This window comes from Pogoniulus pusillus, chromosome 12 (genome assembly GCF_015220805.1).
Source record: "Pogoniulus pusillus isolate bPogPus1 chromosome 12, bPogPus1.pri, whole genome shotgun sequence".
Classification (NCBI taxonomy): Eukaryota; Metazoa; Chordata; class Aves; order Piciformes; family Lybiidae; genus Pogoniulus; species Pogoniulus pusillus.
In genome coordinates, this window is record NC_087275.1 from 27719115 (window position 1) to 27782203 (window position 63089).

General features: G+C 41.0%; 1 protein-coding gene across 3 annotated transcripts; it reads right to left on the reverse strand.

The window, feature by feature from the left end:
* Window positions 1-4785: 4785 nt before the first annotated feature.
* On the reverse strand, window positions 4786-47795 carry GK (glycerol kinase). 3 transcript variants are annotated; one of them, XM_064151977.1, is made up of 21 exons: window positions 47594-47795; window positions 41059-41132; window positions 40286-40392; window positions 39592-39669; window positions 37854-37933; window positions 36729-36866; window positions 35735-35844; window positions 35113-35179; window positions 34084-34101; window positions 33143-33178; window positions 31982-32049; window positions 28684-28726; window positions 27941-28021; window positions 25930-26008; window positions 22868-22964; window positions 21127-21211; window positions 16735-16855; window positions 14573-14716; window positions 13535-13615; window positions 11777-11863; window positions 4786-7254 (listed from the first exon to the last, which is right to left on the reverse strand). In XM_064151977.1, the coding sequence occupies exons 1-21, from the start codon at window positions 47669-47671 to the stop codon at window positions 7241-7243; spliced, it is 1686 nt and encodes a 561-aa protein (XP_064008047.1). In that variant the 5' UTR covers window positions 47672-47795; the 3' UTR covers window positions 4786-7240. The 3 variants fall into 3 exon arrangements, with proteins under 3 accessions (XP_064008047.1, XP_064008048.1, XP_064008049.1); XM_064151978.1 differs by lacking the exon at window positions 34084-34101; XM_064151979.1 differs by lacking the exon at window positions 11777-11863.
* Between the last annotated feature and the right edge of the window lie 15294 nt (window positions 47796-63089).

A 63089-nucleotide genomic window follows, 5' to 3' on the forward strand; every position in this document is an offset into this window, starting at 1 on the left:
ATGGTCCCTTCAGGCACTGGGATCTTGTTGCTGGACTTACAGAAGGGATTTTTGTGTTCATAAAAGCCAATGACAAACAGCTCTTGAATCTTCAGCTGTACTGAACATTAAGCTCTCTGGCAGGCTTTTGGTCATCTGCTCACTTTGAAGACAACATATTAAAAAAACAAACTGACTAGACTGATGTAGTAAGAAAACTTACCAAAAAATGGAGTGATCTACTCAAAAGTACTAAAGCTGTTTATGAAGTAGCACAGTGGGTGCTGTTGAGCTTGCTAATTAACTCATCCTTGCCAAAACAAACAACTGCAATGACTTTAGAGCTGGGAGGGAAAACACTTGATCTAGACAGTGACAACTGATCATGAAAGTCATCCTGTCTGCAAGCCCTTTTCCACTTGCACAAGATCCAAGACATGTTATCAGGTGATTAGGAAGCTAAAGCTGCTATGTCTTCACTTCCCAGAGTACTCTATCCCTGCAGAACTGAAAAGAATTGATGTGGGAGATTTTTTCCAACCACAAGTGAATGTGCTTCTAAGGATAGTCGATCACAGGATTGTCAGGGTTGGAAGGGACATCAAGGATCATCTAGTTCCAACATCCCTGCCATGGGAATGGACACCTCACACTATATCAGGTTGCTCACAGTCATGTCCAGCCTGGCCTTAAAAATCTCCAGGGATGGGGCTTCTACCACTTCCCTGGGCAACCTGTTCCAGTGTCTCACCACCTGCATGATGAAGAACTTCTTCCTAACATCCAGTCTAAATCTACCCACTCTAGTTTTGCTCCATTCCCCCTGGTGTCTTATCACTACCTGACATCCTAAAAAGTCCCTCACCATCTTTCCTGTAGGCCCTCTTAAGATGTTGGAAGGCCATGATAAGGTCACCTTGGAGTCTTCTCCTGTCCAGACTGAACAGCTCCAACTCTCTCAGTCTGCCTCCATAGGAGAGGTACTTCAGCCCTCCAGCCCTCATGCCCCCCTGCCAGCAGCCCAAGGATTTAAAGAAACAAGCAAGCAAACTATCACAAAACACAGATAAAATAAATTACTCCCAGACTGATGTCTTCTCATCATGAAAATGTAAGGAGCCTCCATTTCCAGGTTTGGATAATTTTCACCGTGTTCTCTTTAGAAGAACATCATCCCATCCCCTGCCTTTCTGGGCTGCTGGTGGTACACCTCCCTGTGAAAATCTGGGTATTATTCTGAAGCAATTTGGAATCTGAAAGAAAAACAACCCAGCCATTCTGCTTAAAAACTCTTACTGCAACTGCTTAAAAGAGTCTCTCTCAAAACAAAACCAAGTAAGATAACAAAGCCCACACAACAGGGCTGACTCCTCCAAGGCAAATACGTACATGGGGGAACACAGCAATAACTCCAGCTGAAAAATGCTGAAGCATGACAGTGAGTGAAGACTGATTGATTGGTATAAAGGGGCCTGCTTTGGGGGTTTGTCCTGGCCTTTGTTATTAGCTGTGATGGAGACAGGCTGTGGTTGACTTCAGCACAGACTCACAGACTGGTTGAGGTAGGAGAGCATCTCTGATCACAGAATCAAGCAGGTTGGAAGAGATCTCCAAGATCATCCAGTCCAACCTATCCCCCAGCCCTACCCAGTCAACTAGACCGTGGCACTAAGTGCCTCATCCAGACTTTTCTTGAAGACCTCCAGGAACAGTGACTCCACCACCTTCCTGGGCAGCCCATTCCAATGCCAATCACTCTCTCTGGCAAGAACTTCCTCCTAACGTCCAGACTAGACCTCCCCCAGCACAATTTGAGACTGCGTCCCCTTGTTCTGTTGCTGATTGCCTGGAAGAAGAGACCAACCCCCACCTGGCTCCCTTCAGGTGGTTGTAGACAGCAATGAGGTCCCCCCTGAGCCTCCTCTTCTCCAGGCTAAGGAACCCCAATTCCCTCTGCCTCTTCTCATAGGGTTTGTGTTCCAGGCCTTTCACCAGCTTTGTTGCCCTTCTCTGGACATCTGATCCAACTCTCTGCTACGAGACAACCTCCCAGCCAAGCAGGATCACCTAGGGTAGTTTGCACAGGAATGTATCCAGGTGGGCTTTGAAAGTCTCCAGAGGCTGAGTCTTATGTTCAAGTTGATACCCATCAGGCTCCCCATGGTCTTTTTGCAAAGACACTTCTTAGTGGGATGGCCCCAACATGTCTCAGTGCATGAGGTTGTTCCTGCTATGAACAGGACGTGGCACATTTTGTTGTTGAACTTAGTAAGGTTCTGGTCAGCTCATTTCTCCAGCCTGCTGAGGTCCTTCTGGGCAGCATGGGAAAACAATTCCAGCAACACCCCTGTGCCACTTCCAAAACTTTAAAGGGATGATACTCATTTGCATGCCCTTATCTCCAGGACTGAAGAGTACTGCTCCCATAAATGCCAGTCAATTCCAACAGCTATAGATCCAGAGTCCTTCAGATGGAAAGATGATGGCTTGGATGCTGAGCTTGTTTGTACAGTGTTCCAGTATTAGCTTTAATTGAACCAAAAATCTTTATACATATATATTTATGATACTAATTAAATTAATAAGGATCTAAATTCAGAATATTCCAGCTTGATGAATCATGAAACTTGAGTAGGCTCTTGTGCAGCACAGCTAAGGGCAAGGCTGTAATGCAAAATGAAGACATTGAAGTCTGATGAGCAGAGGGAGAAATCTGATGTTGAGTAATAAGATGTTACCTAAGGCTTCTAGGCTGTTTTGATATTTAAATCACTTATTTTTGGGGGGTGTGGGGGGAGGGATGACTGTGAGTTGTTTCTGACTCACACAACTGGTTTTGATAGAGGAGTAATGTAAAGACTATGGACGAAGTCTACATGTTTGGTGTATTTACAGAGCACTACATGTAGAGGACAACTGGAGTTACAGAGAGACAGAAACAAGAATTTGGCAGACATGGCCCATGCACGTACCCTCAGTGCACACACATATAGCTCTGTGCTTCTCACTTACCAGAAACAACTCATGCTCCTGCCTAGTGCCCCCAGCAATATTTTCTACTGCATGGATGTGGCTTCCTCCAGCTAATTACAACTTTTTAATCGCTTGAAAGACCATGTTCTAAGTGCACAAAAGTGTTTGGCACACTGGCCCCACCATGCAATGTTGGGATCAAATCTGCCAGCTGTGTCCTGCACTGCATCAAGAGAAGCATGGCCGGCAGGGCAAGGGAGCGTATTCTCCCCTTTTACTCTGCTCTCATCAGATCCCACCTGGAGTATTCTGTGCAGTTCTGGAGCCCCCAACATAAGTGCACTGAACTGTTGGCACGAGTCCAGCAGAGTGCCACAAAGGTGTTCAGAGGGCTGGAGCACCTCTGCTGTGAGGACAGGCTATGAGAGTTGGGGCTCTTCAGCCTGGAGAAGAGAAGGCTTTGAGGAGACCTAGTGGTAGCCTTCCAGTATCTGAAGGGGGCCTACAAGAGGGCTGGAGAGGGACTATTTACAAGGTCTTGTAATGACAGGACGAGGAGTAATGGGTTTAAACTGTCAGAGGGGAGATTCAAACTAGATGTTAGGAAAGGGTTCTTTACAGTGAGGGTGGTGAGACTCTGGCAAGGGTTGCCCAGGGGGGTTGTGGCTGCTCCCTCCCTGGAGGTGTTCAAGGCCAGGTTGGATGAGGCCTTGAGCAACCTGTTCTAGTGGGAGGTGTCCTTACCTATGGTGGGGGATTGGAACTAGATGACCTCTGAGCTCCTTTCCAACTTAAACCATTCTATAATTCTATGATTCTCTATGACCACTTTCCTTCGTGTTGCTTTACCTGTGTTTTCCCAAGCATAGTGAGCCTTGAGGTGATGCAATTTCTAATTCAGTCCTTGGAAGAGAAGCAGCAGGCATCTGAGCCTTGAGGTGATGATGCAATTTCTAATCCAGTCCTTGAAACAGAAGCAGAAGGCACCTGAGCAGGTTAGAGCAGGTGCCTGTGATACTGATGGGATGCTCTGCTGCTTAATACGCATCAGCGTATAGCAATGGTGCTAGAATCATAGAATCATAGAATCAACCAGGTTGGAAGAGACCTCCAAGATCATCCAGGCCAACCTATCAGCCAGCCCTATCCAGTCAACTAGACCATGGCACCAAGTGCCTCATCCAGTCTTTTCTTGAACACCTCCAGGGATGGTGCCTCCACCACCTCCCTGGGCAGCCCATTCCAATGGCAAATCACTCTCTCTGTGAAGAACTTCCTCCTAACATCCAGCCTAGACCTACCCCGGCACAACTTGAGACTGTGTACCCTTGTTCTGTTGCTGGTTGCCTGGCAAAAGAAACCAACCCCCACCTGGCTACAACCTCCCTTCAGGTAGTTGTAGACAGCAATGAGGTCACCCCTGAGCCTCCTCTTCTCCAGGCTAAACACCCCCAGCTCCCTCAGCCTCTCCTCACAGGCTTTGTGTTCCAGGCCCCTCACCAGCTTTGTTGCCCTTCTCTGGACACCTTCCAGTATCTCAACATCTCTCTTGAATTGAAGAGCCCAGAACTGGACACAGTACTCAAGGTGTGGCCTGAGCAGTGCTGAGTACAGGGGCAGAATAACCTCCCTTGTCCTACTGGCCACACTGTTCCTGATGCAGGCCAGGATGCCATTGGCTCTCTTGGCCACCTGGGCACACTGCTGGCTCATCTTCAGCTACTATCTACCAGTACCCCCTTTCTTCCTGGCTGCTGTCCAGCAGCCCTATGTAAAAACCATCATGAAAATGTGTTTGAAAGACAAGGTGCAAGAATAAACTGACAGCTGACATCAGTTCATGTGTGGTATTTTAATACCAAATTAATACATTTCTCAAGTAAGAATTTATAAATCTGGCAATTTATAGAAAAAAAATAAATCACAGCTTCACAAAAAAGCTAACTTTAAAGATTTTGTCCCCTCCCCCCAACACGCAGTTTACAATAAACTTTATCTATGTTGGTAGAAAGTTATAACAGTGGTGTGAAATTCATAAAAAATATTTGCAACAGCAATTGAAAATAAAATAATGATTTGGGTTTGGTTTTTTTTTGCTCAGTGAAAAAGTAATAGGAATTGTGTTTCTCAGAAAAAAGATAAGTCAGAAAAGCAGCAAAAAAATCTCTCTTCTACTTAACTGTGTGCTACCTTACATCATTGGCAAAGGCGACACTTCAACATTAATCATTCCCAGGTTCAGTACTTCAGTGCTTTTGGCAAGAAGTCATCCTCAGAAGTGCAGTGTCTGAGATGTGTGCTGCCCTTACCCTGTGTGCTCCAAAGGCTGCTGTTACTCGTGTTCCTCGGGGTAAAGTGGTATCAGCAACAGCTTCGCGTAAGACTGAAGAGTCTAAAGATTGGATTTCTATGGGTTCATGTCCATTTTTCACTCATTCTTCACCTCTCCAAAGCAAACTGGAAACTCCTTGAAATTTTAGTAGCCACACCTCACATGTGAGTATTTACAGGAGATACAGGATTTGAATGATATTTATATTTCCACCTGTATAGAAAAATCTCCTCTGTTTGATTTATACATGCAACCAGAGGATGAAAAACATTCCTTCTCTAACTTCTTAAAAGTCACATTTTCAAAGGTCATTGCACTTGAATAATAAAAAGGCAATTAATATGGATTTGCTATTAAATATTGTAGAAACCTGAACTTCTGTGCAATCTCTGCACATTGAACAACTTTTTGTTTTGAAACTAAGCCTACAAAGTTTAACAAAGAGAAACAAACTTGCAAAGACAAAAATCTTTGAAGAACAAACACAGACAAAAACACAGCTCCCTTTAACTCCTAGTGCATTTGAACACAGCTTTGAAATTCTCCACCTTGTTCCCACATTGAACCTCACTATCATTCTATACTCAGCTAATAACATGATACAAGCCCACATCTTCTGCGACCTAACCAATCAAGGCTGGCATTTATCATGCTGTTGGTACAAACAGGAAAGCTGAAAGATTATTGTCTCCTTCACCTGTGGAGGACAAAGATTATTGTCTCCTTCACCTGTGGAGGACAAAAAGTTTCAAAGCAAAAGCAACTCAGTGGTCACACAGTTTGCCTGTGAAATTCCAGTGGCCTGTTTCAGTTGCTAAGAGCTTGCTCTTCCAAGCCAAGCTTTTGGGTTGTCCCAGCCTATTTTGCAACAACGGACATGGAAATTGAAAGGGAAATGTTGGTCCCTGAGATATGCTAAATGAGATCAAGAACTAAAGTACTGATATTTAATTTGGAGTGGACCCTTTGTAAGGAAAACTAAGTTAGTTTCAACTTTCGAAAATGTAACAAATAGTCAATCAAATATCCCTAGGCAGGATGACAAAATATATGCAGGATTAGTCAAGAAAAGTGCATTGTACAGAGTAATTTTAAGAGTCACCAGCTGCTGAGGATCAAAAAGCTGTCCTGTCAACAGCACTCTGCATCAAATTTGTCTTTCCAAACTAACACAAGAGTACAGCATCAAACATGACCTTGCCCAGAACATCTGTTTACTCCTGTTTCTAAAGGTATAGCTACAGAACTTAGTGTCTTGAATACTTATAATGGGCAAACCGACTACTTAGGCCAGCAGGCAACCCAGCTTTTCAACCCTGTCATTGACCATTTCGACAGTACTCTGTGGACCACAGCAGTAACCTCTTCATTGCCAAACCAGTAGCAATGTCTGTTGCTGATAACATATTTTGAGCTAGTGTTTGAAAGATTTGTACCACTGAAGGTGTTTCAGACTAGTGGTCACTATATGAAAACATCTTTGGCAACCATAGACATATGAAAGGTTATCAGCAGGAGCTGGAAGAGTTGTAAGATGTTTACAAAGATTTACAGTGCATCATTAACCACCTATAGTGTGTTGTATAAAGTACCAAGAGCCTGAAAAGGATGGCTAAATATCTGACATCACCTCAGAAATTCCAGGGTTTTCTTATACCAACGTTCTCAAACAAACCTAGGGCTTGTGAAATTTGAGAGGATGATGAGAGATAGTCCATGCAAAGGCCTCCAGAGTGGCTGGAGTTCATGGGGAAAGGAGGAGAGTAACGAAGGGCTGAAGACTTAAGTTTCAGTGCACCACTGGGAGGTTACTCAGGGACCGGCAACAGATGGATTCATGAATGGATTTAGTCACACAAGTAGTATAATCACACTGGTGCTGGAATCTCTTCAGACAATAAACCAAAATGAAACAAAAAGAAATGCAGCTGCTTCCATAGAGTCCACTAAGTAGTCTCATTTACCAGAACCTTAAATAAGAAAGAACATACATTAGTAACATTGAATATACTCTAAAACATGAATAACACTCTCTATAACACAGTTGAGCTGTACCAGGAATTCAGTATAACTATCTTTGTTTTCAAGTAATGCAATGTATTTGATGTACCTTGCAATATAAGACAAGCCAGCACCCTAAGCCTGTGAGATGTGCATATGTAGGAGAGAGGAGACCACATGATGAAGATGGGTAAATTTTTAACAAGAACTGAAGACAAATACTCTAAGCTTATTGTTTTCTGAATGTGAGCTCAGCTTTCAAAACTTCATGAAATAGTATTGCAACTAACCTGCAGAACTGCAGAGTGATCCCTATAAGTAAAGGAGCATGCAGCTTGGCAATGACTGTGACAACATCAGCGTTGTGGGTTTAAGAATGGATGTCTTAACCACAACGAAAAGTCCTCCAGAAGTACTGCAAAAGTACAAGGGGTGGACATTGGAAAGTGAGTCTTTGTTATTTCATTTCCATCAGCCTGCAACCCTATATAAATGGACATTTAGATGTCCATTTTCTCTTCTTTCCCAGCATGGACCCTTATCTCTTGGCATGCAGGGGAGGTTTGTGGCCTTCTTCAGCCTTGACAAACCTAATTTTTGCTGCATAATTTGGGCCTGGTTTGGGGGGAAAGCAGGGAAACATGGGTGGGACATTGAGGCCTGGTGTTTGGCCTGGTTGGGAAGGATGGGTGTGGAGGAGACTGTAGCCAGGTGGGGGTCGGTCTCTTCTGCCAGGCAAGCAGCAACAGAACAAGGGGACACAGTCTCAAGTTGTGCCAGGAGAGGTATAGTCTGGATGTTAGGAGGAAGTTCTTGACTTCTCTTCTCTCAATATTCACCATTGGAATGGGCTGCCCAGGGAGGTGGTGGAGTCACTGTCCCTGGAGGTGTTCAGAAGAAGACTGGATGAGGCACTTAGTGCCATGGTCTAGTTGATTGGGTAGGGCTGGATGATTGGCTGGACTGGGTGAGCTTGGTTGATTCTGTGACCTAGTGAGGTTTTGGAAAAAAGTCCAGGTTGGAGAACTGGGCTGAGGCTGAATATGACTGTGTGTATTTTGTGTCTCTGTTTGTGAACAGTATTTCCATTTGACCTTCTAATCCTGTGTGGAGCATTTTTATTTTACTCCTTTGGGAAGGGGTAAAATACCTTTCTGTCCTTTTGCCCTGGGTAGCTCATGGTTCAAAATGTGGACAATGAGAAAAAGAGAATAAAAAACAAACAACCCCAAGGGTATTTAAACAAGAAGAATATAGGATTTCTATCAGCATTGACCTCTTTCTCTGTAAGAATAAACTCAAAGAATTTTATACCCCAAATCATAGAATCATAGAATCAAGCAGGTTGGAAGAGACCTCCAAGATCATCCAGTCCAACCTATCAGCCAGCCCTATCCAGTCAACTAGACCATGGCACTAAGTGCCTCATCCAGTCTTTTCTTGAACACCTCCAGGGACAGTGACTCCACCACCTCCCTGGGCAGCCCATTCCAATGCCAATCACTCTCTATGTGAAGAACTTCCTCCTAACATCCAGCCTATACTTCCCCCGGCACAACTTGAGACTGTGTCCCCTTGTTCTGTTGCTGGTTGCCTGGGAGAAGAGGCCACCCCCCACCTGGCTACAATGTCCCTTCAGGTAGTTGTCATGGAAGGTCCTCTATATAGCCACCCTCCACTTATCTATGACTAGAGAGGTGTCAGTTTAAACACAAAATGGTATTTCTTTAAATCTGAGTCTAATCAAATGTAGTAAAATGTTCAGTTAACTCATCTCCCAAAAATGTACAGCTACATATGCTGAAATCTCTGAAATGACACTTTCAAAAGCAGTGTGACAGAAGCTTAGTGTAAGGACTCCAGTTTGCTTTAACTGGGAGGTAACAGAAAATATTTCACCCCTGGGAAAGAATAATGAAAATCATAAAATAAGGTGCAAGTAATTGACCTGGATTTGATGAAATTATGAAATAACATCATGAAGTACAGAATTGTTCTTCGTATTCAGTCATCAGGTGCTGCATGAAAAGACAGTTTGGCAGGTCTGTAAATGGATTTTTGCCATGTTAGTGTTCTCTATTCTACCACAGCAGATTTTTGCTTTCACATTTCAGTAGTTACAAAGTCATGGCCCTGCCCTACAGAGATCATGTTCTACGGCAGCACTGTTGCCGTGCAAGAATTACTGCTGTTTCAGCACAAGAAGGATCAATTCAGGGCACAGTTGATTCAATCCTCAAACTGACTATGCTGATGACTCTGTTGCAGTTCCAGTGTTTCACTACAATTTAAAATGTAACAAACGAATTATTGGAGTCTTTGAACTAAATTAAAAGGGAAGTTTGGTCAGGTAGTTTTGGATATTAAAACTAAAATTATATTTACCAGAATGAAACAGCTCAGCCCTGCTCCAGTCAGCAACACAAACGTTTTACCTTAACACAGTTGAGAAAAACTACAAGCTGTAGGTATCATCACTGATGCTATTCCTTTTTAGAAACAAAATTCATTCCTTTCAAAGTAAGTGAGAGATGGAAATTTCTTGCAACTTCTGTCCCCAGACTTATTATGTAAGTAATATACCAATTTATTGTTATATAAGGTAACTACATTGGTATATAAATTAAGTATATATATATATATATATATATTATACTAACAGTAGTTACCATTACCTGAAAATAAGGGTAAAAATAGATTCTGAAGGGCAAAATGTATTAAGATGAATATATTTTATGGAGCAAAGCTGGAGGTGGGGAGGTTCAGAATGGACGTGAGGAGGAAGTGGTTGAGCATGAGTGGTGAGAGCCTTGAATGGGTTGCCCAGAGAGGTGGTTGAGGCCCCATCCCAGGAGGTGTTTAAGGTCAGGCTGAATGGGGCTCTGGCCAGCCTGATCTAAGGTGGGGGGTCCCTGCCCATAGCAGGGGGTCTGGAACTAGATGATCCTTTTGGTCCCTTCCAACCCTGACTAATTCTATGAGCCTATAATTTTCCACTTAGGAGTCAGAAAGGCACTGACAAGCTTAGAGATGGGAGAAAAAAAAGTAATTAAAAACCAAAAGGGTTCCAGCAGTGCAAGTGTAGATATTTATATGCAGGTTAATGATTAGTTGCTTTTAAAAAAGTAATCAACCCAGAATTTAAGTTGCTTATCTGCCCACTGATCGTTGATCTTCACATTATTTGATCTTCACCTGCCCTGGAATTAACATTCAGGTTTCTTAGTTCAGCTTGTTAAAAATTTACCCACTTATTCACAGCTGTTTTTTTTGTTTACTCTTCATAATCAAGATTGTTCTCATTCATAGATACATTCCAGAGTTAGTAAATCAATATCAATCCATTTGTTCAGTTTGATTTTTTTTTTTGCCTAGCATTTGTTTGTTCTGATTTTGAGTCTCCTACAAGCTCAGTCTCTCCCGTGCAAGGAAAATAATCACTGAATAGTTAATTCAGGCTGAATGAGCAGACAGAAAATGCAAACACAACATCACAGCAGCATGCAAGAGTCCTCAACTGTCTGTTTAATTAACACACTCCCCTCCCCAATCCCGCCAAAACTAAAACAAAGAAAGAACTAAACAATCACCCTCAAAAAGCTTACTAAGCAGCAACTATGGCTATATGGTAAAGTACTTTCTTTGGAGTGAAATTATGAAACAGGACAACAAAGAACAAGTGACATCACCGTAGAAACTTCTCTCTCTTGCCATAAGAATATGTTAATGAAATGGCTTACTTCTGGCATGAGTAACTAACAGTCATCCACACCAAGAACTTTCTCTTAAAATAAAACATACATTAATAGGCTGAAGATGCATCTTCATTGCATATGCACACAGTCCCTTTCTGCAGTTTTGCAGACAGGTCTTTAAGGGTCTCTTCTCTTATCCATCAAGAGCAAAGCACAAAAAGAATATTCTGTAAATTTAGTAGATGAAGGATTCTAACCATGCAATAGAGGACCAGAAAAATGAAAGGATGCATGAAGCCCTTTGTGGATAGAAGAGAAGTCTTCACCTTAGCTAAACAAGACTCTCAATATAACGTTCAGCATTATGAGAAGAAATGTAGGATAAAGGATGGAACCTTATTCTAAGTGCAATGCATACTGTACTGCAGGCAATGCAAAACTATGTTAGGCTGCTCCAGCCTATCTCTTTTATAAAATTGGGCACAGTCTGCACAGCTAAACAAAGGGAGAGGTCAAGGTTTCATGTGCACTCACAACTATGAATTTCACGGCACATGAGGATGAATTGGAGACTGCATTTATGTGATTCCCTTAGGTACCGTATGTCTAATTCACACCCTCAAACACTCGTGTGCATGAACAACAAAAAGCATCAGTCATCTCTGCTAAAAATAAACAAATGGAGTACAAAATAATCCAACACTTAAACTAGTGGAGACAGCTTTTAAAGTGATAATCCAACACTTAAACTAGTGGAGACAGCTTTTAAAATGATCTAGTTCAAATAATAACTAACCTGAGGCGTACTTTGCTCCGATAAACATTATCATGCTACTCATAATAAAAAACCCCAAAGGCAGACTAGAGAAGATACTAGGGTCACCTGATGTCATCCAAGGGAGGGTGTTTCCAGTCAAGCAAATCAAAAAAGAAATATATATATATATAAATGGCAACATATTTGTTAAAAATCATTTGAACAGCAAAAAGTAAGCAAAGGCAGAGACATTTGCAGAAAAAGTAGGAAAGATTATGCATAACCCCCCTGCTAATTCAAAAAAGACTGATTGAAAGAGTTCAAGTCTGAATTTTGCTGTGAGCACTATCTAGGTTGAAACCATTTCTAGCATTCTTCAATCTTAAATGCTCCTAATAGGCAGAAGACAAAGTTTCAAAGCAGGAACTAAGGAAAATAATGTTTCTCCCCTCAGTGTTAAACCAGATAGTCACTGAGGATAAGTTCTGATGAACACATCTCCTTTCATATGAGCTGAAGAAGGAGATCTAGTTTTGTGTTCAGCAAGGCAGCATTTGCTGTCCTTCAAATGGAAATAATGATATTTAAGTGAGATACTTATCAAGCAGTTGGGATTTTAGAATCCACAACAGTTTAGATGTAAATCTATTAAATCATAATGGACAATACTGAAGTGAACCTTGTTACTCATGATATGTTAACTATTTCCTTTCCAAATACTCTTGACAGAATTATTTGTGTAATCATGGTATCAAATAAAATACTTAAATGAACATATATAGCATAGTAAAAGGAAAATTTTAGCTTTAGCTTTCAATAAAGAGACTTCATGCAGCTTGAGGATTGTGAGGGGAGTTTACATTCTGAGGATTCTTTACTTAACACTTTCAATTCCAATAGCTTTTCTTGTAAAAGAGAAATGAAGTGAAGATAAAGCCCAAAAATGATGTCTTGAGGATGATTCAGGACTAAAAAACTTATGCTGAAGTAGTGCTGCAGTACAAATTCAAATTCTAGATCATAGAAGACTGCAGGGTATATTTAATTCAAACCTGACAGATGAAAAAGCCCTCTACTACAAAAGAAAGATCTTGCTCAGTGCTTCAAAAGTGTTTGTATAGTCTCTGTGTGTGAGCAATAGGTCTGTGCAATCCTTGACTTTATGATAACTTCTTGCTCTTAGCCTTTGTGGCCAAACAGTTTTGATGTGGCTATCAATTCCTCCTTCTTACACAGCCAATAATAAAGCAAGACATAGCAAGAAAAACAATGAGATGAAACTTTTCTCCTTGACAACATGAAGTTGTAGTATAGGGAAGTTTATGAAATCTCTGCACGGTCTTAGAACCTCTTCTTCTAGGGAAGACTTTTTTTTTTCAATTTTGTAAACCACTGTTCTTCTGCAAAAGCTGCAGTTAGTCTTGACTTTATGTCCTCTGCTTTTACAGCCCTACAAGATACTGCTTGTGCCCTCCTTTCAAAAGGAAGACCTACCAGTCCGTTTTCCTGCTTCATTTCCACAGGTTTTCAATGCTATTCTGCAAATCTTGCAGTTAGTCTTGACTTTGTGTCCTCTGCTTTTACAGCCCTGCAAGATACTGCTTGTGCCCTCCTTTCAAGAGTGATCTACCTGCCTATTTTTCTGCTTTGTTTCCACAATGGTTTTCAGCAATAATTTAAAAATCATTGGAATAGGCCAGAGATGGTATTTACAGAAAAGGTCCCTGAACTCAATATTAACTACCTAGACTAAGTGGCTAAGTAATAGCACTTGACCTGCATTAATTTCTGGTTTACCATTTGAAGGACTTTCAGACGTCTCCCAGCCCATAGATTTCATCACAGCTTTCTTCCATCTGGCATAGCGAAATTCACTTTCTGAAACAGAGAAATCAGCAAACAGATAAACCTCTCAATGAATATAACTACAAGTGTTCTAGAAGCAAAGACTACAATATTAGCTTGCCACTTTTTTTTGCACAGTATAGGTCTGAACATAACAAGTACTACAAAAAGCATCTGGAATAAAAAAACCCTCAACAGTTAAACCAAAAAAAACCAAATCAAAATAAAATAACCAAATCCCTCCCAGTAAGGAGAAACAAACATTGGAAGCAAATTTCTTTATGTTCACCAAGAAGAAGATGTAAAAGCAGGATAAAATAAAGCAGTCATTATTCATGCAGAAGCATGTGTTGAAAATACTGTCTTGAAGTTGGGGCTATAGCATTAATTATAATCAAAATGGCAAGAGAAAATTCTGCACCAAAAACTAAGACATAATCGAGAAGACAAAAATGCATTTGTCTTTCACATGGATTAATTGTGACACTTAAGAACTTAGGAAAGCAAGTTAGCTAAAAAGAATAACTAATGTAGGCTTTCTAAAGCCAAAAGTTAATGTCTCCCCAAACCAGTCAGTTTGTCCTTTTTACATCTGTGAAAACTCACATGTGCTCAGAGTTTGAGGAGACATCTTTCCAGTCAAAACCTTTTGTGGTTTCTTTAATTTTACTTGCTGTAAATAAAAACCTACTAACTATAATGCCCAGTGGCATGCTTCTTTCAAAACTAAGAAATAAAAAAGTCCTAATACATTCCCCATTCAGAGCTTTGTTGTTTAAATCATTTCTTACTACTTAATAACTGGGCAAAACACCGAGCGAAATGCACATTAAACCAAACACTACAAAGGTGATCTTCAACATTTGTGAGGCTATGCATATAAACAGCTGGTTTTGTATCAGTATGCTAGTCTGCAACAAAGGCAAAAAACCTGCAGTGTTGCACACAAAATAGGAAGTTTCGACTTCTTAGATAATATGAGAGTTTTACCCTCTGGGTTGATCTGTGGTTCAAATCGTTCACATGTCACTGCTGTCAAATCTCCAGGATTCAGACTCCAAATTCCAACACCTTCTGCAGCTCCTGCTGCCATAGCAGCTCCTAGAGCTGTTGTTTCAGGCATTGATGGCTTTACTGAAGTAAATGAGAGAATGCCATGGTGATTTTTAACAAAAGTCTTCTTGATGACATCAGAACAAGATTTATACATGTATCCAGAAACTTCTATTTTCTACAACTGCATTATGCTTCCTTTAAGTCTACCAACTGCAAAGCTCATTGTATTGCCATTCATATTATTATGAGGTTAACTTCAGCAAAGAGCTGTTCAAGTGTTTGAAATATCTCAGAACATTACTTCAAGACTGAATCATGCAATTGCCCATTTCCACAGCAGCAGGGTTAGTGACCTCAATCATCAGTTTCCTTACAGTACTTCTGATAATAAAACACTTTGTCTTCTCCCTCTCTCCTCAAAGCAGTGATCACTGAATAAGTTGCGGGTCTTAGAATCATAGAACTGTCAGGGTTGGAAAGGACCTCAAGAATCATCTAGTTCCAACCTCCCTGCCATGGGCAGAGACACCTCACACTACCATCAGGTTGCTCAGAGCCACATCCAGCCTGGCCTTAAAAACTTCCAGGGATGGGGCTTCCACCATCTCCCTGGGCAACCTGTTCCAGTGTCTCACCACCCTCATGGTGAAGAATGTCTTCCTAACATCCAGTCTGAATCTACTTACTTCCAGTTTTGCTCCATTCCCCCTAGTCCTATCAGCACCTGAACCCTAAAAAATCCCTCACCAGCATTCCTGTAGGCCACTTCAGATACTGGAAGGCCACGGCAAGGTCTTCTCAGAGCTTTCTCTTCTCCAGACTGAACAGCCCCAAGTTTCTTAGTCTCTCTCCATAGAAGAGGCGCTCCAGCCCTCTGATCATAGTCATGGGAGGCCAGATACCTGTACTTACTCTCTTGTTTGCCTTATAGACTCTATAGACGACCATCTCACTTCTAAATGTCAAAGGTAAATCTGTTCCCTTAACTCTAGAACTGTCTAAAGGACTGTTTACAAACTTAACCACTGAAGTGTCTCACATATATGCAGGAGACAACACAATGCTTCCTAAATCGTTTTTAAGAGGCTGCTTATTAGGCTAGACTATTACATTTATACATCAGATTGTAAGTCTTCAGTATAGATGGAAATGTACAATATCTTGACATTACTCAGTAGATACACCACATCCTTAGGAATGCTAACATAGCTTACAATACTCAGGAATTTGGGATCTATTACAGGTGTTAAAACCTTCAGAAAGGTTCATCCATTTCACTGCTGCTGAAATGCTCCAGGTTTCAAGTGAAGTCCTTAAAGAGCTTTAGCATATTGAAACACAGCCTTCAAAAGCTAAAAAGCTTCCTTCCATAATTCTAGGGGACTTCTGATTCTGTGCTATATGATCTTTCCTAAGATGGCTGCAATGCTGTTAGATCAAAACAGTGGTATTGTAAATTTCCATTTGCCTCAGAGAGGAACAACTCCATTTGGGTTTGCATTTCATATTATATGTGCCATGAAAAATGGTTGCAAGATTCTCTCCACTTTTGTTGTAACTTCTATTCCCTTATTCATTGCTGTTGTGGAAGGAAATGGAATGGATATGTTTTGTGGATCTTCTGTTACACTGTCAATGAAATAAAAGGTTTGTGCAAGCAAAGGAAACAGGAAAAAGGGTATTTGCCATTTGCTGAATGCAAGAGCAAAACGTGAACAGTGGAGGTGCAAAGTACTGTTTTACCTCTGAGCAAGACTCTGAAGGCCAGCATGCTGCAGGATAGTGTCAGTTTCACTGACTTTAAAACTGTTAAATGTTTAGAAATTGATATGACAAAGTTCAATACCCTCACAGTGCTGTAACATTCCAACCCAAGAAACACCAGTGATTCTCTACCAAAACAAAACTAAAACTAGATGCAAGTTCTAAAAACTTCTATACAAAACCACACCAACGTTCTCAAACAGTAGCAGAAGACCAGCAACACCAACAGAGCAAGCCATCCAATCTGCTTTCAATTAAACTATAAGCAGACAATACAAATCTATGTTGTTTTCAGCTTTAAAAAGAAACTAGCAGTGGCAATATCATCTTACCTACTGGAATACAGAGAATGTCTGATTGGAGCTGCATGAGGACTTTGTTATTGGTCATTCCCCCATCTACTTGTAGCTGACTTAGTGGTATCCCACAGTCCTTGTTTACAGCATCTAAAAGCTAAAGTAAGAATAATATATGGTAAGACTTAATTGCAGAGAAATCCATCATACCCTCTGTAAAATACTGATAATTCAGCATTCAAGAAGTGAAAGATCTAAATGTTTTCAACAGGCAATCTTAAACACACTTCTAGAGGAGATGCTGCATGTTGAACTGTTTTGAAAGAGCAGTTGTGAATTTTACATTACACAAGACAAGACTGCAAAAATAAACTGTTAGTGTAATTTTTTATCAACTCATGTTTCCTTGGTTTTGGCACAATGGACAGCTGAAAATAAAGAAAAATTGTTGAAGTGTTTTCAAGGGATAATTAATAAACTCCAGAGCATTTAATTCACTGATACCTATCAATATGCTTTTTAGAGGGTTTCCCTCAAAATCATAGAATGGTCTGAGAAGGGACCTCCAAAGGTCCAACCCCTTCTGCAGTAAGCAGGGGCATTCTCAACTAGATTAGGTTGCCCAGAGCCCTGTTGAGCTTCACCTTGAATATCTCCAGGGATAGGGCCTAGACTACATCCCTGGGCAAGCTGTGCCAGTGTTCTACACTGATTTAACTTGCTTTTTCACCAGTCAGAACTTCAGCAATGCCTCATAATCTCATCTTTGCATACACACACTGTTGGGAGGCTCTAGCTTTGTTTGCCAATGTGCAAGTCCATGCTGGATCATACAATGCACTCAGCAGAGATTAAATAAAAAAGAATGCTAGAAATCAGGGATGAAGGAACAAAACAAATTACCATCATGCTGTTGGTGCTGGAGTGTGTGCAGAGGAGGGCAACACAGCTGAGAAAGGGCCCAGAGAATAAACCTTATGAAGAGTGACTAAAGGAGCTGGGGCTGTTTAGTGTGAAAAAAAGGAGGCTGAGTGGAGACCTCATCACTGTCTACAGCTGCCTGAAAGAATGTTGTGGGGAGGTTGGTGCTGGTCTCTTCTCACAGGTGAGAGAACAAGAGGGAATGGCTTCAAGCTGCAACTGGGTAGGTTTAGACCAGATATTAAGAAAAAAAATATTCCCAGCAAAAATGATCAAGCATTGGAATGGGCTGCCCACAGAGGTAGCTGAGTCACTGACCTGGGATGTGTTTAAAGGTCATTTGGATGTGGTGCCTGGGGATATGGTTTAGGGGGCACCTTGCAGAGCAGGGTTATCTGTTGGCCTTGGTTATCCTGGTTATTCCAATCTGAATGTTTCTGTAATTCTGTATTTCTGTTGTACTGAGTTTGGATGAAGGTATCTAAGAGGTAGCTCTGCTCTCATGAGACCCCGCCTGGAGTACTGTGTACAGTTCTGGAGCCCCCAACACAAGAAGGACATCGAACTATTGGATCAAGTCCAGAGGACAGTCCCAAAGATGCTCAGAGGGCTGCAGCAGCTCTGCTATGAGGACAATCTATGAGAGTTGGAGCTCTTTGGCCTGGAGAAGACTTCAAGGAGAACTTGTAGTAGCCTTCCAGTATCTGAAGGAGGCCAACAGGAAGGCTGGGGAGGAACTATTCACAAGGTCATGTAATGTCAGGATGAGGAGTAATGGGTTTAAACTGGAAGACGGGAGATTTAAATTGGATATTAGGAAGAAGTTCTTTATAGTGAAGGTGATGAAACACTGGAGCAGGTTGCCCAGGGAGGCTGTGGATGCTCCCTCCCTGGAGGTGTTCAAGACTAGGTTGGATGAGGCCTTAAGCAGCTTGTCTTAGTGGAAGGCATCCCTGCCTATGGCAGGGGGTTGGAACTGAATGATCTTTGAAGTCCCTTCCAACCCAAACCATCTATATGCCTAATGAAAGTACTGTGCAGTTCTTGGAATTTGAAACTTGATTCCTTTTCCAATATGCTTCTGGAAGGATGAACATAACAAATGTTGGTACATCTGCCTGCACAAGAAACAAGCTTTCTGGGTAACAAGGAGACTTGGGATTGAATAGTATAATAAAACAAGCAAAAACTCCACTGCACAGGAAACATGAGGATACAAAAGACTTCAATTTCAGCTGAAATTAAAAAGGAAGAACTTTTTGTGACAAGACAGAAAGATGTGTCTTTTAAATATGTACATATGTTTCATCGATGGCAATAGGCATTAATCTGTTAATTTAAGCAGGTACAGAAACCTGACTGGCCACTCTTCTCATTGGGCTAAAAAGACAGTGAGTGAAGGATGGGGAATTACTAAATCTGTTCAGTTACCTTCACCCTCCCTCAGTCTGAGAGCTTTATTCTTCTCCCTCCTACCTCCAGCCACATCCCACACCTCTCATTCTGACATTAGCTATGCTTCTCTGCGAGGCAGCTGAGGCCACTAATCCAGTAGAAAAATAGCCCAGCAAAAAGAGGGATAATTTCCTGCTGGAAAGTTCTCTGGGCTGTCACATGAGAGGGAATGGATGGGAAGAGGGACAAGGAAAGTGAGACATAGACAACAAATCAGACCATCAGTTTAGTTTCCTGTAATTTTACCCAGATTTCTAGTACCAGAATTACAGAACATGACACTTCCAAGCTCCTTCACAACTTTCTGAGGACTCAGAGGCTGTTAGTACATCTTCCAAAGCAGATGTCTAGGTGAGATTTCCAGCAGTCTTTTACCACATGGGTGTTTTTCACTCTGTGTCACTACAGAACCAGCAAGCTGCTTTCATCCTTTCAAAACACAGCTTCATCAGGGTGTCATTTTAAAACTCAATATGTTTAAACAGGAGCAGTTTAAAAACATGCTATCAACTTTGGCTGTTACCCTTTGAGTTACAGGGACTTCATTTGCTCCTGTATTTATATGGAACACAGGGAAGACTCCTGATCCACTGATAGTTGATGATGATACAAAGATTTTAGTGCCCTGAACATACTGACATCACCAACCTCTTTGATCTGGTTGGAGGATTCATTTACTCTGTGAGAACACAGGGTTGCTGTTGCAAAATGCCAGCTAAGGCAATACAAGATGTGACAAAACCAAAGTGAATCTAGATTTCCCTTAGTGTGGCTTGGCCACTACCTCAGCCAATTTTCTCAGGACCCTGGGATGCATCTCGCCAGGTTCCTGTAGACTTGTGTATGTTCTGGTTCCTCAGGAGGTCAAAAAACTGGTCTTCACATGGGAGGGACTTTGCTGCCTGTCTTCATCCACACCTTGTGGCTTTTTATACTTGTGAGGTGCTGGGAGACAAGCTACCAGTGAAGACTGAGGAAAAAAAAGTTGTTGAGAACCTCAGCCTTCTGCTCACCTGTTGCTATTAGCTCACTATTCTTGTTCAGCAGAGGGGGTATGTTTTGTCATTGCTGTACCTGTAGAAGCCCTTCTTGTTATTCTTTGAATTCCTTGCCAAGTTTGGCTCCAACTGTGCCTTGGCCTTCGTGACCTCATCCCTACACAATCAGGCAGCATCTCCACACTCTTCCCAGGATACCTGTCTCTGCTTCCACTGTCTGCACAGTTCCTTCTTGCCTTTTAGCTTACCTAGCAGGTCTTGGCTCAGTCAAATTGGTCTCTTACTATCTCACACCTTGTCACACAGAAGACTGCTGATATTCTCCCCCTCTTCCCTTCACACCTACTTTAAAACTCTGTCAGTCAGCCCTGTAATCTCCTATGCAAAGACACTCTTCCCATTTTGAGAAAGGTGTCTCCTGTTTGATGCCAACAACTCTGGTAGTGTGTAAGCTGTATCACAATCAAAGAACCCAAATTTGTGGTGATGACATCATCCAAAGAGCCTTGTATTAATGGACTGGATTCAATTGCTCATTCTAGTTTCACTGCCTGTGACAGCAAGAACAGAATAAAGATGATCTGTGCTGCAGAATCTCTCACCACTTGTCCCAGGGCTTTAAAGTCTCGTTGAATTGCTCTTGGACTAAGTCATTACTTCCTCTCCACCTACATGAAAGCTCAGTAGCATGTAAGAGTCTGAGGACTGCACATCATTGCAGCTAAGCCCACAGGAACAATTTTTCAACATGCAAAGAGAAGAATAACATCCAAGTACAATATAAAGCATGTGGCTAATCTTCATCAAATCTTTTCAATCCGCTCTCTTTCTGAAGAGATACAGTCCATGTATCTCTTCAGAACCAACCACATCATTGCAGCTAAACCCACAGGAACAGTTTTTCAACATGCAAAGAGAAGAATAACATCCAAGTACAATATAAAGCATGTGGCTAATCTTCATCAAATCGTTTCAATCCTCTCTCTTTCTGAAGAGATACAGTCCATGTTATCATACACATTTACAAGTAATTTAGGTCTCAATTTGCCTTTACCTCTCGTGTTTGAAAGCAGACTGCTTCTAGTGCAGCAAAGGCGATGTGGTTTTTGTTTGTAAACTGAGTAAGGCCACAGATGATACTGTTGGAGAGGAAAAAAATACAATTAGGAAATACTTTTTTTACACTGTTACTTCACACCTAGGCCTTCTAACTGAAAGTTCTTCCAGTTCCATTGTATGCTTTTTAATATATAAAAGCTTATTTCTCTTTGGTATAGATTCTCTCATTTCTGTTTTCCTGACAGGTATGCATTCAAGTGCCCAGTCAATATAACTGCAAAAAAAATAAGATTTTATTGCCAGTCTGCATGCAAATAGATCCATAAACATACAGAGAGACAAACAAACTCTAGTCTTCCTTTAAGAAAAGGAAAGGTACCATTAAGGCTTATTTATCATTTAAAAAGTTACATAATCTATCACTGAAATCTTGATAGAAGTTGTAGTGCTTTCATTTCTTAAGGAAAAGCTCAGCAAGGTCAGTGGTGTGCTCTCAGTGCCTAAAGTTGTTTTCAGTGTGTTCTATTCAGTAGTTGCTTTTGCACCTTCACAGAGATTTTTTGATATGAAAATTATGCTACATCTAACCACCAGTAAGTGGAATTCTGTCAATGTACTATGAACTGCAGGGCAAATAATCATCCTTTTATTCTATTTAAACATCTGAGGATGTGGCATACTACACAGAAATGCTGCTACAGATGGTGCTGGATAAATGAAAGTTCAAAGATATTAAAGGACATTTTTAGTTGTTGCCATCCCAAAGATCACCTTTAACAGTTATAGAATTAAGTATCATGATCTTAAAAACATCTAACTCAAAGATTTTTTTTCTTTCTTATATATGAAAAACATCTAACTTCTAAAGATGCAATTACTTCAAACATTAGGATTTCTTTTCTCACTTCAGGAATGTTATTTCCTATTTAATTTGTTATGCTTCTGTGATGGCCATAGCATGTTGTGATTCCAGCACCAGTAGTCAGGCTCACAGCAGGATAAAAGACAAATAGAAGGTTATTGTTTGAATCAGTAGTTCCAAGTAGTATCAGCAAGTTAAGTCTTAACAACCAGGAAAGGGGTTGGAAGGAGAGGAGAAAGCGGTGTTCAACAGAGTGGAAAGAAAGATGGACATAAGAGTAGAGAAAGGGAGGAGAAATGAAGAGGAATAAAGTGTGCTCTATCGTTTGAGATAGTGAATGCCACAGCCATGAGAAACTGAGCTTGAAAAAGCCTCATCAGCACTAAATTCTTCACTTTCTACTTCTGTTGTTTGAAAGCTCACACGTGTGCAGACCTCCTCTTTCTCTTTGGCAACATGAAAATCCTTTCAGAATCAGAAACGTGTGTACAAAAAATAGCTGATCCTGTTTGTGGCAAGAACAATGCAACTATATTGTACTTGTCCTGCAAAACACACAATGTAACCAGAAGTTTTCACTGTCCTTGTCCTGCAAAACACACAATGTAACCCAGAAGTTTTCACTGTCCCTTGCTCCCTTGCTTTTGGGGGTTTCAGAGAAAGGAGAGAGCAGCTGAGCTAGCAAACCCCTTTTCCTCTCCTGAGGAATCAGTTTTGACCAGATTAAGTACAAAAGAGAAGCATAGCAGTTGCTCGAAAGTACCACATATCACAGGCACATCAAAGGACAAAAAGAACCATTGCACATACTTGGAAGAACTAGTGAAAATACTTGCAAACTCCCTGCAAACATAGTGTTTAGTCAGATCCTTACCCCCTTGCACTGGGTTCCCAGTATGGTGCATACAGTCCTGAAAATGCTGGCACAAAGTAGCAGCCATAAGAAGTCCCTGCTTCCGCAGCCAGTTTTTCTAATGCACACACAGAAACAGTCTTCACTTAGCTTTTCACAACTGTACCAACACATAAACATGACACTTAAAGGTGTTCTGGTTTAAATAAGGAAAATCTTCAGAATATGTTAGGTAGCTGCAAAAAGAATCAAGCCATGTGCAATCAGAAAATAGAATCATAGAATCAACCAGATTGGAAGAGATCTCCAAGATCATCCAGTCCAACCTAGCACCCAGCCCTAGCTAGTCAACTAGACCATGGCACTAAGTGCCTCATCCAGGCTTTTCTTGAACCCCTCCAGGGATGGTGACTCCACCACCTCCCTGGGCAGCCCATTCCAATGGCTCTGTAATGGAACTGTAAATTCCCAAAGGAAGCGAAGCTCCAACGTGCTATGATCATCTTTATACTCATTTGTATCTATCCCAAGTCAAAACCAAGGTACATAAAGCCACTGCTCCTATACATCTATCTGTAGCTATAATTAAAAAATACAACTAACTCTAGCACTGCTCCTCATTAATTACTTGCCCATTTGCAACAATATGAATGGAATGTGGTGTGTAGAGAGGTGTGGGAAGTGTAAAATGAAAAATCAAACCCAAAATGATGTACTCAGCATTCTGACCTCAATTCTGTGAGGTTTACAAGTGGTATCCTGTGGATAAAGAATGCAACCTTTAAAGCAGTCCAAAAGGTCACACTTGACTTGCATTCAAGTCCAGGCAAGCAAGTAAAATGGGATCAAGACCAAAGAGAATTAAGAACTAAATTGCCATTAATTTCAAATGGATTTAGAGATCTAGATTCTCACTTTACACATACAATCACAAGGCCAGCTACAAGGAAATCTTAAAAAGATTACAGATTTTTTAATGTCTGAGTAATGCCTTTGCACACCTTAACTAATATTATTTGTAATAAAAAAAAAATATATTTAAATACCTAAATCTGCAAAAGAAGTAATGTGCATCTCCTTCATATAACAAAAAAACCCTAAAGTGGGTGTTTTCTTCAGCTTTTGTAAATGTCTTCTCTTTTCATTGGTGAGAGAAGCACAGCAACAGACAAAAGAAATAGGAAACTTATTTAAAAAGTCTTTTTAAAATGGTAGTTTAATACATTTTAGGATATCAGGGAGTGACAGGACTGGAGGGAATGGAGCGAAGCTGGAGATGGGTAAGTTCAGAGTGGATGTGAGGAGGAAGTTGTTCAGCATGAGAGTGGTGAGAGCCTGGAATGGGTTGCCCAGGGAGGTGGTTGAGGCCCCATCCCTGGAGGTGTTTAAAGCCAGGCTGGGTGGGCTCTGGCCAGCCTGATCTAGGTAGGATAGGGTGTCCCTGCCCATGGCAGAGTGGTTGGAACTAGATGATCCTTGTGGCCCCTTCCAACCCTGACTGATTCTATGATTTTATGATGCTATGTGTCTACTTAGAATCAGAGTGGAGGGAGAAGTAAGGACATGTTCAGGGAAACACAAAGAGATGATGAAGTTCTACATGGCTTTAAAATCACTGAAAAGATTAAAGCTCTCAAAACTCAAACTTTCAAAAGTCTAAGTCAAACATGTGAAGCCAAGAGGTACTGTAGTGTTTCAACAGTTGGCTAATTCATGTGACTGTACTTTATAGTTTTCTGTATGATCTGCACAGATTTCTTACAGAAAAATAGACTGATGCTTAAAGTTTTTGTTTAAGCTTTGAAGTTTTATGTGAAATATGAATTCTACTTTTTTTTCCCACCTTTGAATAAGGTATTAAATTATTAAAAATACATAACAAAATTCTTTTTAATACTAAATCTCATTAAATTGGTCACTTCCAAACTGCTACATTTGTATGCTTCCAACATGTTCCACATTTTTAGAAGTTTGATACATTCCTAGTTTTTAAAATGTCACACACCAGCATGATTCAGTTCAAACAAAGCTGAGAACATCAGCTACCCAAATGCTAAAGGCTTACTGTATTCTCACCCAAAATAGATTACCATCCTCCACAATTCCTTTAAGAGGCATCTTTGCAAACTGAGGTCCTTAACTCTATAGATATGGAATAGTCCACATTATGCTAGTTTGAGCCTAGCTAGACTGTTTTGGTGAGAAGAACTAGATTACAGGCTGTGCAAGGAAAACAATGGTGATGTCTACTTCCCTCATAGGCTTGCTGAGATGTATAGGAATAAGAAATAAAAGCATAGATAACCACTCTCACTGCTGATGGAGAACTGGCTGAGCTGCATTTCTAACCTCACTCTCCATTTCTTTTCTAATCCACTTTGCTTCCTAACCCCCCTGGCCGAACCTCCATTCTTCCTTGGGACTGGGTAAGGTTGAGAGGGGTAGGGGGAAGGTGCAGGGGTGGTTGAGAGCCCCTCCTGGGGACTCAGGTTTCTGGGAGGGGAGTTATGTTTTTGTATTACTTTCTTACGTTGTATATTTCTGTCTATAACTGTATATACTGCAAATGTCTGCTTGTATATTGTGCTAGCTGTAAATATAAGCTTCATTCATATTTCCAGAGCTGGCTGAGTCTAGTCTGGGTGATTTCTAAAGTGTGGGGGGGCGGGGAACACCCAAACCATCACACACATAAACCATTGCATATGTAAGTCATATTGATGAAAGCATGAAATTTAGGTTTAGAATCAAATATGCTTTGGCCTCTGTCATAGAGACATAAATAATCTTGGCTCTGGAAAATTCAATGCTCTAGGAAACCAGGGAATTCACTCTAAGTTTAGTATTCTCCTAACAAAGTTGACAGAGAGTTTCAAAGACTGTATTGATACAGTGTATAAAGTACAAGTACTAATTAATAGTGATTTCATGGATGCAAAACAAAATGTTCAATCACAGCAAAATACATGCATCATCCATCTTTTCTTTACTTGATTATGTTGAACTTCTGTTCAACATTAAAGACACCAAGACACTGGAAAAGCAAACAAAAGGCTGAACAGCTCCCAGTTGTGAATGCTTACCAATTTCCTGTGAAGACTTAAGAATACCTAGATTGTCCCTCAGCCAGCGAACAACAGCACCAGCAATTGCAACAGATCCCTGAAGGAAACCAAATCACAATGGCATTAAGATTTTGGTAGCTTTGTGTTCCTTTATACAAGACCTGAGAAGGGAGGTTTCTGCTGCTTCAAATTGAAAGCTTACAGTTACAGTTTAAAGCAGTTCCAAGAAACTGCACAAATCAAAACACAAGTTTCTTGGCAGGTGAAGACTGCTATGTAAAAATGGCAGCCTTTTACAAAGGCTTCATGTGGAAAAGAAGTATATTGCATGAACTTTTTCAGTGTAGAGGGTGTTACCATGACATTTCCTAAGCAGTGTTCTTGTCTCTCTAACTTAGGTCTTCTGCTAAATACACAGTAATGAAGTTCGGTTGCCTCAGCTTTCTTTTTTTCTGACAAATTAAGACTTTTATGTTTTGATTTAAAAAGATAAAAACTGATTACATCTAGAGTCTAAATGAAAAATGTCCAGTGGGCATTTGCATTTGCCAGACAAATTGCTCTGCTGCCTCAGCAAATGGCCCTGAAGGGCTTGCTCCATCATCCCATAGATGAACAGCATGACTTCCATCTCAGTCCAAAGTCCAAATGGAATTCTCTACAAGTCAGTGTCAGGTCTGATGGGCTTCACATAAAAGAGAAGCAGCATTGTATGTCCATTCAAAGTCATTGCAAGGAGGAGCAGGGGTGTTGTCTAACTAGTCAACTATTACAGTAACAAGACATGGATTTGATTAAAAGAAAATACTAAATCCACATTTCTTGCCTCTCTGAAAAGTGCTTTAACCACAGCACATGGTAGACTATTCTAGAATGGATACAGGAGAAAGGACCCTTGATATCTTCTGCTGATGTTGTTTCTTCAGACAATATCATTAAAGAGTCAAAGACATCCTGATCTAGTTGGTAGTGTCCCTGCTGACTGCAGGGGGGGTTGGACAAGATGTCCTTTGAGTGTCCCAAACTGATGCATTCTATGACTCTATGGTTCTACATGGAAGAAGCAAAGCACACATGTATGTGTTAGAGCATGCAGGAACACAAATTACTCTCAAGATAGCTCCAGTTCTTGCTTGAAGAACACAGGTTAAAACTAAACCTCTCTCTCTCTCTCTCACACACACACAAACTGAAAACCCCAAAATTTGTCCGAATATGGCCAATACCAGATCAACTTTCCTTAAGGAAGGAAAAGAATAGAGCCTTTTGCATCTTATTAAAGTACTGTAAAAACCACAAACTATTCTCCCAGTGTAGAAAATACTGCATATTGTCTTATCTTGTTTCACATGGAAAACACAGGCTCTTTACAAAAGCTTAGAGAATATGCATATCTTGAGAATAACTAAGCTACCTAACAGAATGACTTCCAGCTATTTCCAACAAAGCTTTGGTGCCAAATAGGTGATCAGCTGATCTCTGCTTAAGAAGAAGAGCTCTGAAAAAATGAACCCAGAAGTTAAAAGTAAAAATCCATTTTTCTTTAGAGTTGTATAAAGAACTGAGGAACTAAATTCTGCAAGTAGGCACCTGAGTCTTAGTTGGGGGGATAAAAGTTCTATTGTTAGAGTATTTTTCTCCCAGAAATATGATTTTGACTTTTAAAATAAGTAAAAAGCCATTATAATGAAATAAAATCCCAAAAATATTAAGTGGAAGAGTAATGCTTTCCCCCCCTCCTTTTTAACCCATTTTTTGGTTTATTTATTAATAACATTTACTAAAGATTTGAAAGAACTGTGTAACAGAAAAAATGCTTCAGCCATCATGATCTACAAATGTAACTGATGTAATTTAGAAGTATTTTTATCAGACTAGATGATTGGAGATAAGGATAACCAAAACCACACACAAGCCTAGAGGCATGCAAGTTATAACACAGCTATTTTGACTTGCATGCAATTGAAGCTAACAGAAGTATATTAGAAAACAGAAGTAAACATGAACATGTATCAATGACTAGACTTACCTCTAGTGCATAACAAACAGGTTTGTCTCTGCCCAGTTTGTAAGCTATTGTGGTTAGAAGACCATGCTCAGAAAATACAGACTAAATGGGGAGAAGAGAAAGTAGAGAGAGGGTGAACAGAGGCAGAAAGCACTTCAGGAAAAATATTCACATAATAATAAACAAGAGCAAAAACTTAATTGGGAAAACAAATCAAACAGGGAAAGTTTAAACAAAGTAAATTATCAGTTACTCTAAATAAACACTTAAGATAGAACCCTCAGATCACTGTGTTAATTTTTGTTCCCACAAGCTGCCTCAGATGTTTCCAGCCTCCTCATAGCAAAGAATGGGGGTGCCTTTAGAAGGACATGTGAATGAGAAGGAATCCAAAGCTTGGCATTATTTATTCAACTACAGCTACAAAGAAAGAATGGGAGAAAATGAAGGGAAGAAACAAAATAGCCAAAATGAGGAGAAAAGCACTTCCAAGTAAGGTTAAGAAATTTATACAAGGAAAGAGCAAGAAATTTGCTATGAAAAGTTCTTTTTGGAGACCTAAGGAGCTAGGAAATGGAGTCTTACTGAAAAACCTTAGGCAAATGATTACTTTCTATTCTCTCAAATTTTACTCTGAACTTTTTCTAATCATTAGCAATATAACTGTTTTTAATAAGCTTAAGAAAGCTAATATATAGTTGTACCAAGAACCTAAATAAAGATGTAAGAAAAAAAAAGGCAAACAACTAAAAAATGCAACTGACCTTCTGTCCTGTATTGCACAGCAAGAAACAACCTGTTCCATACCTAGCATGAAAGCAAAGCAAAGTTAAACCCAGGACATTCAAAGGATAACCTGTTAATAAAATTGGTGAACACATGACTCCCCTGCAGAGAATCAAGACACCACTTTTGCCCCTTGAAGGTTATGTTATCATTAACTGATGCTAAAAACATCATGAAAAAGTTGATTTAAATGCAGCCTGCAGCTTGGGCCCACACCTTTCTCTTTATTTCTTGTACAATACTTAATCAAGGAGCAGATATGGTTGAAAACTAAGTGTGAATTCCTCTTCAGTGGCAGTGTTTACCTACTTCAATTTAAGATGAACAAAATAAATATTTCACAGTATCAAATTCAAGCTTTTAAAGGGCAAAAATCAAGGAACATTTCTCCTGTCACAAAGAAGAATGTTTTCTTTAAACATAGTCAGTTCAAACATTTCTAAAAATGGCTTTTCTTCTTTGAAGATCAGATCACACACAAGGACACAGCTTAACACAAGGATTACAAAATACAGTCCACTCTAATTTATTCTAAGAAATTACAAGTTCCCTACCATTTTAATACCCTGAAAATTAATAGCTTAAAATAGTACTGAGATAGTCTCAAGTTATATTTGCAGGAAAAAAGGTGAAGCAAATGGTTAAAATAAATCTCTTGGAATCACAGAATGAATCTGTTTGGAAGGGACCCTCAAAGGCCAACTTGCACAATCCCCCCTGCAGTGAGCATGGACATCTTTACCTCTGAATCATAGAATCAGTCAGGGTTGGAAGGGACCACAAGGATCATCTAGTTCCAACCCCCCTGCCATGGGCACGGACACCTAGATAAGGCTGCCCACAGCCCCATCCAGCCTGGCCTTAAACACCTCCACGGTCGGGGCCTCAACCACCTCCCTGGGCAACCCATTCCAGGCTTGCACCACTCTCATGCTGAACAACTTCCTCCTCATGGCCAGCCTGAACCTACCCATCTCCAGCTTTGCTCCATTCCCCCTAGTCCTGTCACTCCCAGATATCCTAAAAAGGCCCTCTCCAGCTTTTTTGTAGGCCCCCTTCAGACCCTGGAAGGCCACAAGAAGGTCACCTGGGAGCCTCCTCTTCTACAGCCTGAACAGCCCCAACTCTTTCAGTCTGTCCTCACAGCAGAGCTGCTCCAGCCCTATGATCATCCTTGTGGCCCTTCCCTGGACACGCTTCAGCACATCCACATCCTTCTTGTAAGGGGGGGTATAGAACTGGATACATTACTCCAGGTGTGGTCTCACCAGAGCAGACTAACGGGGGAGAATCACCTCCCTCGACCTGCTGGCCACACTTCTCCTGATGCAGCCCAGGATCTGGTTGGCCTTCCGGGCTTCAAATGCACACTGCTGGCTCATGCTGAGCTTCTCGTCCACCAGCACCCCCAAGTCCCTCTCCTCAGAGCTGCTCTCCAGCCACTCACTGCCCATCCTGTATTTGTGCTTGGGATTGCCTCAACCCAGATGCAGGACCTTGCACTTGGTCTTGTTGAACCTCATGAAGTTGGCTTGTCCCCACCTCTCTAGGCTGTCCAGGTCCCTCTGGATGGCTTCCCTTCCCTGCAGCCTATCTGCTGCACCACACAGCTTGGTGTTGTCAGCAAACTTGCCAAGGGTGCATTCAATGTCTCTGTCCATGTCACTGACAAATATGCTGAACAAGACTGGTCCCAGGACTGATTCCAGAGGGACTCCGTTTGTCACTGGCCTCCACTTGGACATGGACCCATTAACAGCCACTCTTTGGGTGCTGTTAACTAGATCAGGCTGCTCAGATCCCCAGCAAGTTTGATTTTGAATGTCTCCAGGGATGGGGCCTCCACCACCTCTCTGAGGAACCTGTTGCAATACTTCACTACTCTGATTGTGAAGAACTTCCTCCTTATGCCCAACATAAATCCACCCTTTTACCTTTTAATTTAGCTGATTTGTTTAAAAAGGTCTCTTATTTCTTATACAAATACTTTGTGACAGTATTACTTAGAACTATGTTTGTTTTACTAAAATGCAAAGCTAATAACTGGTACATTTGTGCAGAAATACAAACAATAAAGTGAAAGTTAATTAGCAACAAGTACAGATTAATGTGTAATTAAACCTGTGAAAATCCCATACTGTGTATGCACCTACATGCTCAGTTAAGATCGTGGTTGCAAATGGAGCAGTAAATAATTAAAGCAGAGAGCTTTTCCAATGTTTGATTACACCAGCTGCCTGGCTTAACTGATCAGCTATTTTATGTAAAAGGACACTAAGAGGCTGATAAATAGAAAAAAAACTCAAAAATCCCACAGGATTTGTCCATCAAGAGCAGGGAGTTGATTGTCTCTGGTGGGGCCAACACCTTGAGTATTGTGTTCAGTTTTGGGCATCTCAGTACAAGAGATGTGGAGGTGCTGGAGCGAGTGCAGAGGAGGGCAATGAAGCTGGGGAAGGGCCTGGAGAATAAATCTTATGAGAAGTGACTGAAGCAGCAGGGGCTGTTCAGTTTGAAAAAGAGGAGGCTGATGGGAGACATCATCACTGTCTACAGCTGCTTGAAAGGATGTTGTGGAGAGGCTGCACAGGTAATCAGTGAGAGAACAAAAGGGAATGGTCTCAAGCTGCGACTGGGTAGGTTTAGACTGGACATCAGGAAAGAGTGATCAGGTATTGGAATGAGCTGCCCATAGAGGTGGTGGAGTCATCAACCCTGGATGTGTTTAAAGGTCATTTGGATGTGGTGCTTGGGGATATGGTTTAAGGTGCACCTTGTAGAGCAGGGTTATCAGTTGGACTTGGTGATCCTGAGTCTTTTCCAACCTGAAAGTTTCTGTGATTCTGTGAAATGTAAACTCCTCCATGTGGAGTTAGACGCAGAAGCAAAACTATGCACTAGAACTGAAATGAATCTTCCCCATCTAGCAGCGCTGAGGTTTTTTTGTCATTTGAGTAAAAGCAAACTCTCACAGCCTGTTTTAATCTGTTTTGAAGACTTTTAAGATGAAAAACCTCCTCTCACACAGATATATTTCCTCACAGTGACTTTTTTTCCAACCCAGAATATACCTTCCAAACCACATAACTTTAGTGTCTTCACTATTTAATATAAAAGTTAGGACACTGTTTACTTTGTAGGTCAACACATTTGAAAGGTAGAGCTGTCCTTGGATGAGAACTAGCTAACTTTTGAAAGTTAGCATGAAAGGGAACATAATAGCTAAATCCAAAACAGAACAAGTGTGTTCATCTTACAACTTTCATAATCACTTACGTATTTTTTGCCTGACCATCTTGAAAGCACATTTGCCCGACAAGAGCAGCAGACTGGTCACCCAAGCACTGGAAAGAGAGGGTTGGTTTGTTTAGCTAATGTCTATACATCAATCACATGCATGAAAAATGAACATGAACAGATGTATTTAACTATAATCTATTAGGAGTATGCTGGTAAGTGAAAGTGAGGACACATCTATACAGACAACCTGTGCTTTTTGCTACTCTTTCCTTTGTAAGAACTGCAAATTAAATGTTTTGTGCTACTTATGCTAAACAATTTAAAGAAATGAAGATTAGAATTTGCTAACTTTATGCATGTTGCATTAGAAAAAGCTGAGAATCTCTCCAGAATATCTGGATTGTGTATATACTGAACTCCTTTGGTATAGAATTATAGAACAGTTTAGGTTGGAAGGGACCTCAAAGATCATCCAGTTCCAATCCCCCGCCATAGGCAGGGACACTTCCCACCAGAACAGGTTCCTCAAGGCCTCATCCAACCTGGCCTTGAACACCTCCAGGGAGGGAGCATCCACAACCTCCGTGGGCAACATGTGCCAGTGTTTCACCACCCTCACTGTAAAGAACTTCTTCCTAACATCCAGTTTAAATCTCCCCTCTGCCAGTTTAAACCTATCAGTTCTCATCCTGTCATTACATGACCTTGTAAATAGTCCCTCCCCAGGCTTCCTATAGGCCCCCTTCAGGCACTTGAAGGCAACCACAAGGTCTCCTGGAAGCCTTCTCTTCTCCAGCCTAAAAAAGCCCCAACTCTTGTAGTCTGTCCTCATAGGAGAGGTGCTCCAGCCCTCTGAGCATCTTCATGGGCTTCCTCTGCCCTCACTCCAACAATATATAAACCAGAGCTTGCTTCCATTTTGTGATAATACTCATTTACTCAGAGATCCTAAGTTTCCAGCAGGACTATGCATATGCATTAAAGCTGTGAGCTCTATTTCCACAGTTAGACCTTAAGTTAACAGTGAAGAATCCAGCCAATTCACCTTCAAAAGTTTACTTTATGTTTAACATGAAGTAAAAAAAAATCAGTTTAATTTCTAGCAGGATTCACTCATCTTAAAGCTTTTTTTCTAGCGGAGGTACATTCATGCAGTATGAGGCTCTCATGCCTGAATTTAGTTGAAGTAGGACTTACCCCAGAAATTGGTACACCTGTCAAAGCTCCAGATTTCTGTTTTGCAAAAAGAGAAAGAAAAACTTCAAATTAGCTTTCTATTATTTAAGGCAATGAAAAAGAAGCTATACTTGTAATGCTCAAAGAAAAACAAAGAAGAATCATATCAGTAGCATGGTCCAGCTCAGGTGCACGTTGGACTTCAACTTAATGCAGATCAAGCCTAAAATGGTAAAAAGTAGAGAGCAGGAAGTTTAAAAGTATATTTTATGATGCCTCAATAGTTCTTAACATAAATTTTATACAAAGCATAGCACACAGTGCAATCTGTGCAGTCAATGTCAAGTGTAAAATGCAGAAATGCAGAATGGCAGTGACTAGAAAAAAAAGTGATTGTGATGACACACTAAGCAAAGACAGATGCCTCACTTTAAGATGCAGCATTTAAAGTCTCACATAGATTTGATTCTAAAAACAACCACATTGTTTTTCAGTTGCATTCTTGCAATACAAGAAATTTATAGCCTCACAACTTTACTTCTTCCTTTAAGTTGGTTGTGAAAACACATTTTCAGTGAAGCCATGCAAGTGCATTTCCAGTCTGATTCTTGTTTCTTTGATTTTTATTTTAACTGACTGTTAATTAAGTTGTATTTCACAACAATAGGATGAATATTTGTAGACAGCATGGTTCATTTTCTTATTTATAAAATGAGATAAAGAATGTATTTTTAATTTCAACATAACATTAAGAAATAAAGCAAAATCATACATCACAGTTACATTTTAGAAGCAACTTTGGCATGAAATCTATCTGTAGTATCTCAAATGTGGAAATACCTGCCAGATTTGTTGGTCTAGAAAGTGTGCTTTTAGCTAATCCTTAAACCAATGGAAATGCACAACTTCTGAACAGAATGGATAAGAAATAGGCTGTCAGCCTAATGGCAGCCTCTACTCACCAGGCTAGGACAGATTTTCTAGTCAGCAAAAGGAAGAAAGAAGAAAAAAATGGAAGGAAAGAGGAAGAGAAAAGTTCACATTTAAAGCTATTTTCTTTCAGTTTCCATTTATCTCATTCATTCAGTTTTAATACACCTCATGCTCATCTGACTTTCACAGTAATAGAAGTCAGCAATGACTTCTAGTGACATCATTAACAGGTCAATAAAAATACTTCCATTTCAGGCAAATTAGAGTTATATTTTAAATTAAAATTTCATCACTTGTCTTAATTACAAAATGCATCTCTGTTCTCAGTCAAAAATGGGGTAAACTAGTAGGAATAAGAATGTAAAATCACAACACTCACTTTATCTGATTCTGAAGCTAATAAATTAGATAGCATTGTATCAGAAGAGTTAATGCTGCATCAAAGTAAACTTGATGTTTCCTCCTCATGATAACAATTAACGATATACTCCTAAGTAATATTCAGAGCTGTACTGAAAAGCAGTAGTTTTTTACTGTTATGCAAATATATGCAACAAGAAAAGTTTATCTTTCAAAAAGAAGGCAACCTAAGGTGTCACTTGTGAATTTTCAGTTCACAGAAATCAACTGATTCTGTGGAAATAAGACATTACAGGTCTTGTCCAGTCTCCTTAGATTATGAAAGCTTCCATAGCAACTTTTCTTTTAATTCAACTGTACAAGAAGCAAATATTTTGTGCTCTAATAACAGCAATCTCATTCTTTTAATCTACTGATTTCTAAATCAGTAAGTAACTGTAATAAAAAGTCAATTTTCCAATTCTTATCAAAAAGTTCTCATATGTCAATTTCTCTATTTGACACTTAAAAGAGAAAATAATGAATATGCGACTTCATATAATATTATACAGCAGTAGATAATGACATCCTAATCATAAATCAAACAATGCTGGTCTAGAAAAAGCCATTAGTCATAATCTATGGAAATTCTGTCAAATCTGTATTGATACAGTTAGAGTTTTGCAAGATTAACTTCACATACAGAAAAGAAAACATACCATCAGACCATATATCTCAGAGGAGCTTCGTACTTTGGGAAGTATTTCCATAGGAATATCAAAGAACCTAAACACAGGACAGAATAATTGATATACATATGGTCATTATTAAAATAGAAAGCATATTGCATTTATTTTCTTAACTAGATTTAAGCTGTTAAGAAAAAAAGTGCCAAAGGAACTTTGAGGGTTCAATCGATCACTTTGTGTTTTCCCATTTGTTACAATACATGACACATGATTTTGGAATAAGCCAGCATATATTTTAGTGTTTTGAAGACATGTGGGAAGTCATTCCTCTTCCAACAATATCTTTGCAATATTACTATTAATGAATTTAAATTGAAAATAGAAACATTATCACTTTAACTGCCTTAAAGTTTTGATTAAGGAATAAAAAAGCAATCAAATGTTTCCCTGTACCATTCTTCCACCTACAGAAAAATCAGCTACTTCTAATTAATCCATATAGCTATAATTGATTACTTGTTTACTAATGTTAACAGTAAATACAATGGTAATAGATAATAGATTCTTACTATTAAATTAGTTTCTTCACACATGACTCACTGAATCTATTTAAATATACCATGAATAAATATTAATGAAAAACTGAGCTTACTGGCAGAGCTCAGGATCCCATTCCAAGGAATGAATGTTGAACAACATTGTTCTACTGGCATTGGTTACATCTGTACAGTGAACACCTCCATTCTTTCCACCTGTCAAACTCTGAACAAAAAAAATTATCAACAGTAGTCTCCAAGAAAAAAACAAACAAAATGGGCTTACTTAAAATCTAAATTCAAAAAGCTTTCAGCTTGTGACTGGAATGTGTGATATTTCCACAACAAGTAAATAGGCAGGCTAGTTACAGTGGAACAAAGGCATGAGAGAGAGATTAAGAACCCAACAGTACCTCCTGGATTCTCATAGTGCAAAGGTGGCTAATACACATTTCTAAAGTCCATGAAAGGTTTTTCTAAAAGCATGAGCAAAATCTTCCAACAACCTGCACTTGCAGGTTGCAGCATCTACAAAAAGTATAGTGATACAATGACAGTAAAAGCTTTCTTTGTAAGGATCTTTAACTTGTACATCATTCTCTTACATACATTCTCCCAGGCATACAGTGACAGAACAAAAGGACACAGGCACTTAGTGCCATGGTTTAGTTGACTGGATAGGGCTGGGGGATAGGTTGGACTGGGTGATCTTGGAGGTCTCTTCCAACCTGGTTGATTCTATGATTCTATGATTTTAAGCTGTGCCAGGGCAGGTTTAGGCTGGACGTTAGGAAGAAGTTCTTCACAGAAAGAGAGATTGGCATTGGAATGGGCTGCTCGGGGAGGTGGTGAAGTCACTGTCCCTGGAGGTTGTTTAAAAGGAGACTGGATGAGGCACTTAGTGCCATGGTTTAGTTAATTAGAAGGGTTAGGTGATAGGGTGGACTGCATGATCTTAGAGGTCTTTTCCAACCTGGTTGACTCTGTGATTCTGATTCTGTGACCACTGTGTGATCAGTGGGTATTATGTGCCACAGTCCTTTGCACAGGAATTTGTATGAAATGGAAATTAAATTCAGAAAGAGTGAGAATAAGCTCACAAATACATACCCATATAAGCCACGAATCAATAGTCCCAAACATAGCTCTTCCCTCATCAACTGCATGCTTAATCTCTTCCACATTATCCAAAAGCCATCGGAGTTTCACTGCACTAAAGTAAGTGCTAAGTGGAAGACCAGTCTTAAACTGTAAAATAAAAGAAGTATTTCAAACACCAGGGAAGTATCTTTGCCATGCATACACTAGTTCTAGATAAAAATGGTGTTAGTAAGGGAAAACTGAAGAATCAAAACTCAGAGAAATGACACAAACTTGTTATTTAAACAAGTGCTAAGCATACAGTGCACAAGTCTGAACACACAAAAAACAAATGACCAGTGCTTGAATGGACAAAGATCAAAGCTGATCTAAACACAGGTCAAAGACCATCAACATGAAAACAGTCTGTTTGCAGAAGTCCTGCCTTATCTAGGCTATCTCCATATGACTACACAGTAAGCAATGACAACAAAAATGAGTAGTAAAACACAATGTGGAATTTGTATTCTACTAGAACCTAAACACATTCTGTATTCTACTAGAACTTAAAAATCAAAAAGGGTGATATGTTTTTGGCATTCATTTCCCACCTATGAAAAGCCAAACAATGACAATATAAATCAAAGAACTATGACACTTCCTTTGCAAACATTTCTTTTCCAATTTTTATGTATGTATTAATATTTAAAAAGCATGGAGTTGCTCTTTATAAACTACCTCTCCATTTCTCAGATTGGTTGCAATTAACTTCAATATGAAGGTGTAAATTGAGAGAGGTTTACACATTTCATATCAATAAATTATTTTCCATAAAGTGTTTTTCTTACTTAATTTTTGTGTGTGACAGTTACTTATCATTGGATAGACAGCACATGATCTAGTCTCAGCAATGATTTCTCATTTAACTTCTCTAGCTGATGTATATAAGGAGTCCTAACCATATCATTTGGGAAAACAAACATTTCCTAGTTTCAGATTACAATTTTTTTTGTATTATTTGATAAGGTAGGGAGGGACTGGGAGCCACAACTGACTTCATTTTGATTTGGGGAATTTAAATCACACATATCCAAAACCACTATATACTACAGCAATAACTGTTTAGCTCTTTAAATATTCTGGAATATCTTTTACCTTAAAAAAGGTTTTGTTTTTTCCTGGAATTCTTTTAAGAAGCCGTTCAACTGTTGACTGGGTTCTCAGGTCAAGCCATACTAAGAACATGAATAAAATTAACTGATCAACTGATTGAATACATGAAAAGTGATATGTACAAGCTTCTTTTACAAAACTAGAGTCTTGCCAGTAATTTTTTTTTAGCTTTTTGCATAGCTGAAAGAATATTGACATTGTATTTTAAATGCACTAATGTAAAACATAAAAATGGTTAAATAAACTCATTTGATTTAGAAGAGCAAACAATTTGAGAAACCAAACAGTACTTCCCATGTAATAGTATATATATCATTTTCTCTGTCAGAGACTAATCCTACTTTGTTTAGAGCAGATGACTGTCATTAAACTAAGGGGTTAAAACAAATGGCAGGTTGATTATTTACTCATCCTATGAAAACTTTGAACTAAAGTGCTGTCAGAGTTATCAAGGTAGTTGAGTTTAAGATAAATTTGTTAACAACATGTATTTGAGTATAGAACAGGCCTGGATTTTCAAGCGATACTATACTAAACTAAATCTGGTAGTTGACACCGCCTAAAAGAGCAAATATAGGTGATTACTGTTTCTCAGATGACATAATCTGAAAAGCATTTGGGTTGGGGCAATCCCTAGTACAAATACAGGCTGGGCAGTGACTGGCTGGAGAACAGCCTTCAGGACAGAGACTTGGGGGTGCTGGTGGATGAGAAGCTCAGCATGAGCCAGCAGTGTGCACTTGCAGCCCAGAGGGCCAACCAGATCCTGGGCTGCATCAGGAAAAGTGTGGCCAGAAGGTCGAGGGAGGTGATTCTCCCTCTGTACTCCACTCTGGTGAGACCCCATCTGGAGTACTGCATCCAGTTCTGGAGTCCCTATTACAAGAAGGATGTGGATGTGCTGAAGCGTGTCCAGAGAAGGGCCACTGGGTTGATCAGAGGGCTGGAGCAGCTCTGCTATGAGGACAGACTGAAAGAGTTGGGGCTGTTCAGTCTGGAGAAGAGGAAGCTCCGAGGTGACCTTCTTGTGGCCTTTCAATTTCTGAAGGGGGCCTACAAAAAAGCTGGGAAGGACTTTTCAGGTTATCTGGGAGTGACAGGACTAGGGGGAATGGAGCAAAGCTGGAGATGGGTAGGTTCAGGCTGGCCATGAGGAGGAAGTTCTTCACCGTGAGAGTGGTGAGAGGCTGGAATGGGTTGCCCAGGGAGGTGGTTGAGGCCCTGGCCGTGGAGGTGTTTAAGGCCAGGCTGGATGGGGCTGTGGGCAGCCTGCTCTAGGGTAGGGTGTCCCTGCCCATGGCAGGGGGGTTGGAACTAGATGACTCTTGTGGTCCCTTCCAACCCTGACTGATTCTATGATTCTATAAAGTAAAATCATTAAGAATTCTTTAAGTCTACTTATCACATTTTCCCTTTAAAGTTAAATCAAAAGCATCTTGAAAATTTAGTAACAACCTTCACTTAAAAAAAAATGATGGCGTGTAAGTCAAATATTCATTACATGCTAGGGGTGCAAAAACACCTCAAGAACACTGGGTTTTGTTAAAATCCCATTAATCAATTTATTAACTAATAAGTAATAACCACTTGTCATTGTGAAGAACTTCTTCCTTATGTCTAACTTAAATCTATGCTGCTCTGGATCTGCACAGGAAACTAGGAAAGCATTTTTCTACAACACATTTTATAATATTCCATATTCAGAAAGTATAATAGTTACCAATGGCATTATAAAGAGGTTCTCCAGTTGTCTTGTCCCAAACCACTGTTGTTTCTCTCTGATTGCTGACTCCAATGGCTTCAGGACAAAATAGAAAGAAGTATCCTTTTCAGAAGGTTTGTTTTCCCCTTTTGTGGGGTGAGGGAAGGAAAGGAGAAGTGGAGAGGAGGGAGGAACAGGTAAGGAGGAGAGGAAAGTAAATGGGAAATAAAAACTTCCATATGTTTCATTTTATAGTCTAGAAATACTATTTTTAAAAACCTATCCTTCAACTTCTGCTGATTAACCTATATGGTGTGATTTCTTTTTCCCTAATACTGAGACAGCACAGACAGAAAGGAAATTTTCCAGTAAGGCCTAATTTAAAAATTCAGAATTTCTTTATTTATCACTTGTCTCTGGGATTAGGTTAACTCTACTTTGTAGATTCTGTGTTGTTAATATACATGAAGGACTTCATTATTTCTCCCAAACAAACTGCTCTCAATTCCAAGTCCACATTTTAATTGAGCCCAGCACATGCTGCTGTCTATTTGTTGACTTAAAACCTAGAGAATCTGACTTGCTCAACCATAAGTATGTCAGTACTAGGAATACCTTTTATGTTAGTGATGGGATGCTGCTATCTATTTGTTGACTTAAAAACTAGAGAATCTGACTTGCTCAACCATAAGTATGTCAGTACTAGGAATACCTTTTATGTTAGTGATGGGTATGTTCAGTTGTTGAAGTTTCTCGCACGTCCTTTCCACGCATTCATGGACAGACTTTAATATTTCCTTTGGATCTTGCTCCACCCATCTTTAATAATAAACAGCAAAGGCAAAAAAAAAATACATTTAGGAAATAAAAATAATTATAGTCTGAAAACCCAGCTAAGCATTTTCTATCCAATCACACCTACACATTATGTTTTACGTATCTAGAAAGAGTGTAATGAATTCCAAACCTTTAAGACAGTAAGATGTATTTTCACAACAAAACCATCTGCAGAAAACAAAGAATTTTGGTTTGTTTTATTCAATATAGAGGATTCAGGCAACAAGTGTAGATCAGTTGGGGAAACAAACAAACAAAAACCACCTCAGAGAACAAATCAAGGAATTTCTATGGACTAAGCTGAAGACTATGACAAAATTGTACAAATAACCAGCTTTACCACTTCAAGTGGCAGTTTCATTTAAACTTTAAGTCTTTAATCTTTTAAGTCTCATTTAAACTTTAGTTTTAAACTTTAGAGTTAGAAATTCAAACATTTTCATGAGTAATCAAATACTAAATAGTTTATATAACTTGGGAGTAAATACTGGACACCCAGTGTGAGTTTTATGCCATTTTCCCTACCTTGCAGGTTTTTTTACACAGGGTGTTAATTATTATTAACAAACTTCAGTTTTGATAATTCATAGATAAAACCACTTAAGCTCTATCAAAATGTACAAATAAAAAACCACAGAGAAATCATACCCTTCTCTAGGGAATTTCTGTTGTATCTCAACTTGATGGTGACTCAAGAGCTCTGCTGTCTTTGCATTAAAAACCTGCAAATGAATTACAAAATGGATTTTTTAATGAACACAGACATTTAAATAACAATACATTAACATTTTTTCTTTTGGAAAAAAAAAAAAAACCCATGGTGCCATGATAATGAAAGTTGTTTTCTGTCATCAACTCAAATATCCATAGAATTTGGGTTCAGATAAATTGGGGTTTTTTTTGTGATTAAGGTAAGCTTTGCTGTTAATTATAACTTCTTTTTTTTCCCTTCAACAGCTTAGGAAAGAACCACATATTTTATTATGGAGGTTGTAGAAATTAAAGTAATGATGCATTTTGGCACATACCTCTCAGTAAAGTACCCACTGCTGGCCATTCTTTAGTTATTAGTTAAGTCACATCTTTTCTTGGGTTATCTCACTTTTAGGAAGAGTGATTTTAAGAGGCAATGACAAGTTTAGAAATCACAAAGGACCAAACTGAGAAGAAAATAAAAAACATCTAGGGAAAACCCAGAATGTTTCAAAACAAACTACAAATGCAGACCTCACTGCAGCAACACAAGGCATTAAGAAAGAGAAGCAGGTGCAAAAGAAAAAGTTACTTAACAAACATTCTAGTCGTCTACTAGAATCATAGAACAATTGAAAGGGCCTTGAGAGATTTTTAATATAACCTCCTGCTCAAAGCATAGTGAGGCTCTGAGTTCAGATCAGCTTGCTCAAGGACTTTTTCGAGGTAGTTCCTGAAAACCTCCAAGAATGGGAATAGCACAACCTCTCTGAAAAATACCAGAAAGATTTTTTTCCCCTTCACTGCCAAGAAAAGAAGTCTTTAAAAGGTCTGTGTTCAGCCTTTCCTATTATCTATACAAAAGATTACACAGAAGAAGTACGACTGCATTCTTTTTTACCATATTTCCTTATCTGTTGTTTCATTCACCAGCTCATGCTTGACAGGAAGCTATGCTAACAGGGTAAGCTTTGCCAGTACTAGAAATATGGATAGAACTAGTATCATGTGATATGGGTTTTAAAATGCTATGTATCATAGTTAATAGGAGAGGTTAAGCTTTGCATATATGTATCAATAATTTTTTACTTGAAAAAAAAAAAGCAGTTTATCAGTAGTGGTGATATGGTGAGCTCTAGGTGAGCACTTAGATTTGCTGATCTCAAAGATCTCTTCCAATCTCAACAGATGGCTGCCAAAAGTATAGTAACATTTACTAAGTTTTAAAAATAAAGAGAGATAGTTGTGTTTTTTTATTATTATTGAATTGGTATGTATCTGACCTACTAACAATGTTAAATATAAGTTGGTAATCATTCACCATTAATCACTCAGTATTCCTTGAAATAGAAGAAAGAGCACCAAGGATTCCTACTGTCATCAGGAAATAAATACAGATTCAATTACACAAAGTCATTCATTGAACCTGGAGTGTGTGACCCACAGATAATAAAAGGTGAAGCTTTAGCACAGCAAGGCCTTTTGCCTCCCTCTGAGGAAGCTGTTCCAAGAGACATAAATCCTCAAGAGAAGCAACAACACTACAGATGCACAGATTTTTTTTTCATGTCCATAGAAAAGAACTAGGAAAACACGATCTCCTACTCCATCACAAACACAACTGCAAGCTTCTGACATCCTCAACAAAAGCAGCAGACACTCCCTGTACCTCGGGGCCAGGGATTAAAAAGTTTCAGTGAAACAGTACTATGTTCTACAGTGATAAATAGAATTCTGATACAGTAAAGGATTCAAAATATAAATGAGTCATTACATTTAAAGCTGGAAGATGATAAAAAAATGGGGGAATGCATAGGAGAAATGGCATCTTCCTCTCTCCCCTGCCTCCCCCCATCAAAACAACCCAACAAGCCAACCTGTTGCCAAAAAAACCCCTGTGCTTTCCATGTTTCTCTCTGACAATGGAGAGACAGAAATAGGTGACAGAAAGCATGAGTAATTCAGATAATGTCAATATAATCCTGTTGAAACAGGTTTGAAGTTTACTTGTCACTCCTTTCCTTTCATATTCATTGAGAACTGGTTCCAGTTTCTGATACTGATCTCTCACTTTTTGTAAGGGGAAAAGAAAGTCAAACTGAAACAGCTACAGCTTTTCAGGCAAGTTAAGCTCGACGCTGGAGTGCTGAAATTGCATTGAAATCAACCCATTTGGGAGAAAGATAGCAGATAAACAATTCTACCTTTAGCATTAACTACTACTAGCAGGCAGTTAGAATTTATGAATAAGCACAGTTTAACAAGTTTCTGAGAAATCATCTTGCTTAGAAGGCTCCTGATGAAGACACCTCTCTCCCTCCACAAGGAGGGAATAAAAAGCAAACCTACAATGTATTTTAAGTGAAAAAAGATGAAAGCTAGGGAAAAAATAAACCATTTGGAATATTTTTAACCCTTCTTCTATACTATACAATCGAGATTTGCCTTTTCTCAAGAGGTCGTATTCCTAAACCCAGCCTTTATTTACTAAAACAAATGGTTTGACTATGATATAGCTTCATATAAATGGTTCTTCTGGAAATTAAGGAAAGAAAGAAAGAAAGAAAGAAAGAAAGAAAGAAAGAAAGAAAGAAAGAAAGAAAGAAAGAAAGAAAGAAAGAAAGAAAGAAAGAAAGAAAGAAAGAAAGAAAGAAAGAAAGAAAGAAAGAAAGAAAGAAAGGAAGAAAGGAAGAAAGAAATATTCCACTGAGGTAGAAAAAAAAAGTTGGCTGTAGTTGACTGACAAACCTAGAATTTTTAGTACTGTGTATGTACTTCACTGCATAAGTACTGAATATTTAGATTCTTGCTGTTTCTGATAAAATGTCAGAAAGACTTTGCCCAGCAAATTCCTTCCAAGAGATCAGGTACTGGTTCAGTTGGTCAATAGCAAAAGTAGCTACAGTGGATTTTGATTATATGATTCTTGAGCAGAATAAAATGGAGCATGAAAGAGACAAGTATTTGATGAAAATACCTAGCAAAACATCTAAAACATAATTTAGACATCTGGGTACACTTCTTTAACCCACTCAATTTATTTTCTTGTTTGATATCTCTAACAAAATGAGCCTTAAACAATTGCACTGGTACTTAGAGCACTGTGGTCTCCCTGGTAACTCTCCATCTGTAATGCAGATTCATCCAAACAGCAGAAATGTTGAGATCTCAAACCAATTCAGTTTATTTTGCAAAAGCAATGAGTTTAGCAAAGCAAAGACCCAAATTAGAGTCCCTGGAGGTTAAAACTACAGTATAAGCTAAAACTTACTGTGTATTTCATGTGAGAGACAAGGATAATTAAGGATTGACAAGAACAGAAATGCACCTAAGTTCTGGTGTTTCTTTATTGTCTGTGCTCATACAGTCTCATTCATGTAAGTAAAATCTCTCAGAATTTTTGTCCACACAGAGAATAATTAATTCTGGGAAAAAAGTCTCTAGAGGTCGTCTTGCTAAAGCCACTGCTCAGGTAAGCTTAGATATGAAGTTAGACCTCTTGTTCTGAGCCTTGTCTAGTCAGTGTTGGTTATCTGCAAGGATAAACATTTGACAGGCTTTCCAGGCCCCTGACCCAGAGCCTCTCAGAGTGAAACATTTCCTCCATACATCTATTTGAAATTTCCCTTGCTGCAACTTGTGCTCATTGACTGTTGCCTTTTTCTGCACACACCTGAGTAAAGGCTGGCTCTGTCTTCTCTGCAAACTGTGGCTAGATAGGTGAAGATGCACCCTTGGACTTCCCTGTGATCAGCCAATACCTGCTCTCCCAACCTCTCCTTGCCTTGAGCTGCTGCTGCACAGTGAATATCTCGGTGATCCTCTGCTGGAAAAACTCCAATTCTTCAGACTCTTTCTTTCTCTATGAGGACTAAAACCAGACACACAGTTCTGCCTTCTAAGTGCCACATAGGTGACAGTAATTACTTCCTTTGATCTGCAGTCTGCACTTCTCTTAAAGCAGTTGAGCTTCACCACCACAAGGACACACTGCTCACTTGTATTCAACTTGCTGTCCAGCAGGAATTTGGCTCCTTTTTTCACCAAGCTGCTTCTTGGCCTTCTGTCTCGAGATAAACTTTGCTGAACTTCATGCAGCTTCAGACATGCCCCTTTCCAACTGGAATTCAAGTCAAATCTTCCCTGTGGCTTGTGGCCACATATGAACTTGAGAGGGCATGTCAACAACCTCAAGGCTGTTGATGAAAATACTATGGGGTATCAGCCCTTACTATGGTCTGCTGTGGGACACCACTTGCAAACTGGCCATCTCTAACTGTAACCCAGAAATCTTTAACATGGTCAAAATCGTGTCTTCAGTATCAAGCTAGATAGCAGCTGCACTATACTACTGAATAGATATGTGCAAAGTAACCAGCATTTTGATTTTGACTGGTGACTTGGTGAAGATGAAAACTTTGGAAGCACTAGAGGAAAAAAACGTGTAGAGATTAGTGAGAAAGGTATAAAAAACAACTAACATAGTAAAAGATCAAGAGCTAATAAAACTGCCAAAGATACCACTGTGCAAAAAAGACCACATTACATATTGGATTAAACTATTTTGGAGCAAAGTCTCCCTTCTAAGTGTGGCAATCTCTTTCCAGCAGAGAATTCTCCAGAAAGATATGTTGTTATCTGAATGATGTGCATTGTAGCAGATCCCTACACTTTGCCCTCTTCTTTCCCCTGACACCATGTTATGATTTAATTTGGTGATGAGTCTGTCCTTTCCACTCAAATCCACATAACTTTGCTACAACAGTGGTTTGTCCACAGTGACAAATTTGAGATGATGCTATTTCAAAATTGATTGAATGAAACTGAGAAGGATATATGAAGAATTTAAAAGAGTGACAGGCACAATATACTTTAAAAAATGTAAGGGAAGACTTATGGCCTTTTACTTATGTGTGAGAGAACCTGAATCCTCAGAGGCAACATACCCCAAGGTGAAAGAAAAAAAACCCTGACTGTACACAAACCACTGCTGAATCAATCTAGTGTAAAAAAATTCCTTGTTAGAAGAACTTGTAGGAATACCTGTATAAATAAGAGCTTGAATATAAATTTAAAGCTTTCAGTATCACTTTTCAGTTCTAGTACTGTCATTCTTTTGGGCTAAGAAAAAAAGGTAACTTGGGGCACATGTAAAGCTGATAAAATTTATCTCCAGGTATTACAAGGAAGTTTTCCAAGTTCTTTTCCAAAAAGGATTCCAGACTTGCACTCCAAGTTGCCCGCTGGTGTCATTTGTCAGTTTGGAGTTTCTCTCCGCCCCCAGATCTGTGTTTTGTCATCTGACAATCCCATGAAGGTCGTGATCTTGAGTAATAATGGTAACACAGGTCAAGAAGATATTCTAGTCTACTGCTTCATGAAAGAAAATGCCACATGGGGGAAGCATTGAAAACAAAACAAAAAAACCCACTCAACCAACCAAAAAAACCCAACCCAAACCAACCAAAAGCCAACAAGGGCAAACCCAAGCATTCATCTTTCTAGTTCAACACTGCATGTTTGATATATTTTTTTATCTAGTCATTATCTCTACTTCCATGGAGGAAATTATGACTGGGGTCTAAGTCAAATTACCCTAAGTTACTGATTAGGTGATAGTACATTTGCAAGCAGGAAGTCTATATAGTACGTTTCACATATAATAATAACATTGGTTAATGTGTATTGCATATTAATATATTATTCATCCCAACCTTAAAGAAACTATCTCTTAAAGTTTACAGGTTCAGTCGTCCTACAGTGTGCAGGATGCACTGTCACTAGAGTTGTAGCATCTGGCACTGTAGCAGCTACTCCAACAGGCCACTGTAGCTTTTCGAAAGGAACACAGCAGTCATTGCCGCGTCTGAACAGCAGCTAAGCACAGTTACTGAACTCAAACGGATCTATTTCTCTAGTGCCTGAGCATCCTATCAATTTTATTTCATTCAGGGCGAGACTATCGACAGAATAAAGCAGCTCGAAGCAGTTGGATTTTGCAGCCTTTGCAATTATAAATCCTGTTCCTTTGAGGTCGGGCAGGTACTGCTGGTGTCGCGACGCGACCAGCCCCCTCCGTTCTCTGCGGGACACGCAAAGGTTGCTCGCCTCTAAGCGCGGTGACAAGGCGAACAGATGATGACCCGGGGACATCGCCGGTGGGCCGGCGGCTCCGCCACTCCCGCGTCCTCTGGCGTCTCCGTCTCCCCGCGACGCCAAAGCCACGGCCTGCCGAGGAGCGGAGGGATGCCGGCACCGGGCGAGACACAGGAGACGGGACAGCGGCAACACGGCCCTGCGAGGCCGCTCCCCCTGCCCTTCCCCAAGGACACAGCAGAGGCCGAAAAGACCCCGCGAAGATGCGGGAGAGGGAAGAAGAGGGAAGGAGTGGAAACAAGAGGAGTCAGCTGCTTCCTTAGGCCGCGGGGCCGCCGTCTGTCCCCGCACGACTCAGCGCCCGGTGCCGCCCCACGCCCCACGATAGGCTCACCAGGAAACGAGTGGAACTGGTGCCTTGATCGATGGAGCCCACCAGCGGTGCCAGCACCATCCGGTCTGACGCGGCCATGAGCCCGCTCCGCCGCCCGCTCCGCTGCCCGCCGGGCTCCCTCAGCGCTCGCTCCCCGAGCCAGCGGCTAACGGCCGCACCGACAGCGTCCCGGCGGCTCGCGGCCAGCCGCGCGTGGCTGCCGGGGGGAAGCCGGCGGGGGGCGGGGCGGGGGCGCTGCCGCGCGCGTTGTCACACCGCAGCCAACCAGCGCGCGGGGCGCGGCGGGGGCGGGGCGGGCTCGGGCGGCGCAGGAAGTGGACCAGCGCCGGGGAGGGGGGGAGCGAGAGCGCTGCGCGCATCACGTGACAGGTGGCGCGGCTCGCTAGGGACCCCGGGTGTCGCCCTAGCAGCCGGGGGAGCCGAGGGTGCGTGGGTGCTTTTGGCACGGGGAGAGCCGCTGCAGCGGGAAACCTGAGGCCTTTAATGAAGGAAGCCCGTGTAGTTTGGCGGCAGGCTTCCGAGGGCTGTGCGAGGGTCCCAGGGGAACCTGCTGGGCGAGGTCCTGGGGTTGTTTGTATCTTGCGGCGTCGTCCCCCGAGGCGAAGTCTGTTTCTTTTGCAGTCTGTGGACGGGGGAGTGCAGAGTGCCCCATCGAAAAGCCTTGATGGCTTTCCCAGTCGGGCATGGGGTGCTGCCGCTTTGAGGACAGATCCAGCCGCAGAGGGCGAGGAGCTGCCAAGCTGGAGTGTCCTTTGGAGTTTTTATGTCCAGAGTGAATATTGCCGAGGAAGCATCCAAAGCTGCCTCCGTTGCCATGGTATTGGCCAAAAAAAACCCCCAGTTAGTGGCCCCAAAGGAAACAGTTTAATTTTTCAATGCTCTGTTCTGCGTCAAACAAAATTACAAAGTAACCTGAGAAAATAAACATCTTGACCTCCCTTCTTGTGTGTTGGTAACTAGTGCTTCAAGAAAAACTGCTGGTGTTGCAAGACCCGTGGCAGGATTGCAAACATTAATAATGCTGACTAAAGCAAACGAGGAGTTAGTTACCCACTGGCATGTTGCCAGCAAGTCAGCCCCCACAGACGCCATCGAATTGATTTGTTGGAACTCCCCGCTGGTGGTAGTTGCCCAAACGCTTAGGGTTTTGTCATTGTTGCTGCCTGCTAATCGAAATCTGGTTGATGCCACTTGGTAATGTTCTGAGTGACAGCCAACGCTTCTGACATGCTCTCCTGCAGCTGGCATCTGGGAGCCTTGGTTGGGATGTGAACAGCATCGTCTGCTAATGCGTAGTAGCAAAGGATTTCGTTGCAGCCTGTAATTGCCAAGTTTGCAATGATACAAATACAGTTTAGTAATAAGATCCATATTTACAAGAGTGAGACTAATAAAATACTGGAACCACTTGTTAAGCATTATGAAAGAATCTCCGTCATTCTAAAGTGTGATAACCAAAAGTGTTTTTTCTTAGAATTTAAGCTGTAGTGTGAAGATCAGTTTGCTCAAGGATGTGCTCCAACTCATAAGGAAGGATCCACAGCAGGTCATACTACTAGAAGGTTCTAACAATCCCTCCCAGCTTTGCAGAAGAGACACCCCCTTTGCATCCATTAATGGTCACAGCATTAGCAGTTAGCTTCTACTCTAAAGCCACTTGCAACAACTGCAGTTGACTTTAGAAGTTTATGTAAACTTACAGCATCTCTATGCAGATTACCCATCCAAGGAATTAATCTCATGAGATCATAGGTAAGTCTGAATTCATTAGTATGGTTGCTAGGAAAAGTGTGGAAATTGAGTTGTTTCTCTTGAGCCTTTCAAAAACTACCATATGGTGGTTTGAGCACATTTTGACTCAAAACATGATTATTTTCAGCAAAGGTGGAGCTCTCTCAGGATCCAAAAAGGGAGGAAGCAACACTGTAATTGCTATTTCTCTAAAACATATATGTAAAATTCATAAAGATCACCCAATTACAGGCTTTTTTCTAGGAGGCACAGACCTACTTGTGTATTTCCATAGACCAGGAACAGCAGAAGTGGCAAGGATAAATCTACACCATTTTTCAACCTGCAACAGATAAACCAAAAGAAAGGCAAACCAAGGGAGAAGAATTTTGTCTGAAACTAAAAAAATACAGTCAGTGTGAACAGCTTCTTCTTCCTACCTTGTACAACAGCGTGCTCTCCCTTCTTTTACATTTCCTTCCAGCCTTTGAAGAGAATATTTCTATTTATTTATTTATTTTTCCTCCTGGGATATTTATTATACAACACATAAGCATTACTGCTTGCAGAGGTATTAGTACAGATAATGGGCACTGTCCCAAGGAAGCTGCCTACAGGGGAAGGGAGGGTGGAGCTGTGGCCATAGCTTTTACAGTAAGATGGTGTGAGACCACACTGCCAAGATAGTTTTAAGGAAATGTAGCTTCCTTTAAAGCAAAGAGCTTTGGTATCTGTGTGGAACAATTTCTTCTGCTTCTGGCCCAGATCTCACTGAGGCAAGCCTGCACACTGCAGCCTCAGTTGTTAGCTATTCTGTTACCTCAGTGAAGAATATACACAATGGAAAAACATAATCAACTGGTATCTAACAAATACTAGTTGGGAGCTTTTTATGCATTCTTAGAATCATAGAATCATAGAATCAACCAGGTTGGAAGAGACCTCCAAGATCATCCAGTCCAACCTATCACCCTGCCCTATCCAATCAACTAGACCATGGCACTAAGTGCCTCATCCAGTCTTTTCTTGAAGACCCCCAGGGACGGTGCCTCCACCACCTCCCTGGGCAGCCCATTCCAATGGGAAATCACTCTCTCTGTGAAGAACTTCCTCCTAATATCCAGCCTATACCTACCCTGGCACAATTTGAGACTGTGTCCCCTTGTTCTATTGCTGGTTGCCTGGGAGAAGGAAAAATGTTGGAAGTTAGATATGCTTGCTATAACAGTCTCAAGCCTGGCAGGTATCATGGAGGCTTCCATTTATTTTGGAGAACTTAATTACAACAAAAGTGAATTTGATTCCTTAGAATACCTACATTTATGAAGATGGTGCTTGTTTTCAGCTGCCTGTGCCATGTGGATTCCTGCAAATGGTGCTCCTGTTCTATGTACAGCTTTTTGATCTCGTTTTCTGACTGAACTTGAATGGAAGTTTTCTCCACCTTTGAATATAACCCCATTGTATTTTTGAGGGTACTTTTAGTTAGTGAACACATTTGAGACACATTAAGCAGGTATATATTTACAATGCATTTTTAAGAGACAAGATAATTTGATACCTGAAGAACTATTTTTAGTAACAAATAAGCTCAGTTTGCTTTTGGTTTGTTCCTGGTTTGTTTTCTTTTGCATCTCAGCAGAGTAAAGGGATGTTGGTAATTATGTTCTGCTGTTTCTGGCTGCTTCTTTTATGTTGACCTCAAGTTAAGGACAGAGTGTGACTGTCATGCCACTCCAGGCACGTGATAGAGTGTGTATTAAAGAGTGGATGCCAGAGGTTCACGTATCTTTCCCTTCTGCCTCATCGTGACAGAGAAGACTCAGCAGTCAGACCCTGTGCTTGCTTACTGGTGTCTAACATTTGTGTTCCCTCAGGAACTGAAGGCAAACATTTTGAACTAGCCTGGAACAGGTGTAGGTTTAGAGAGCAGAGTGTGCCAGGGTGAGGAGTCACACTGTCACATGAACCCTTTTGCCTACTGGGAAGATGAGCGGTATGCGTGAGACTGCGTATGCCTGCACATGTGGGTAAATTCACTCACTCTCACTGGCTCAGGCAGCAAACAGATCATGACCTTGGCTGCCAGTGTCCTCACACAGCCCATCTGCAGCACCCGTACACAGGGAACCTTTTCACAGATCCAGAGGAACAAGATTAGAACGAACAACTCAGTGTTCTGTCTCCCAGGTTTGTTTTGGAAGGTGTCCATATGGAGTTACTGTCTCACAATTTGGCAAGAGCAGTTTTATTGTGGAGCCATGACTGCAGTGGTGCAATGAATGTGTTTTACTTCTGACCTGATATTAGACAATAGTTTTCCCTGAATGACATTTTATATTTAGAATCACTCCCGCGCTGTTCAAGCCCTGCGCAATCATTGTTGTCTTTCTGGTGGACAGAAATAAAACATGGATGAAATAAATTCCCATTTCAAAGACAGCCAAGTACTTAAGTACTTGTGTAAGCAAAAAAAAAAAAAAAAAAAAAAACCCAAAAACAAAACAAAACAAAAAGCAGTTAAGCCAATAAATCTTCGCATCAAAATGGAGAAAACAGGGAAAAAAAAGGCACAAATTTTATATAGATAATAGTAAACATTCTTGGGAATGAAAATCATAGAATCAACCAGGTTGGAAGAGACCTCCAAGATCATCCAGGCCAACCTAGCACCCAGCCCTATCCAGTCAACTAGACCATGGCACTAAGTGCCTCAGCCAGGCTTTTCTTGAACACCTCCGGGGAAGGTGCCTCCACCACCTCCCTGGGCAGCCCATTCCAATGCCAATCACTCTCTCTGACAACAACTTCCTCCTAACATCCAGCCTATACTTTCCCCAGCACAACTTGAGACTGTGTCCCCTTGTTCTATTGTTGGTTGCCTGCATGAAGAGGCCACCCCCTACCTGGCTACAATGTCCCTTCAGGTAGCTGTAGACAGCAATGAGGTCCCCCCTGAGCCTCCTCTTCTCTAGGCTAAACAACCTCAGCTCCCTCAGCCTCTCCTCTTAGGGTTTGTGTTCCAGGCCTCTCACCAGCTTTGTTGCCCTTCTCTGGACATGCTCCAGCACCTCAACATCTCTCTTGAATTGAGGGGCCCAGAACTGGACACAGCACTCAAGGTGTGGCCTGACCAGCGCTGGGTACAGGGGCAGAATAACCTCCCTTGTCCTACTGGCCACACTGTTCCTGATGCAGGCCAGGATGCCATTGGCTCTCTTGGCCACCTGGGCACACAGCTGGCTCATCTTCAGTTTACTATCTATCAGTACTCCCAGGTCCCTTTCCTCCTGGCTGCTTTCCAGCTACTCAGTCCCCAGCCTGTAGTGCTGCTTTGGGTTGTTGTGGCCAAAGTGCAGAACCCTGCACTTGGCCTTGTTAAATCAGTAATCAGATAAAAATTAAACATCAATAATTCAGAGAATTATAATATATATAAATATTCATCAGTGGCATAGTAGATAGTCCATGCTTCAAAATCCTTAACACTGAGATACTTAGCTTCTAGCTTCTGTACAAAAATAGGGCAACTTGCTGCAAAATTTACTTTTGAAGGAAAATGCATTTAGGAAAAGCATCAAAACTTGTGTCATAGCAGCTGTGTTTTGCTGTCTTGGTGGTGGTTTGGTTTTTCACTTATTTTTGTTGAATGAGTGGATATACTTCCTGCTCCAGAAACAGATGATAGAAATGATTCTCTTAGGCTGTTCTTTACTTCAGCTTTGAATTTAACAGAGGCAAGGCAGCTGCTGCTCATACAAGACATCCTTTTCACATGTATCATTTTTGCACAGGAGAGTGGATATTTCCAAAACCAAGCTTGAGTGAAATTGATGTGTATGAGAGTAGGATTAGAAAAAGAGGTGAGTTGCTCTAAATATTGCTATTTGACACTTTTGTCTCTAAATTCTAGCTCAGAACTGAAAATAAATGATACACTCCAGGCTCTGGTTTCCATATATGGTGAAGATACTAAAGAAGAAGCAATGGAATGATATGAGAGCAGTGGGAATGTCACTACTCTGGATTTAAACTAATTCTGTTAATTCTTTACTAATCTGAGCTCTAACATTATGCAGAAGAACTAAATCAAAGCAGAAAAAAGGAAAGTTTCAAGTGAGAGGTGCCATATGTCCACAGAGAGTACAGAAGGATAGTGTTTAATAAAACACACCATTAAATACATGTTCTTTTTGTATATATATATATTAAGATAAATATGTATTGATTATAGATTAGAAAATATATGCCTTACTTCCATTTTTCAGAGTCAGTTTGGTTGGTGCATGCTGAATTGTTCTGCAACACCCTCAGAACTGGCATTGGGAATTAATAAATCACAGAATAGTGTGGGGTGGAAGAGACCTCTGGAGATAATCTAGTCCAACCTCACTGCCAGAGCAGGATCACCCAGAGTAAATGACACAGCACACATCCAGGAGAGTTGGGAAGCCTTCAGAGAAGGAGACTCCACAGTATCTCTGTGCAACCTATTGCAGAACTCTGCCACCCTCAAAGGGAAATTATGTTTATGTGAATGCTCCTGTGTTCTGGTTTCTGTCCATGCCACTTGTCCTGCCACTGGACAGCAATGAGAAGAGTCTGACTCCATTCTCTTGACATTCACCTTTTAGCTATTGACCAGCACTGATAAGATCCTCTCTCAGTCTGCTCAGTCTCTCAGCCTCTTCAGGTAGATTCCTCTCAGCATCTCAGTGGCTCCTCACTGCACTCTCCCCAGTAGTTCCTTGTCTGTCCTTAACTGGGGAGCCCAGAATTTGCCATAGTGTTGAGAAATCATCCAGTAAAGCTGTTGTGTGCTCGAAAGCTGGCAGAACAGGGTAGTAGTGGCAGTGCTGGGGTGAGCAGCTGCACCAACAGCACGTCCCACGCTTCATCAGTTCCTTGTTAATATGATTTCAGGCGAGGGGGTTATTATTATATAGTGGTTATCATAATAATATATATATATATATATATTATTTCATAGTGGTCTGGTCATTTAGGTAATTAGATGGCCCTGGAATCCATGTATTTCATTTTTGTGTATGAACTTTGGAAGCTTTTGGTGCATTACCTCTACTCTCATGAAAGTGTAGTACATTTTTTTTTAGACATATGGAGAAAGGCTCAGAGCAGCTAAATTACTCTGTGGTTTTGTAGCAAGTCCTTAGCAGAGCAGAGGTAAAGAAGAGGTCCAAAGGCACTGCATTTCTTAGCCACTGCCTTTCTCAGGAATCAGTAATTGCACTCCTTTTGACCTCAGAGAGAACAGGACTGAATAACCTGGTAATAACCAGCAAAGGCAGAATTCCACAGGTTAAGCTGATCTAGCAGCACATGAATCCTAAAAGGTGATGATTTTACCACTGCTGTGCTGATCCCAGCTGTGCATTTTCTGCATATTGTGCAATGAGTCTGGGGTTTGCTGAATTTTTTTTTTGTGAGTTGTCTGAGCTCATTAATATGGCAGAAAACATACCCAGACCAGATAAAAGCGGGTTGTTTTCTGCCAAGCAGTTGAATTGACTCACTTACTGTAATGAGTGCCAGAGCTGGTGCAAAAGCAGAGCTTTCCACTGCTAGGAGCATGGGAAAGGTTAAGAATAAGTGGGAGATAATGTGGAGGAGACTGGGGACAGCCTGAAACATTCAGCCACTTACAACCCCTTAGATGGCCTCAGATGCTCAAAGGCCTTCAGTCTCTGTATCATCAAATCAAAAGTTAGCTATCTGTTGGGAAATTCTGGAGATAGGAGTGGTTAAGCTATTGTCATAAAGGCTGAATTGAGAATAACTTCAGTACATTGCTGCTTTCAGTGTTACGTCAGGAAAATAGCATCTCTTTCATAAAACTGATGGGAGGGCTCAGCTCTACAGAGGTCTTCTGGAGATTCTTTGTGCTCTTGTTATATCCTAAGAGAAAATGATGTTAGTTGCCAGTAGTTGGGGTTCTTTGGGCCTGAGAGATAATGTATGAGGTATAAGAAGAAAAGGTATAGAGGACAATTTCCATGAATCATAGAATCAACCAGGTTGGAAGAGACCTCCAAGATCATCCAGACCAACCTATCAACAAACACATCTCCAAGCAGAATCTGAAACAGTAAAAATACTTTAAGCAAACAATGGTCACCACCAGCACCATTTCCAACTGTTTAGCAGTTGTGTAGTGCTTCACAGCCTAGAGTGATTTAATAAGGAAGCTTTACAGGGTCATCCTATAGGTTTTGAGGATGGAGATAGTCCAGAGATCATTCTGAGGCACTGATCACAGAATCACAGAATTAACCAGATTGAAAAAGACCTCTGAGATCGTCAAGTCCAACCAATCACCTAACACCTTTTAATTGACTAAACCATATTTCAGTTGATGCCATCTGAGAGTTTCTTCTCTTTCTGCGCTTGACTTCTTGTGGTATTTTTCTCCATAGGTGTGCTCTGAAGTTTTGCTTGGTGATCCCAGAAAGAAATATATGCAATATCTTCCAAATTAATTTCAAAAGCAGTTCAATTCCTAGTTGAAAGACAGCAAAGCATCCTTTATGAAGTTTGAGAAGACTGGTGCTCATTTTGGTGTGCCCAGCGAACTCGTAGTAAAAGATATCAGGTTTATATCTCATCTAAGTCTACTCTCTTCTAGTTTAAAATCATGACCCCCTGTCCTGTCACAACAGACCCTGCTTAAAAAATGATTGTCCTCCTATTTCATATAGATTCCCTTTAAGTATTGAAAGGCTGGAGTAATGTTTCCTCACAGCCTTTTGCCATTTCAGTCTACCCAGCAGTGGTTCATTAACAGAAGGTACTCATGCATTCACATTGCAGCTACTTGCTACTAACTCCTGTCTAATTCCAGTAATGCTTTTGGTCTGTTATCAGACTAGCTTATTCACAGGCATTTTGTTCACACCAGGTTACAACACTCTTCTTCAAGATCAGAAGTTCCTTAGGGGCAGAGTTGAGAGCTGGGGTGAAAACCACTCCAGCTGCCTTGTTTAGGAGTCATATGTATGATAACATTACCTTCTAGATGCTGAGTTGATTCTCCTATGCAGTTTAATGAAATTCTGATGACTATGAAAGAGTTATTTGTCTGTATAGACACCTTATTGAGTTATTTGTCTGTATAGACACCTTATTGAGGCCATTAGACCACAAGATACTAGGGGCATAGATAAAATCATAAGATTAGACATTCAGATGATGAACATCAGTGTACCAGTGATAAAATTAATCATCTTATTACAGGAGTAGAAAAATTACCTTTCTGGTGACATTATAAGGTTATTATATTCCAACTACCTGAAGGGAGGCTGTAGCCAGGTGGGGGTTGGTCTCTTCTGCCAGGCAACCAACAATAGAACAAGGGGACACAGTCTCAAGTTGTGCTGGGGGAAGTATAGGCTGGATGTTAGGAGGAAGTTCTTGCCAGAGAGAGTGATTGGCACTGGAACGGGCTGCCCAGGGAGGTGGTGGAGTCACTGTTCCTGAAGGTGTTCAAGAAAAGCCTGGCTGAGGCACTTAGTGCCATGGCCTGGTTGATTGGCTAGAGCTGGGTGCTAGGTTGGACTGGCTGATCTTGGAGGTCTCTTCCAACCTGGTCGATTCTATGATTCTAAGATAAATTTATAGCTGGCTGTTCATTCTGTATGAGATTTTATTTGGGGGGGCGTATAATAATAATAGTACTTTAAATAAATTTCTTTGCTGACCTTAGCCCCATTTATGTGTTCACTTCTACCATATTATTTGAGACAGAGGATCAGCCTGAAGCAGCACACTGCTCGATTTCATTTCATATGCTATAGATGTAGTTGATTCTTTCTGTTCTGTACAGAAATATTTATCTGGCTAATGACCAAGATTTACTTGCACACTGAGCTGTGAGTACTTTAGGAAAATTCTTGCTCCCCCTGCAGTCAAAAAGAAGCTTTTGCAGTGAACATCAGAGAAAGCAGATGTGGGTCCTAAAATGCGTTTGGTGTTTGTGCGTGTCTGTTTGCTTTGTTTTCTCACTCCTTACTTAAGAAAGAAACTGGCTGAAAACCTTGACACCAAAATGCCTCTACTCTCTGTCAGCATCTTCCGTCAGCAAGATAAACAGTGAGTAAATACAAAGATCTACTTCCATGGTGTGCCTCGTACAAAGTTCTCAGATGATTTATGGTGGAGTGTGGCAATCTGATAAAACAAGAGGACAGAGTATGAGAAATCTCAGAGGCATCTGAGACATGGGGAAGCACAATTCTAATCAATTCATAATAATGTTTTGAGTTTTGAGATGCACTTTGAAAATAAATGGTATTAACATTTGGCCAGGAGGGTGGAGAATGCTGGAACAGGTTGCCCAGGGAGCTGGTTGGGGCCCCAGCCCTTGAAGATCTTTAAGGTGAGGCTTGACAGGGCTCTGGGCAATCTGATCTGGTTGAGGATGTTCCTGCTGACTGCAGAGGGGATGGGACTAGATGACCTTTGGAGGTCACAGTATCACAGTATCACAGTATCATCAGGGTTGGAAGAGACCTCACAGATCATCAAGTCCAACCCTTTACCACAGAGCTCAAGGCTAGACCATGGCACCAAGTGCCACATCCAACCTTGCCTTGAACAGCCCCAGGGATGGCGACTCCACCACCTCCCCGGGCAGCCCATTCCAGTGTCCAATGACTCTCTCAGGGAAGAACTTTCTCCTCACCTCCAGCCTAAATCTCCCCTGGCGTAGCTTGAGGCTGTGTCCTCTTGTTCTGGTGCTGGCCACCTGAGAGAAGAGAGCAACCTCCTCCTGGCCACAACCACCCTTCAGGTAGTTGTAGACAGCAATAAGGTCACCCCTGAGCCTTCTCTTCTCCAGGCTAACCAATCCCAGCTCCCTCAGCCTCTCCTCGTAGGGCTGTGCTCAAGGCCTCTCCCCAGCCTCGTCACCCTTCTCTGGACACGCTCAAGCATCTCAATGTCCCTTTTAAACTGGGGGGCCCAGAACTGAACACAGTACTCAAGGTGTGGTCTAACCAGTGCAGAGAAGAAAGGTGAGGAGCTCATTCCCCTGAATGTGTTGTGTCATAAGGTGACTGGTGTGTAGGTACTGTACTTGTCGCACAGTCGCTGCCTCTCTTCTGTTGGCTCAGGTTCAGAGACAATCCTGTTTATAACAAATTCCACTCATTCTATGCTTTTACAGTCAAAGCTCAGTTCATTTAATGCAGAAGGCAAAGAACAAGGAGCTGGAATGAGCAATTCAAAGCAGCAATTCAAGGTGGAGTATCCATTTCTTAGCATACTTTATATGTCTTATCTCACTAATGCAAAGCTCAAGAGGCTCAAACTCCTGCCTTCGTGCCTTCAAACACAAGCTGTGTCAGCCGCAGCAGATGAGTTCAACAGTTTTCTGGGTTGTGGGCCCGAGGACTGGCAAAGTGGGAAAAAATGTTAAAGGATGATTTCTTCCAGTCTGCAGGAAGAAGAACCTCTCAATTTTCAAACCATTTCAGAACAATTTGGTTTCTTAGAGGACAGGGCAAAATTTCCTCCTCTCTGTCTTGCAAAGACCCCTACCTGTTTTCAGGCTGGTGGTCAGTGCCTGAACAAACATTTCACTATTTAAGGGGTGCATTCAACCTCCTAACTAATAGTGTGACCAGTAGGACAAGGGAGGTTATTATTCCTTTGTACTCAACACTGGTCAGGCTGTACCTTGAGTACAGTCCAGTGCTTTGAGTTTGAATGAGTCCAACTGCCAGGTTCTGCACTTTGGCCACAACAACCCCAAGCAGTGCTACAGGCTGGGGACAGAGTGGCTGGAGAGCAGCCAGGAAGAAAGGGACCTGCGGGTACTGGTTGACAGCGACTGAACATGAGCCAGCAGTGTGCCCAGGTGGCTAAGAAGGCCAATGGTATCCTGGCCTGCATCAGGAATAGTGTGGCCAGCAGGACCAAGAAAGTCCTTCTGCCCCTGTACTCAGCACTGGTTCGGCCACACCTTGAGTACTGTGTCCAGTTCTGGGCCCCTCAATTCAAGAAAGATGTTGAGGTGCGTGAACATGTCCAGAGCAGGGCAACAAAGCTGGAGGGGGACTGGAGCACAGACCTGTGAGGAGAGGTCGAGGGAGCTGAGGGTATTCAGCCTGGAGGAGGCTCAGGGGTGACCTCATTGCTCTCCACCTGAAAGGAGGTTGTAGACAAATGGGGTTGGTCTCTTCTCCCAGGCGCCCAGTGACAGAATGAGAGGAGTCAGTCTCAAGCTGTGCCAGTGCAGGTTTAGGCTGGATGTTGGGAAGAAGTTCTTTACAGAAAGAGTGATTGGCATTGGAATGGGCTGCCCAGGAAGGTGGTGGAGCTGCTGTCCCTGGAGGTGTTTAAAAAGAGATAGGATGAGGCACTTAGTGCCATGGTTTAGTTAATTAGAAGAGTTAGGTAACAGGTTGGACTCCATAATCTCAAAGGACAATCTGGTTAATTCTGTGATTCTATGATCATCTCCAGCCTTGCTTTAGCCACAGCTGAAAGGCATCAAGTCAGTGACCAAGCAGCTTCTGCTATTTAGGAGAGCTTGTACTTCATACTGGAGGTACACCTTGATCTGTGGAAAAGTTGCCAGGTGTAACTGAAAGATATGGAGATATGACTCCCTCCTAATCTTTTCCTCAGAGTGATGTAGCTGATTCAAAGACATCAGTTTAAAAAGCACAAGCCCAACCTTTCAAAGACACAGTCTTTTGTTAACGCAGTTAACCTTAGCAGTCATACTTTGGAGCTCCTTAGGAATATCAGAGAACATTACCCATAATACAACCATTTTTCTCTCCAGTCCAGAGTCTGTGAGTGGTAAAGCAAACAACCTGCTTTAAGGGCAGCAAGGAGGTTGAATACAGAGCTTTACCTAGGGATAAAAATATGGGGTTCAAAGTGCTGTGTTGTGGCAGAAGGTGAGGTGCAATTTTCTGTGGCCATTGGTTGCATCGTGTGTCATACGGGGGTGAGTCAGGGATGTGGTGAAATACTTCCTCATTACTTGTAACAGTAAATCCACTGCAGAATTGGAATTGTACTTAGATGCTAAGTGCTCCTTATCATGACATCTACATGTGCATAAATATATTGCAACCTTCACAGGATCACAGAATATTAGGAGTTGGAAGGGACCCAAGGAGATCATCATGTCTAACCCCCCTGCCAGAGTAGGACCATAAAATCTAGCACAAACCACAGAGGAATGCATCCAGACAGGCCTTGAAAGTCTCCAGAGGAGGAGACTCCACAACCTCTCTGGGGAACCTGTTCCAGTGCTCTGTGACCCTTACAGTAAAGAAGTTCCTCCTTGTGTTGAGGTGGAACCTCTTGTGCTGCAACTTACACCCATTGCTCCTTGTCTTATCACAGGGAGCAAGTGAGCAGAGCCTGTCCTCCCCCTCCTGACTCCCATCCCTTAGATATTTATAAACATTTATTAAATCCCCTCTCAGTCTTCTCTTCTCCAGACTAGAAAGCCCCAGGACCCTCATCCCCTCCTCACCTGGCAGTGCCCCAGTCCCCTAAGCATCCTTGTAGCTGGACCCTCTCCAGCAGGTCTCTGTCTCTTTTAAACTGAGAAGCCCAGAACTGAATGCAGTATTTGAGATGAGGTCTCACTAGGACAGAGTAGAGGGAAAGGAGAACCTCCCTTGATCTGCTGGACACACTCCTCCTAATACACCCCAGGATCCCATTGGCCTTCTTGGCCACAAGGGCACATTGCTGTGCCATGGTGAACTTGTTGTCCATCAGGACACCCAGGTCCCCCTCCACAGGACTGCTTTCCAGCAGATCACCTCCCAGCCTGTACTGGTGCAGTTTATTATTCCTCTCCAGGTACAGGACTTGTCTGCACTTGGTCTATTATTTTACTTTGCTGTGACTGAGTTATCAGGAACTGTTTCTCAACATGATGATGATATAGATGTCTGTGGGGTCACTGCAATATTTAAGTTATAATTTCTTTATTGTAAGTGGTGGTGTTTGTGCAGCTTGGTGTGATAGGAGATAAAAAAAAACCATTAGAAATGGCACAGATGCTAAACATCTCTAATTGATGGGTCTTTCCTAATGAATTATTACCAGTGATTACCAAATGGTTACCAAATCATTAAGGATGGCAATTACTGAACACAAACCATAACATAAACAATTTAAATGGAAAACTAAATTTACCTGATGGCTCAGGCCTACATCTTTCCAGCATTTATATAATGATCAATAAGATAGAAACATTCCTTAATACTGACCTAGAAGTTAAACCTTTCTGTATAGTAGGTGCCACTCCTACCCTTCCTGGTTTCATAATTGCTTTCTCCAAAACAAATAACAAACAAAAACGTGTGATTCATATTTTCCTGAGCTCTAAGATTCTCCACATCTGAAGAATCTCTGAATATCTCCATCTCTGCAGATATTCGATGTGAGGCTTTGACAGGGCTCTAAGCAACTTCATCTAGTTGAGGATGCCCCCTCTGACTGCAGGTGTTCAAGCAGTGTGTGGACCTGGCACTTTGGGATACGGTCTAGTGTTGACCCCTTAGTGGTGAGTCAAGGGTTGGACTGGATGCTCTTTGAGGTCTTTTCCAACCAGATAGATTCTGTGATTTCTGTGAATATAGGTAGAGCAAAAATGATTTCTTTTCTGCACTTTCCCCTACTATTAATTTTAACAAAAACCTGTGGAACAGAAACCTCTCAGAAGCTCCCAATATGTAATTTATGGAATACAAATGTTTCACCAGCAAGTGATAGGCAGCTGATTTTGCACTGTTTGGTAAAACAGGCCCAGGCTAAGCAAAGATTTATACTGATATATACATACATATATATATATATATATATATATATATATTTACACTGAAACTCTGTAGTGGAGCACACAGAAGGAACTTGAGCCTTCTCTTGTGTTTATGGCAGTGTATCATTATCAGTTACAACACACTGAGGCACACTAGCTGGATGACATCACTGGGCAAAGGTTATTAGGTGAAGAAATTATTAACTGTCTGGTACTATCCTAGAGATGACTTCCTTGACAGCATCTTTCTGTTGTGCTTACACTGGCCAACAGTGCAACTGGAGCAAACGTGGACAGCACAATAGCTGGTGCCAGAACCCTTTTCCCATGGTATGCATGTTCTTGGGAACAGCTCCACTGTGGTCCCATGAAAGGTAACTTGCCCAGGGCAAATTTCCAGTATGTTCCTGATGTATATCCTCCTGCTGAACTTCATCCAAAAAGAATCTACTTTGCTTGCTTCAAGAGGCAAACCAAAGCACAGTGAGGGCATACAACTGGCAACTATGGTTTTTGAGTAATATGTCCAGTTCTGGGCCCCTCAGTTTATGATGTTGAGATGCTTGTATGTGTTCAGAGAAGGGCACCACTCTCTCTGGGAAGAACTTCCTCCTAACATCCAGCCTAGACCTCCCCTGGCACAGCTTGAGACGGTGTCCCCTTATTCTGTTGCTGGTTGACTGGCAGAAGAGACCAACCCCCACCTGGCTATAACCTCCCTTCTTTTATTCTTGCAATACATGATGTCTGATGATGCTTTAGAAATCAAATTCTCTGCATCCTCTTGGGATCAATGCAAACAGTCCAGTTACATCCTTCAAACAATACCTGTCTTTCATCCTTTACTCCCACACTGATCTCAAAACTATGTTGACTGCCTCTACACCTGAAGCTTGGAAGGTGAACTCCCACTTGCCCAAGGTATTTTCATAGTTTGCCTTTGGTAAAATAAGC

What these genes read in the sequence shown, in the direction of transcription:
- GK (XM_064151977.1), bottom strand. Translation starts at nt 47,671, where the DNA reads ATGGCCGCGTCAGACCGGATGGTGCTGGCACCGCTGGTGGGCTCCATC. An exon ending in CAGAAATTCCCTAGAGAAGG is followed by an intron (nt 40,393 to 41,058) that starts GTATGATTTCTC and finishes TTATTATTAAAG; the next exon opens with ATGGGTGGAGCAAGATCCAA. An exon ending in GTCTGAAAGTCCTTCAAATG is followed by an intron (nt 11,864 to 13,534) that starts GTAAACCAGAAA and finishes GGATGACATCAG; the next exon opens with GTGACCCTAGTATCTTCTCT.